The sequence below is a fragment of the Macaca mulatta genome, chromosome 16, assembly GCF_049350105.2.
Source record: "Macaca mulatta isolate MMU2019108-1 chromosome 16, T2T-MMU8v2.0, whole genome shotgun sequence".
In the NCBI taxonomy this organism is placed as follows: domain Eukaryota; kingdom Metazoa; phylum Chordata; class Mammalia; order Primates; family Cercopithecidae; genus Macaca; species Macaca mulatta.
The window spans coordinates 17320168-17392256 of NC_133421.1; the positions used below are offsets into that span (position 1 = coordinate 17320168).

General features: G+C 40.1%; 1 protein-coding gene and 1 long non-coding RNA gene across 2 annotated transcripts; one reads left to right on the top strand and one right to left on the bottom strand.

The window, feature by feature from the left end:
* Positions 1-300: 300 nt before the first annotated feature.
* Positions 301-3772, bottom strand: LOC144335344 (uncharacterized). Its single transcript, XR_013406126.1, has 3 exons — positions 3680-3772; positions 899-957; positions 301-382 (listed from the first exon to the last, which is right to left on the bottom strand). It is a non-coding gene; the product is annotated as an uncharacterized LOC144335344 (long non-coding RNA).
* A 2963-nt stretch (positions 3773-6735) lies between these two features.
* On the top strand, positions 6736-56447 carry LOC697042 (uncharacterized). Its single transcript, XM_028836042.2, has 6 exons — positions 6736-6802; positions 11492-11580; positions 13842-13907; positions 38891-39017; positions 40018-40113; positions 50165-56447. The coding sequence occupies exons 2-6, from the start codon at positions 11494-11496 to the stop codon at positions 54904-54906; spliced, it is 5118 nt and encodes a 1705-aa protein (XP_028691875.2). The 5' UTR covers positions 6736-6802; positions 11492-11493; the 3' UTR covers positions 54907-56447.
* Positions 56448-72089: the final 15642 nt, after the last annotated feature.

Below are 72089 nucleotides of genomic sequence, written 5' to 3' on the forward strand. Positions count from 1 at the left end.
TAAGTATCTATAATTGGTATAATCCACAAAGACACTTATTTTAAACCTCAAAGCTTTTTTTTGAGACAGTCTCACTCTATCGCCCAGGCTGGATTGCAGTGGTGCGATCTCGGCTCACTGCAAGCTCTGCCTCCTGGGTTCATGCCATTCTCCTGCCTCAGCCTCCCGAGTAGCGGGTACTACAGGCATCTGCCATCACACTTGGCTAATTTTTTTTTTTTTTTTTTTTGTATTTTTAGTAGAGACGGGGTTTCACCGTGTTAGCTAGGATGGTCTCGATCTCCTGATGTCGTGATCTACCCACCTTGGCCTCCCAAAGTGCTGGGATTACAGGCATGAGCCACCACGCCCTGCCAAAGCTTTTCTTATATCAACAGGAACTCTGTAATGCAAGCAGAAAAATGTATGCTATATACAGATTCAACATGTTACAGTTATTCTTCAAAACCAAGTGACAATGCATAATTTCAATACTCTGGAGCTTTTAATTTTATTTTTATTTTTAATTAATTATTATTATTATTTTTTGAGATGAGTTTTGCTCTTGTTACCCAGGGCTGGAGTGCAATGGTGCAGTCTCGGCTCACTGCAACCTCCGCCTCCCAGGTTCAAGCGATTCTCCTGCCTCAGCCTCCCAAGTAGCCAGGATTACAGTTGCCGGTCACCACACCCAGCTAATTTTTGTATTTTTAGTAGCAACAGGGCCTTGTTAGCGAGGCTCGTCTTGAATTCCTTACCTCAAGTGATTCGCCTGCCTCGGCCTCCCAAAGTGCTGGGATTATAGGCATGAGCCACGGCACCCGGTCTCTGGGTGCATACATAATTATGTATTCCTATTTAAGCCAAATCTTGATTTTTCCTTCAGGTAAGTTTGCTGTAGCATTTGTTTTGTACCTACCGGGAATGGGTTCCCACTGGCACGTCTCCAGTAGTCACTATGATAAATCAGACATTTCCCTGCCAGGTAAAGGAAAACCAGTGAGAAGAGCTTGCTATTTTAGATGGTCAAATATCAATGATAACGTGACAATCTCATTGCTAAATATTGTTAAACAAAACAAAACACCTTGACTATAGGTTATGTCATAGCAAGATCTGTGGAGGAACAGTGCTGAATGTTATCTCTTCTCTTTAGGATTTATTATACATTTTTGCTCTCTTACATTCTTGGAGTAACAATTTTAATTGGCCAAAGCAGAATTTTATAGCAGTTATCATTGGCCTATCCCCAGTTGTCACTATGATAAACTAGACAAATTTGGCTACCAAGTGAAGTAAAACCAGTGAAGTACTAAACTGTGAATGCAGGTTCTAAAGCACATTTTGTTGTAATTTATTTAATAAAATTTGAATCTATTAAGCATTTACTTGGATGCACCAATATTTACTTTTCCTGGAATAATGATCAATTATGGCTATTCCAGGACCAAATTTTAAATCCAATTCTAATTATTTCAAAAGTCAAGACCAAATAGGTTATAATAATACCTTTTCCAAGTTCCCCGATTTTCAACTGTGTGTGTTGGTGCATGCCTGTAGTCCCATCTACTCAGGAGGCTGAGGCAAGAGAATTCCTTAAGCCCAGGAGTTGGAGGTGGCAGGGAGCTGTGTCTGCACCACTGTACTCCAGCCTGGGTGACAGAGTGAGAACCCAACTCTTAAAAAACACCAACAATCGGCCGGGCGAGGTGGCTCACGCCTGTAATCCCAACACTTTGGGAGGCCAGTGTGGGTGGATCACAAGGTCAGGAGACTGAGACCATCCTGGCTAGCACTGTGAAACCCTGTCTCTACTAAAAATACAAAAAATTAGCCAGGCGAGGTGGCGGGTGCCTGTAGTCCCAGCTACTCGGGAGGCTGAGGCAGGAGAATGGCATAAACCTGCGAGGCGGAGCTTGCAGTGAGCTGAGATCCAGCCACTGCACTCCAGCCTGGGGGACAGAGCAAGACTCCGTCTCAAAAAAAAAGAATAGTAGCCGGGCAGAGTGGCCCACACCTGTAATCCCAGGACTTCGGGAGGCTGAAGTGGGCAGATCACTTGAGGTCAGGAGTTCAAGACCAGCCTGGCCAACATGGCAAAACCCCATCTCTACTAAAAATACAAAAATTATCTGGGAGTGGTGGCAGGTGCCTGTAATCCCAGCTACTTGGGAGGCTGAGGCAGGAGAATCAGTTGAACCTGTGAGGCAGAGGTTGCAATGAACTGAGAAGATCATGCCACTGCACTTCAGCCTGGGTGACACAATGAGACTCCATCAAGAAAGAGAGAAAGAAAGAAAGAGAAAGAAGGAAGGAAGGAAGGAAGGAAGGAAGGGAGGGAGGGAGGGAGGGAGGGAGGGAGGGAGGGAGGGAGGGAGGGAGGGAATCATAGAGTTATGCCCAGAGTCTAGTGTAGTGCAAAGCAGAATACCTAGTATAATATAGGAGTGAGTAGTACAGGAGGTCTTCCTGGAAGAAGTGGCAGCTGAGCTGAGTTCTGAAGATTGAGTGGGCGTTTGCCAGGTCTATTGGCATGCTTTTAGCTGCTAGTAACAGACAATTACAATCACTCCCAATGTTCCCTCCAAATCATTGCCACTATTTTGGAGTTTTCTTCCAGATACATGTGTGTGTATGTGTATCTCATAAGTTTAAAAAGTTTTAGAATAGACCGAGTGCAGTGGCTCACGCCTGTAATCCCAGTAATCTGGGAGGCCGTGGAGGTTGGATCACCTGAGGTCAGGAGTTCGAGACCAGCCTGACCAACATGGTGAAATCCTGTGTCTACTAAAAATGCAAAAATTAGCCAGGCATGGTGGCAGGTGCCTGTAATCTCAGCTACTTGGGAGGCTGAGGCAGGAGAATTGCTGGAACCTGGGAGGTGGAGGTTGCAGTGAGCCAAGATCACTCCATTGCACTACAAGCCCAGGTGACAACAGTTTGAGACTCCATCTCAAAAAAAAAAAATTAGAATAATCTTGTACATGTTATTAACTTTCATTTTACATTTAACTTTTTAAAAATGATTAAACTTTTCTCAGCATATTCTCATCATTAAATATTATTTAAAATATTATTTTAAGGTTAGATAGTATTTTATCATATAAATAATTCATATTTACTAGTCCCCTGTTGTTGAACATATATGTATTGTTGAACATTTATGTTCTTTCCAGTCTTTCAATATTGTAAATACTTTTTGTATCTCTCTCTTATTACTTATTTAGGAAAAATTCATAGATGTTGAATTACTGAGTCAGAGCATAAACATTTTAAAGACTTCTAATATATTCAGCCAGAATGCCCTTCAGAAATATTACACCAATTTGTTCCAGCAGTCATGAGAACACGCACTTGCATGAGCTCTTGCCAACACTTGATATTACACCGTTATTGCATTCCAATCTGTTAATCATTTCTTTTTCTTTCTTTTTACCCTTTTTGCTTGGAAATATCTTCCCTAGCCCAAGATCAAATAAACAATAACTTTTCTCATTTAAAAAAATAACTATTTAATCAGTCTAGAATTTTGGGTTTTGATATAAGAATCATGATGATTTTATGATATTCTGCCCGCCAACCAGAGCAGTGCTGGAGAGGTGCAGAGATGGCTTCCTGTTTCCTGTTTCCTGTTTCCTCCAAGTTCTGGGTCTGTGATTTAGGGATCTGCTGGTGAGAGAGGTTCAAAACATTTTCCTACCTTATTTCATGGACTGTCATTGTTTCAGGAAGCAAATTATACCATCAGCTCCAGGAAGATTTTTCTCCACTGCTTCATCTGTCTTAAGATCAGTCCATTGCCACCTGATTCTGCATTCTGCCATCCGATGGGCTTAGTGCTGGGTCATGTGAGAAGTTTCTATCTTTGTCTGTGTTCTAAATTTGCAAGTATTTTATTTAAAGTATGGAAGCAATTTGATTAGAAGTTACTAGCCAGACTTTGCATTAGGTTTTAATATCTTGTAGAATAGGATTACTTTCTCTTTTTTTGCTTTAAAATTCCTCATTACTCTTTTGCATAATGTTTAATCTCCCTTGTGGCCCTTTTTGAAGTTCTTCCCCAGTCCCTCATCTGTCTCTCTGGTATTTTGATTGGCATTTGCATTATATGTATTAATGAGAGGTAATTTGGCATTTAAGAAATGTCTTATTTTTTCCTGATCATAAAACTATTTGTTCTTTACAGAAGATTTAGAAAATACAGAAAATTATATTAAAAAAGTATTACCTTTAATCTCACCACCTAAAGGAAAAAAAGTGCAAACATTTTGCTGTATTTCCTTTCAGACTTTTTCTTAGTTTATACATGTTTGAGCATGCATAAAACTTGCATTGATATGATTATGATATTTCATCTTCCTATCCAGAAGAATAGAGTATGTCTTTCCACATTCCATTACAAAGAACCAGTTGGACTTATTTATTTATTCCACTGTTAATCTGTTTTTATTAATTCTTGTATTCTACATTTTGTACATTTCTTTGATTTCTCACTAGTTTCTTGAGTAAAATTCTTTGTTCATTTCACTTTCTTGATTGATAATGAAAGCATTTAAAGATATGAATTTGACCTTTCTTGTAGCTTTGGCTAAATAGAGACAATAAAATCTAGAAACTTCTGAAATAAATTAAACCTAATTTAGAGAAAAAAGGAAAGTGTGCATTTTCTGTAGAGTACAAGGCACAACATATATATTTAAAATTAGGCTGTTATTAATATTATAAAATCAAGTTATTATTCATATATTCCATATCTTATTGCATGCTACCTAGAATTATCAAATATTAACAGCAGGACAAAAAAGTCCTCACTAGTAATTTTAGGTGAGAGTTTGAGGTAAAGATGAGGGCATGATATCACACAGGGTTTCTTTCATATCTATCAAGACCCTAGGTCTGTGATTTTGTGCTTCCTTATATGCACAGAGACTGATTTGTAATTGCACTGAATGTGTAACATACTGATATTCCTGCCCTTTTACATTACCATAGAAAAAGCAAAACCCAGACCTCCTAATCAAACTGATAGATTATTGTATCTCTACCTCAGAATATCGACGAATCCACCAGCAACCATGATGATATGCTTTGACTCTGTGTTCCCACCCAAATCTCATCTCAAATTGTAATCCCCATGTGTCAAAGGAGGAACCTGGTGGGAAGTGACTGCATCATGGGAGCAGTTTCGCCTATGCTGTTCTTGTGACAGTGAGCAACTTCTCACAAGATCTGTTGGTTTTACAAGTGGCAGTTTCCCCGGCTCTTCCCTCTCCTCACGCCTTGTGAAGAAGTTGCTGCTTCCCGATTGCCTTCCACCATGATTGTAAGTTTCCTGAGGCCTCCCCAGCCATGTGGAACTGTAAGTCAATTAAACCTCTTTTGTTTATAAATTACCCAGTCTCAGTTATTCTTTATAGCAGTGTGAAAATGGACCAATACAAGAAATTGGTACCAAGAGTTTGGGGCACTGCTATAAAGATACTGGAAAATGTGGAAGCAACTTTGGAACTGGGTAATGGGCAGAGGTTGGAACAGTTTGGAGGGCTCAGAAAAAGACAGGAAGATGTGGGAACATTTGGAGCTTCCTAGAGACTTGTTGAATGGTTTTGACCAAAATGCTGATAGTGATGTGGACAATTCCGTGTGCATTTTGTCGGGAGGTAGGGTCCTAAATTATTCATTCATTCTTCCTTCGTTTCATTCATTATGCGAGCAGTCTCCTAAGTAGGCACTCTGAGTAATAAATTCCATCAGACGTAGTTTCTATCATCAAAAAATATCGTCTTTGGTAGGGAAGAAAGTAAATAAATCTTAATATAGCTCTTGGACAAGCAGCCCTTGAATAAGTGGTCAAATAAATTTGTTGCAAATAAATACTTGCAGTCATTGTGTTTTAAGAATTATCATTTGTATGCATCGAGGAGAACTTCTACAGCTATTTGTCTTCAAAAAGATTTTTTCTTGCCGGGCGCGGTGGCTCAAGCCTGTAATCCCAGCACTTTGGGAGGCCGAGACGGGCGGATCACAAGGTCAGGAGATCGAGACCATCCTGGCTAACCCGGTGAAACCCTGTCTCTACTAAAAAATACAAAAAAAAAAAACTAGCCGGGCGAGGTGGCGGGCGCCTGTAGTCCCAGCTACTCCGGAGGCTGAGGCAGGAGAATGGCGTAAACCCGGGAGGCGGAGCTTGCAGTGAGCTGAGATCCGGCCACTGCACTCCAGCCTGGGCGACAGAGCGAGACTCCGTCTCAAAAAAAAAAAAAAAAAAAAAAAAAAAAGATTTTTTCTTTGTATTTCGAATAATTTTGGCCTAAAATTTGTATTTTCAGGTGTTCATATCCATTCTACTTAATTGGTATTGTTGTCATTAATTGCCATCTCTTCCAACTCTGAGGAAATTGTCATAAAGGGAATTGTTCAGAAATAGTGTTTCCGAGCACTTGTTCACATATTTGTCTGGATCACATCTATCTGTTCTCTCAATGGCTTTCTTTCGTCCCACCTAAATGTTCCAAGGCAAGGGTTGTGTCATTATTTGTATCTCTAGTGCTACTGCTTTTGACACATAGTCAAGGCTTCTCAACAGAAGTATATCCAATTGGCATTTTTTCGCACCCCGAAAGAGCCAATTCCTTCACTAACGCAGACAAAAGGGGCGGGGGTGCTCAGGCGCTGAGGATTCCGGGCACTGTAGTTCCGACGCTCCGGCTGCGCAGGCGCAATGCCCTGCCTGGAGGCCGGCCCCGCCGAACCGCCGCCATTGCTGGAAGCGTTCCCGCCCTGCTCTGCGAGTGCCCTCAGTTGTCCTCAGTTCTGCCGCCAGGTACTCGTTCTCCCGGGCGCCTGGCCTCGGTTGCCCGCCGCCCCTCCCTTGGCGCTTGGCTCCCGACGGCGTCTGGGGCGTGGCCGTTCCTCTATAGCCCCAGACCCTGAGCGGACCCGCCCACCCCTGAGAGGCGATTGGGGCTGGGCCTCCTTCTCGAGTGTGGGTTCAGTCACCAGCCGGCCCCCCTCATAGGTCGGGCCCCGTGCCCTCTGAGGCCTGTTAACCCGGGTCCGAACCCGGGAACCTCCTCCCTGGCGGGCCTGGCGGCGCTGGGGTTAAAAAGAACCGGGTGCGGGGCGTGAGCTGGGATTCGAGTAGGACGGGCGGGCCCCTGACCCGACCTTTCCTGTCTTCCCAGCCCCGCGCCTTGCTGGCCCTGAGGAGGGCATACCCGGAGTGGGTAGAGGAGAGCAGTTAGAGAAAGAGGGCGAGGTTGGCAGGAGTATGTCCATACCCGCTCTGGCTTCTGAACTGGCAGGGATGAAACTAGGTTTCACATCGGGGGACCAGCGCTACTCAGTAACCGAGGCAGCTTTTCCTGAAATGTAGCATTTCAAATACTGTAATCACCTTTTAATCACTTGTCACTCCCTGTCATGACAATGGTGTTATTGCATTGATTGGGAAATGCTGGACTGGTGCATGGCACTGAGATTCTTAGCAAAAACATGGACCCTTCGTTATTTCTAAATAACTACACTGGCCAAGGAAGCAAAACAAGTAAAGTTTCTCCTTCAGTCTCTGGATACTTTTGCAATAGCTGGAAAGACAGAGCTTGTAAATATCTAGGGAAATTATAACTGGGGAATATTGGCCTAGATATCTTCTGCATAATGACAAAGGGGATAGTAGAAATATATAATGTGGTTACTCTCATGTACTAATAGCTGATTCATTGTGCTCAAGTGACTTGCCTGTAGTCACAGTTCTACAGTAGCCAAACCAGGGTTAGAACCTGGGGCTGTGACCAGTCGCTCTGGGATTTTATTCCTATTCCAGACTCCTATGTATATGTAGATACTTCTTCTTGTCTACTTGGAAAGTACAGAAAAGCAGAAAGAAGGGTAAGCATCACAGCCCCAGGTGTCAGAGGTCTCAGTAGAGTTTTGCCTTACTCACAGTCTTTTTCTATGCATTGTATTTACACAATTGAGATCAAGCTGAATATATTAAATGTTAAATATTGTTCATTCTGATTTTAAGATAAAACAAGGTGTTTATTGCAGTTTGTTTGTTAAACATATGTTACTAGCATAATTTACATGAAGTATTCTCACGGAGTTTATTAATATTTACAAGTATTTTTTAAATGACTCAGCTCACTCTTGATAAATGTTAAAGATGCAGAAAACTGTTACTCTAGACCTGAGGAATTGAAAATGCCGTATGTTGCTCTTTGTACGTCTACTTTAGTGTTCGGGGGCTTGGGGGTGTGCAATATTCTTGGCTCATTTTTTTTCTTTGCAACCTTGTAAAACTTGGGGTTCAGTGTATGGGCTTGGGAGGGAGAGTCAGTTTTCAAGCTCTCTGAAGTAATATGCAACATCATATATGCATGTGCATTATTCTGTGGACAAGGTCAGATTCTCAGATGGGTCCATACCCCCAAAAAGGTTAAGGTTTACTGGTATGCATAGACTGTGTAGTGGTGGGATCAGGGCTTTCAGGGTATCCATCCCCAGAATAATGTACATTACACCCATTAAGTAATTCCTTATTCTCCACCCACCTCCCACTCCTTCACCCTTCAGAATCCCTATTGTGTATCAGGACAGTATTTCTTAAAATACTACACTAAAACTAAAACATTATATAATTTAACATATTACATGTTATATAATTAACATGTTAACATATTATATTAACTAAATATTTCTTGAGGTGTACTTGTTCAAGCGATGTGTATTTCTTTTCTTGTTTTTTTTTTTTTTTTTTTTTTGAGACGGAGTCTTGGTCTGTTACCCAGGCTGGAGTGAAGTGGCCGGATCTCGACTCACTGCAAGCTCCGCTTCCCGGGTTTACGCCATTCTACTGCCTCAGCCTCCCGAGTAGCTGGGACTGCAGGCGCCCGCCGCCTCGCCCGGCTAGTTTTTTGTAATTTTTAGTAGAGACAGGGTTTCACCGTGTTAGCCAAGATGGTCTCGATCTCCTGACCTCGTGATCCGCCCATCTCGGCCTCCCAAAGTTCTGGGATTACAGGCTTGAGCCACCGTGCCCGGCCACCAAGCGATGTGTATTTCTGTGCCTCACATCTGGAGATCCTGATTTTGATCTTGGATGGAGCCAAAGAATTTCCTTTTTAATAAGAATATCCAGTGAGTTTTTTGCGTTCTTAGTTATTTGAGACCCCTCTAATTATACATGGAGTGTTTTCATTAGAAAATGGGAGAGGAGTCATAATTTTCATTAGATTTGCAAAAGGCTGTATAACAGAAAAATCTAGAGAAACACTGGTATAAGACAAAACCACTTACTGGTTGGTTACCTTAAGGCTTCAATACAGGAATCCCCTCAGACTATTCTTTCTTTACCTCTTTTATCTCCACACTGCACTGCTTTCCTCCCTCGCCTTCTCATTGTTTCTCTTCCACCAAAACCTTTTCATTTTGCCTAAGAAAGCCCCAGTGTCATGAAAGAAACCACTCTACATTTTTAAGATACTCACTTTTTTTTTTTTTTTTTGAGACAGAGTCTCGCTGTGTCGCCCAGGCTGGAGTGCAGTGATGCAATCTCTGCTCACAGCAACCTCCACCTCCCAAGTTCAAGCAATTCTCGTGCCTCAGCCTCCCGAGTAGCTGGGACTACAGGTGTGCGCCACCACGCCTGGCTGATTGTTTTGTATTTTTTAGTAGGGACGGAGTTTCACCATGTCAGCCAGGCTGGTCTCGAACTCCTGACCTCAGGTGCTCTGCCTGCCTCAACCTTCCAAAGTGCTGGGATGACAGGTGTGAACCACCAGGCCCAGCCAAGATATTTATGTGTTTTCTTGATTTAACTAAACCCTGGTCTCCTCCTTGAGTTAGTACATTAATCTGACAATATAAGTTTCAGTATACCCATATCTATTTAATTATTTAATATTTGTATCTCTGATATTCTTTACATTCATGATAACTTTGCTTTGTATATTAATATTCTTGTTTTTCTTTTTTTTTTTTTTTTTTTTTGAGACAGAGTCTCGCTCTGTCGCCCAGGCTGGAGTGCAGTGGCGCAATCTCGGCTCACTGCAAGCTCTGCCTCCCGGGTTCACGCCATTCTCCTGCCTCAACCTCCTGAGTAGCTGGGACTACAGGCGCCCGCCTCCGCGCCCGGCTAATTTTTTGTATTTTTAGTAGAAACGGGGTTTCACCGTGGTCTCGATCTCCTGACCTAGTGATCCGCCCGCCTCGGCCTCCCAAAGTGCTGGGATTACAGGTGTGAGCCACCGCGCCCGGCATTATTCTTGTTTTTCAAAGAATAATGGTTAAGTACTTCAAATACCTTTTCAGATGAGCTTCTGATTGTTAGACACTGTAAGGTTAGATTGAGTTCTGCTATGTTTATTGAGCAAAGCTACTGAACCTTATGAGAAGCAAGGTGCACATTCAGGGAAGGAGCAGATTCCACATGTTTAAGCATAACAAAGGTCCTAGCTGCAGGACCATATAATTGCTTATAACACTTTTTGCACAAGGTAGAGTTTCTCAAAAACTCAATACTTACTATGTCACTGGCCTTTTATTCATGAGGCTAATATTACCATCCTAGAAGAATTTATATTAACAATCTGTACTGTTTGATATCCTACATCAGGCACTCCTGGTTCTTGAACCAAACTCAGCCTCAGCAAGGCCATACATACCATTAGCCAAAGGTAGAAAAGCAGTGCCCAAGCATCCCTGGAAAAGATCTCTGTCACCCTCTTCCTCCATAGTATAAAACTTTTTTTAGGTATATACTTTTTTCAGCATAGAAAGACTACAGCTTAATGCTTTGTGCACTGAATTTCATGTCTCTTCTATTATTATTATTATTATTATACCTGTTTCCTTTTTATTTAAGTTTGCCTGATATAGAAAGGATAAAGATCTATTTGAATATCAGATTGGGAGGGGGTAAGTCAAGACTTCCAATATCATTTAAATTTTAAAGTTGTAGTGTTCTCTTTACACGAAACAGATCTCTGAAAATATTCAGAAATTGGCTCTTCGTGGGAAAGGCAAGAAAAGGAGATTCTTAGAATATGTAATTGTTAGATGAGTGACTAATTATGGCAAAGAAAGACTGAAGTATTATTTTGTTGTACTTCACACAGCATGTTGATTCAGTGGAAAAGGTATGGGCTTTGGAATTAGATTGATTTGGAGTCATGTATTTGCATGGCCTTGGGTAGTTTAATTTTTCTAGACTCAGTTTCCTCATCTATGGAATGGGAATATTATTCCTATTAGGTTGATGTGAAAATAACTTGAGAAAATATTTTAAAACCTCCTTGTACAATGGCTAGCCTGTTAGTTGTGACTATAGTTAACAGTGCTAAAATCTTGAGCTCTACAGGAGCAAGGGTCTTTGTCCTTCACTGATCTTAAGGGTTACTCTTGTGCTTCCTTAGGGAGGCCATGCTCACTTCTGTGTCAGGATTCCAACTTGGTAAGTCTGAAATTCCCCAGGCAGGATTGGTTTTCATGGCTTATTTCTCTTCCTTAGATATGTCTCTGCAAGACTCCACTCTTTCCAGAGAGGGGAAGCCAGAGGCAGAGATTATGGCTGCTGTGTTTTTTTCAGTTGGACCTCTGGTAAGTTGGGATTCCCTGTTTTTGACCTACTCTCTTGGTTTGAGAGCATGTTTACTTTTCCCGAAGGCTTGTGACTTCTCTACTTCCCCAACACCGCTTCTGAGAACTCAACTAAATAGACCCATGAAAATTGAGTTCACAGTAGAGGCAGTAAACTATGGGAGGATTCACTATACTTACTTAACCAAATATCAGGACACATGATCTTTCAGAAAATATCTGAGCTGTCATTAGTTATGACAGGCATCTTTAATTTTGATATTAAATTTGTATTGTTCCCAGGAAATTTCAGTTATTTATGGGACAGCAGAGTGGAATATTTTTCAATTGGAAAATTTTATTTAGGAAATTTTTGGGGAAAATATATGTACACAAACACATACCCCAGCCCTGATTTATAGGAGCCATTCTCCTTGTGCCACTGTCAGTGATTTCTACCCATTAAGAAGTGATCAGATTTAATAGATTATATTGAGAGAATATGTTTAAGACAGTGCTTGGCTGTAGGGAATTTACAGTTTCATTGAGGTAAAATGTACAAAAGTAATAATTACATTATTTAGGTGAATAATAGTTGCTTATCGGTATGATAAAGATGATGAGTACTATGAAAAGAAAGAAATGGGACGATAGTGTGGGCTAAACTGGTCATAGAAAGTTCATGAAGATAGCTAGATTTAAGCTGGTATTGAATTACAAATGGGATTTTAATTGTCATAAAGTATTTGTGAAGATAGTTCAGGTGAGAAAGGGGTTTAAGGGCAAGGCTTCAGAGGCAGAGAACAGGGGGTGAGCTTGTGATTCAAGCTGGAAAGTTGTGACAGATAGGGCTGGAAATTAGATACTTGAGATGAATCTTTTAATGTTTCCCTGAAGGCATTGAAATGTGTATGTGTGTTTGAGTGTCCTTGGGATTAGTATTAATGTGATAAAAGCTGTGCTTTAGCAGTGACTTTTTAATATAGATTCCGAAGAAAGAGAATACCAACAAAAATAATTTGTTACAGTAATGATCTGTAATAACCTGTGATTCTGGTCTTTTATTCTTTGTAGCCAGAACATGTGACATGTAAATAGTCCTTGAAAAAGATAAATAACCTTTTTATCTTTTGATTACCCTTTATCTTTTATCTACCCTTGAAAAGATAAATAAAACCAAATGTTGCCCTTGATCACTGGGTACAACCGTATTTGTCTAGTCATGTATCACTGGATCAACCCGTCTCTATCAGAGATTGAAGATTCACATCATCATTAATTTTCTGGAATCTGAATATTTGTGCATTTTTAGGCAAGAAGTTGTTGAGGGAGAGTTAGTCTGACATTTTTTCATAATGATCTTTAAATATGTAGTTTTATTATCCATAATTTTTTAAAATGGCACAAAATCTGAAATGGATAACTATTACTAGAAGATAAAGTAAAATATCATTTCATTTATAAAATCAGGCCTTCATGGGCTGGGTGTGGTGGCTCATGCCTTAGCACTTTGGGAGGCTGAGGTCAGGAGTTCAAGACCAGCCTGGGCAACATGGCGAAACTCTGTCTCTACAAAAAAGAGTACAAAAAGTTAGCCTGCATGGTGGTGCGTGCCTGTAGTCCCGGCTACTCAGGGGGCTGAGACAGGAGAATCACTTGAACCTGGGAGACAGAGGTTGCAGTGAGCCAAGATGGCCCCACTGCACTCCAGCCTGGGCAGTGATAGAGTGAGACTCTGTCTCAAAAATAAATAAATAAATAAATAAATAAATAAGGCCCTCATGGAGATACAGTTTCTAAGTTTTGGAAGGAAACAATGTTATGAGAGGTTGCTGAAATATTTCCTGAGTGACTGCTGAGCCATATCCCCCCACGAAACACTATAATGATTTTTCAATTGTAGAAAACAGATAGTAGGTTTTGAATATTATTCTTGAGCAAGATAAATACTTTCTGAGAAATAGATTTCATCCCAATATGAAAAAGCAGACTTACGTAGTGTCTGAAGGCCCTTTATTGTAAGTTTATTTTTGTTTCGATAGGTTCTTTGTTAAAAGCAGTTATATCTTTGTCAATCTTACATGTGTTTGTCATTGTCCCAAACAAAGTGAAAGATTATGATTGCATGTTACAATGGGACTTTGATTTCAGCCCTAAGTTAAACAGTAGACGAGATCATCCCATATACACTGCATCCACAGTGGATTGGTGGTGCTCGTTGAGGCTCTGCTCTAGGTCATAGGCAGCCTATCACTGAGTGATCTTATCCTGTATCCTTTCAGAGCCCTGAAATTACCCAGCCAGATGAAGATCTTCACCTTCAGGCAGAAGAAACAAAATTGGTAAAGGTAATACCTACCGTTGTACATATAATGAATACAGAGGAAATGCCTATTTTACTACCTCTGATTCTCAATGTTACCAGTTAATTGCGAGTTCACAATGATTATTTGATTGGTATGGTAGCCCCAGGGCTGGTGGCATCAATTTAACAGATTTCTCTCAGAGGTGGCAGCCCTAATCTAGCCAGACAGTCACATCATGATTACTAATGGTAAAATATTCTATCATCACATAGTCTGATGCTTGTGCTGCATCGTAAGACCCAATGCTGTGCCATTAAAAAGTACCAAGAGTACATCAACATGGTGGAAATAGTGTTAAGGTGAGTTTAAATTGGTTTAGATATTTTATTTCATTTTATTGATTAAGGCTTTCTTATTTGTGAATACTGCATCCACTTGATTTTTCCAGAAAAAGTAAAAATCAGAAATTTGTTGTGATGAGAAAAATATCCAAAACTTAGAAATAAATAAAAGATAAATGTAGGCCATTTCAGAGTCATATTAGACCACTGTATTAACAAGCCTGTCTAAGGGTTATCTGACATAGCAGGGGAGGGTTATGTTGTTTGACTTACCATTTACTATTAATTAATATTTAGATCCTAAAAGATATTAACTTGTACAAGATTGAAACGTTGCAATTATTTTTGCTAGGATAAAAGATAATCCCCAAAGCTATGGTATTACTGTCCTGTAGGACATTAATCAGGTTTGTGTCTAATTTTGCAGTCTTATTCCAGCATTCTTTTTTCCACTATCTGTATATCGGTTTCTTGCATCTCCTTTAAACTTGTCTTGTCTAGCTGCTGATCCCTCATTAATGACTTAAGTAAATCTTTGACAAGTATTCACTATGCTTTTAGAAGAATTATGTTTTTAAATTTTTTAAGATTATCCTTTGAAGGTTGGTTTTATTCCAGAGATGTTTTATGTAAAATGTGGTTTTTACTTTTGCTTCTATGAGAAAATACATTCTGAGATTCAGTTTTATACATAATATTTTTGAAATGATTTTTCAATTTTTTTAACATATGATAACTTAGATTCTTAAAAACTTAAGGTAGAAATATTCATAGTTTTAGACTTTGAACCATGGACCTTAGGAAAATGCCATACTTTTTGGCATGGTGTACAATTCGTATGGTTTGTTTTTGTTCTGACAGGGAGTCCCTGGTAGAAGATTAATTCCGTCTGGCTCTTCCCTAAATTCTGCATCCTTTTTTTTTATACATACTGAACATAGCTTAGTTTAATTTTACTTTGAATAGAACCAATGATTTGATGATAACTATCAATAAGTTATTAATTTAATTTAATTGGTTTTTTATTTGCTTGATTTTCTTATAACTATTATTGACATTTTCTTTTTTTTTTTTTTCCTTGAGATGAAGTCTCACTCTGTCACCCAGGCTGGAGTGCAGTGGCACAATCTCGGCTCACTGCAACCTTTGCCTCCCAGGTATAAGCAATTCTCCTGCCTCAGCCTCCCAAGTAGCCGGGATTACAGGCACCTACTACCACACCCAGCTACTTTTTGTATTTTCAGTAGAGATGGGGTTTCACCGTGTTGGCCAGGCTGGTCTTGAACTCCTGACCTCAGGTGACCTGCCTGCCTCAGCCTCCCAAAGTGCTGGGTTACAGACATGAGCCACTGTGCCCGGCTGACATTTTCAATTAGTGGTTTGTTTGTTTGTTTGTTTGTAGCATAGTCCTTTAAAAGAAGAACTTTCAATGCTAAATGTCTTTTATTTTACAGGTACATGTTTTTTAGTGCAAACGTCTAACAAAGAAACTATAGAAGATTGATGAAGAACTCTTATTGCATGATTGTTATAATCTGACCCAAAAGGAACACATCAAGACAAAGAGTCTTGATATTTTCTGACATATGTAAGATTAAGACACTTACATGCTAGTGAAGTCACAAACTAAAACCAGTGAGGTCATGGACAGTGAGTATCATAGTGCCAGTGTGCATGTTGTAACTTTTGGTGAACAACTTAATTTCCCAACAACAAACAACTAGATAAGCATAACCTCAAGATGAACAGGAGATAATAAGAAGCCTTTAAAAACCTCCCAGTAGCTGGGACTAGGCACCCACCTCTATGTCCGGCTAATTTTTGTATTTTTAGTATAGACGGGGTTTCACCATGTTGGCCAAGCTGGTCTTCCAACTCCTGACCTCGAGTGATCCGCCCACCTCAGCCTCCCAAAATGCTGGGATTACGAGCATGAGCCATGGCACCTGACTGGGTTATCATATAATCTTGATGAAGGAGGGAATTCTGATGAAATTTCAGTGAGATCAGTGATGTGATAGACTTAAAGCAAAATAGGCTCTGTATAAAAGAGTCAATGCCATGTCCAGACTGCATAATGGACCTGGGATCCTATTTCCTTGGAAAATACAAAGTTAAATGTAAAATTACATATTCAGAAACCCCTCATGTGAAAGTCTGCATCTGAGTTGCAGATAACTGCTTCTCAGCATCAAAGTCACTTTCGTTCTTTCTGATGTGATTTCAGACTACACAATTTCTGACAGCCTATGACTTTAAAAGACGAGGTGTCATAATGAGTAAGAAAGCAGTAGTTGCTCAAAACGGGTAATTATGACATTTTACAGCTGCAGAATGACCTTAGAAGAAATATTGTTTGCTGTTAACTTTTCAATGGGTTTTATCTGTGTCTATTCTAGCTTGAGGTGTGGAAGGGCAGAATTTTGCTTTCTCAGTATAAGCTAATTTTTACTTTCTCGAACTCCATCAAAAAGAAACTTTTACATCAGTCTGGCTTAATGTTATTTTCTCAGTGTCTTTGAGGTAAAGAATATGAGGCTTATGATTTCTGGTTTCCATTGTATGCATCAGTGTATTATCTTAGAATCAACAATTTCCGGGTATTATGTATTAGGTTTCCAATTTTGTCTAAATTATGAATAGAGTTGGTCTGGGATGGTGCAATTGAAATAAATGGGTACTCTTTTAGCTCCCTAGGAACTTTTTGCAATAAAAATAAAACTTTAGTTATAGTAATAGTTTCTTCAGTTTAACAAAGTTCAGTTTCTGAATAAAGGATACTTAAGTGAATTTACTTTCACCAAGATCAGAATGCCCTCAACATTCTTAGAAGTTGTTTTAGTCTGTTTGTTGCCATATAAAGGAATACCCAAGGGTGGGTAATTTATAAAGAAAAGGGTTTATTTGGCTCACAGTTCTGCAGTTTGTATAAGAAGCATACTGTCAGTATCTGCATCTTGTGAGGGCCTCAGGCTGCTTGCATTCACAGTGAAAAGGAAAGAGCGCCAGTATGTGTAGAGACCACATAGCAAGAGTGGGAGAGAGAAGGGGCCATGCTCTTTTTCTTGTTTTTCTGAGACGGAGTCTCGCTTTGTCACCCAGGCTGAAGTGCAGTGGTGCGATCTTGGCTCACTGCAAGCTCCACCTCCTGGGTTCACGCCATTCTCCTGCCTCAGCCTCCCGAGTAGCTGGGACTACAGGTGCCCACCACCACAGCCGGCTAATTTTTTTGTATTTTTAGTAGAAACAGGGTTTCACTGTGTTAGCCAGGATGGTCTTGATCTCCTGACCTCGTGATCTGCCCACCTCAGCCTCCCAAAGTGCTGGGATTATAGACGTGAGCCACTGTGCCCGGCCCATGCTCTTTTTAACAGCCAGCTCTCATGGGAACTATTAATCATAGAGGGAGAACTCACTCATTACCGTGAGGATGGCACCAAGCCATTCATGAGGGACCCAGGCCTATGACACAGACACCTCCCATTAGGCCCCATCTCCAACATAGGGATCAGTTTTGAACATGAGGTTTTGGGGGGAACGCATCAAAACTATTGCAGCAGTTTTATGTTTCAAAGCTTAATTCACACTTCCACATTCCACAATCAATATTTCATTCGTTCTTCATGCCACACAAACCTCTGATTTTTTATAATTATTTATTTACCTGATTTTCCCCTGGGAGAGAAGAAAAAGATTGTCTTTCTGGCAGTATTTTTTTTTTTTCCTGTGCACCATTTAATAAGAAAAGAGAGGAATGTACATTTTCTGGGATATTCTGGACTTCAATAAAACACCTATGATAGTCACTACAACCCTATCAAACTAAGCAGATAGCATTTAGAACACTGAATAGAAACTTTCTCTCTCTTTGAAAGGAGGCAAGGAGCCTCAATGTTGTTCTTTTAAAAATACACAGTGCCAATTGGTAGGTGCTGGAAATGGAGCCTAGCAATGGAACCACTCCAGGCATATATACTCCTTTGTGAGGGGAAGGTGCAGTGAACCTGGTTTAGCACATTCACCATCCCACCCAAGAGCCAATGGGAGCAGCCCTTCTGTACGACCAGTAAGGTCAGTAGCACAAGACCAGGCCCCCAAAGGGTGCTTGGCATTGCTCTATTCTGAGGCCCTACAAGAGATAACCCATACCTGTCAATTCTCTGTGAATTTCCACTTCCATCTCATAAGTGAATTATTTTTTTTAAAAGAGTAGCAGAAATAACTCCCCATGGCATCCTTTTCAAATACTGGTGGGTCAGTGGAGTTGGCATCTGTACAGAGGGCCCTTACTATTATTTGGGGAACACGGCAGCAGGGAAAGATCTGATTCAACACTTGCGTTATCCAGACCGCTGTACTTCAGGGCACTCTTGATCCTGAAGCTCTTTTCTTTCTTTCTTTTTTTGTTTTCTTTATTATACTTTAAGTTCTAGGGTACATGTGCACAACGTGCAGGTTTGTTACATATGTATACATGTGCCATGTTGGTGTGCTGCATCCATTAACTCGTCGTTTACATTAGTTATATCTCCTAATGCCATCCCTACCCCGCCCCGCCTCCCCCAACTCCACGACAGGCCCCAGTGTGTGATGTTCCCCACCCTGGGTCCATGTGTTTTCATTGTTCAGTTCCCACCCATGAGTGAGAACATGCGGTTTTTGTTTTTGTTTTTGTTTTTTTGTCCTTGCGATAGTTTGCTGAGAATGATGGTTTCCAGCTTCATCCATGTCCCTACAAAGGACATGAACTCATCCTTTTTTATGGCTGCATAGTATTCCATGGTTATATGTGCCACGTTTTCTTAATCCAGTCTATCATCGATGGACATTTGGGTTGGTTCCAAGTCTTTACTATTGTGAATAGTGCTGCAATAAACATACGTGTGCATGTGTCTTTATAGCAGCATGATTTATAATCCTTTGGGTATATACCCAGTCATGGGATGGCTGGGTCAAATGGTATTTCTAGTTCTAGATGCTTGAGGAATCGCCACACAGTCTTCCACAATGGTTGAACTAGTGTACAGTCCCACCAACAGTGTAAAAGTGTTCCTGTTTTTCCACATCCTCCCCAACACCTGTTGTTTCCTGACTTTTTAATGATTGCCATTCTAACTGGTGCGAGATGGTTTTGATTGTGGTTTTGATTTGCATTTCTCTAATGGCCAGTGATGATGAGCATTTTTTCATGTGTCTGTTTGCTGCATAAATGTCTTCTTTTGAGAAGTGTCTGTTTATATCCTTTGCCCACTTTTTGATGGGGTGGTTTGTTTTTTGGGGTTTTTGTTTGTTTGTTTTTTTGAGACAGAGTCTCGCTTTGTTGCCCAGGCTGCAGTGTGGTGGCGTGATCTCAGCTTACTGCAAGCTCCGCCTCCCGGGTTCACGCCATTCTCCAGTCTCAGCCTCCCGAGTAGCTGGGAGTACAGGCGCCCGCCACTACACCTGGCTAAATTGTTTGTATTTTTAGTAGAGACGGAGTTTCACCGTGTTAGCCAGGATGGTCTCGATCTCCTGACCTCATGATCCGCCCGCCTTGGCCTCCCAAACTGCTGGGATTACAGGTGTGAGCCATCGTGCCTGGCTGTTTGCTTTTTTCTTGTAAGTTTGTTTGAGTTCTTTGTAGATTCTGGATATTAGCCCTTTGTCAGATAAATAGATTGCAAAAATTTTCTCCCATTCTGTAGGTTGTCTATTCACTCTGATGGTAGTTTCTTTTGCTGTGCAGAAGCTCTTTAGTTTAATTAGATCCCAATTGTCTATTTTGGCTTTTGTTGCCATTGCTTTGGTGTTTGAGACATGAAGTCCTTGCCCATGCCTGTGTCCTGAATGATATTGCCTAGATTTTCTTCTAGGGTTTTTATGGTTTTAGGTCTAACATTTAAGTCTTTAATCCATCTTGAATTAATTTTTGTATAAGGTGTAAGGAAGGGAGCCAGTTTCAGCTTTCTACATATGGCTAGCCAGTTTTCCCAGCACCATTTATTAAATAGGGAATCCTTTCCCCATTTTTTGTCAGGTTTGTAAAATATCAGATGGCTGTAGATGTGTGCTATTATTTCCGAGGGCTCTGTTGTGTTCCATTGGTCTATATATCTGTTTTGGTACCAGTACCGTGCTGTTTTGGTTACTGTAGCCTTGTAGTATAGTTTGAAGTCAGGTAGCGTGATGCCTCCAGCTTTGTTCTTTTTGCTTAGGATTGTCTTGGCAATGCGGGCTCTTTTTTGGTTCCATATGAACTTTAAAGTAGTTTTTTCCAATTCTGTGAAGAAAGTCATTGGTAGCTTATCGGGGATGGCATTGAATCTACAAATTACCTTGGGCAGTATGGCCATTTTCACGATACTGGTTCTTCTATGCATGAGCATGGAATGTTCTTCCGTTTGTTTGTGGCCTCTTTTATTTCATTGAGCAGTGGTTTGTAGTTCTCCTTGAAGAGGTCCTTCACATCCCTTGTAAGTTGGATTCCTAGGTATTTTATTCCTTTGAAGCAATTGTGAATGGGAATGCACTCATGATCTGGCTCTCTGTTTGTCTGTTATTGGTGTATAAGAATGCTTGTGATTTTTGCACATTGATTTTGTATCCTGAGACTGCTGAAGCTGCTTATCAGCTTAAGGAGATTTTGGGCTGAGATGATGGGGTTTTCTAAATATACAATCATGTAATCTGCAAACAGGGACAATTTGACTTCCTCTTTTCCTAACTGAATACCCTTTATTTCTTTCTCCTGCCTGATTGCCCTGGCCAGAACTTCCAACACTATGTTGAATAGGAGTGGTGAGAGAGGACATCCTTGTCTTGTGCCAGTTTTCAAAGGGAGTGCTTCTAGTTTTTGCCCATTCAGTATGATATTGGCTGTGGGTTTGTCATAAATAGGTCTTATTATTTTGAGATATGTCCCATCAATACCTAATTTATTGAGAGTTTTTAGCATGAAGGGCTGTTGAATTTTGTCAGAGGCCTTTTCTGCATCTATTGAGACAATCATGTGGTCATGTGGTTTTTGTCTTTGATTCTGTTTATATGATGGATTATGTGTGTTGATTTGCATATGTTGAACCAGCCTTGCATCCCAGGGATGAAGCCCACTTGATCATGGTGGATAAGCTTTTTGATGTGCCGCTGGATTCGGTTTGCCAGTATTTTATTGAGGATTTTTGCATCGATGTTCATCAGGGATATTGGTCTAAAATTCTCTTTTTTTGTTGTGTCTCTGCCAGGCTTTAGTATCAGGATGATGTTGGCCTCATAAAATGACTTAGGGAGGATTCCCTCTTTTTCTATTGATTGGAATAGTTTCAGAAGGGATGGTACCAGCTCCTCCATGTACCTCTGGTAGAATTCAGCTGTGAATCTGTCTGGTCCCGGACTTTTTTTGGTTGGTAGGCTATTATTGCCTCAATTTTAGAGCCTATTATTGGTCTATTCAGGGATTCAACTTCTTCCTGGTTTAGTCTTGGGAGAGTGTGTATGTCCAGGAATTTATCCATTTATTCTCGATTTTCTAGTTTATTTGCATAGAGGTGTTTATAGTATTCTCTGATGGCAGTTTGTATTTCTGTGGGATCGGTGGTGATATCCCCTCTATCAGTTTTTATTGCATCTATTTGATTCTCCTCTCTTTTCTTCTTTATTAATCTTGCTAGCAGTCTGTCAATTTTGTTGATCTTTTCAAAAAACCAGCTCCTGGATTCATTGATCTTTTGAGGGTTTTTTGTATTTCTATCTTCCAGTTCTGCTCTGATCTTCGTCATTTCTTGCCTTCTGCTGGCTTTTTAATGTGTTTGCTCTTGCTTCTCTAGTTGTTTTAATTGTGATGTTAGGGTGTCAATTTTAGATCTTTCCTGCTTTCTCTTGTGGGTATATCATGCTATACATTTCCCTCTACACACTGTTTTAAATGTGTCCCAGAGATTCTGGTATGTTGTGTCTTTGTTCTCATTGGTTTCAAAGAACGTCTTTATTTCTGCCTTCATTTCGTTATGTACCCAGTAGTCATTCAGGAGCAGATTGTTCAGTTTCCGTGTAGTTGAGGGGTTTTGAGTGAGTTTCTTAATCCTGCATTCTAGTTTGATTGCACTGTGGTCTGAGAGACAGTTTGTTATAATTTCTGTTCTTTTACATTTGCTGAGGAGTTCTTTACTTCCAACCATGTGGTCAATTTTGGAATAAGTGCGATGTGGTGCTAAGAAGAATGTATATTCTGTTGATTTGGGGTGGAGAGTTCTGTAAATGTCTATTAGGTCTGCTTGGTACAGAGCCAAGTTCAACTCCTGAATATCCTTTTTAACTTTCTGTCTCATTGATCTGTCTAATGTTGACAGTGGGGTGTTAAAGTCTCCCATTGTTATTGTGTGGGAGTCTAAGTCTCTTTGTAGGTCTCTAAGGACTTGCTTTATGAATCTGGGTGCTCCTGTATTGGGTGCATATATATTTAGGATAGTCAGCTCTTCTTATTGAATTGATCCCTTTACCATTATGTAATGGCCTTCTTTGTCTCTTTTGATCTTTGTTGGTTTAAAGTCTGTTTTATCAGAAACTAGGATTGCAACCTCCGCCTTTTTTTGTTTTCCATTTGCTTGGTAGATCTTCCTCCATCCCTTTATTTTGAGCCTATGTATGTCTCTGCACGTGAGATGGGTCTCCTGAATACAGCACACTGATGAAGCTTGACTCTTTATCCAGTTTGCCAGTCTGTGTCTTTTAATTGGAGCATTTAGCCCATTTACATTTAAGGTTAATATTGTTATGTGTGAATTTGATCCTGTCATTATGATGTTAGTTGTATTTTGCTCGTCAGTTGATGCAGTTTCTTCCTAGCATCGATGGTCTTTACAGTTTGGCATGTTTTTCAGTGGCTGGTACCGGTTGTTCCTTTCCATGTTTAGTGCTTCCTTCAGGAGCTCTTGTAGAGCAGGCCTGGTGCTGACAAAATCTTTCAGCATTTGCTTGTCTGTAATGGATTTTATTTCTCTTTCACTTACTGAAGCTTAGTTTGGCTGGATATGAAATTCTTGGTTGAAAAGTCTTTTCTTTAAGAATGTCGAATATTGGCCCCCACTCTCTTCTGGCTTGTAGAGTTTCTGCCGAGAGATCCGCTGTTAATCTGATGGGCTTCCCTTTGTGGGTAACCCGACCTTTCTCTCTGACTGCCCTTAACGTTTTTTAGTTCATTTCAACTTTGGTGAATCTGACAATTATGTGTCTTGGAGTTGCTCTTCTCGAGGAGTATCTTTGTGACGTTCTCTGTATTTCCTGAATTTGAATGTTGGCCTTCCTTGCTAGGTTGGGGAAGTTCTCCTAGATAATATCCTGCAGAGTGTTTTCCAATTTGGTTCCATTATCCCCGTTACTTTCAAGTACACCAATCGGACGTAGATTTGATCTTTTCACATAGTCCCATATTTCTTAGAGGCTTTGTTCGTTTCTTTTTACTCTTTTTACTCTAAACTTCTTGCTTCATTTCATTCATTTCATCTTCAATCACTGATATCCTTTCTTCCACGTGATCGAATTGGCAAATGAAGCTTGTGCATTTGTTACATAGTTCTCGTGCCATGGTTTTCAGCTCCATCAGGTCATTTAAGGACTTCTCTACACTGGTTATTCTAGTTAGCCTTTCGTCTAATCTTTTTTCAAGGTTTTTAGCTTCTTTGCGATGGGTTCAAACTTCCTCCTTTAGCTTGGAGAAGCTTGATTTTCTGAAGGCTTCTTCTTTCAACTCGTCAAAGTCATTCTCTGTCCAGCTTTGTTCCGTTGCTGGCAAGGAGCTGTGTTCCTTTGGAGGGGGAGAGGTTCTCTGATTTTTAGAATTTTCAACTTTCCTGCTCTGTTTTTTTCCCCATCTTTGTGGTTTTATCTACCTTTGGTCTTTGATGATGGTGATGTACAGATGGGATTTTGGTGTGGATGTCCTTTCTGTTTGTTAGTTTTCCTTCCAGCAGTCAGGACCCTCAGCTGCAGGTCTGTTGGAGTTTGCTGTAGGTGCACTCCAGACCCTGTTTGCCTGGGTATCAGGCAGTGGAGGCTGCAGAACAGCGAATATTGCTAAACAGCAGATGTTGCTGCCTGATCGTTCCTCTGGAAGCTTCATCTCAGAGGGGTACCCGGCCGTGGGGGGTGTCAGTCTGCCCCTACTGGGGGTTGCCTCCCAGTTAGGCTACTCGGGGGTCAGGGACCCACTTGAGGAGGCAGTCTGTCCGTTCTCAGATCTCAAACTCCGTGCTGGGAGAACCACTACTCTCTTCAAACCTGTCAGACATTTAAGTCTGCAGAGGTTTCTGCAGCCTTTTGTTCAGCTATGCCCTGCCACCAGAGGTGGAGTCTACAGAAGCAGGCAGGCCTCCTTGAGCTGTGGTGGGCTCCACCCAGTTCGAGCTTCCTGGCCACTTTGTTTACCTACTCAAGCCTCAGCAATGGCGGGCACCCCTCCCCCATCCTTGCTACCGCCTTGCAGTTCAGTCTCAGACTGCTGTGCTAGCAATGAGCGAGGCTCCGTGGGTATGAGACCCTCCAAGCCAGGTGCGGGATATAATCTCCTGGTGTGCCATTTGCTAAGACCGTTGGAAAAGCACAGTATTAGGGTGAGAATGACCCGATTTTCCAGGTGCCATCTGTCACAGCTTCCCTTGGGTAGGAAAGGGTATTCCCTGACCCCTTGCACTTCCCAGGTGAGGTGATGCCTCGCCCTGCTTCGGCTTACACTTGGTGGGCTGCACCCACTGACCCTCACCCACTGTCCGACAAGCCCTAGTGAGATGAACCCAGTACCTCAGTTGGAAATGCAGAAATCACCTGTCTTCTGCGCTGCTGATGCTGAGAGCTGTAGACTGGAACTGTTCCTATTCGGCCATCTTGGAACCACCCCTCTGGCAGTATTTTTAATGATAGTTTTACTAAGTTGTAATTCATATAATTCATAAAGTATTCATTTCAGTGGTTTTTAAATATATCCCCAGATAACCATCACTGTGTGGAATTCCAGAACATTCCATCACCCTCAAAAAGAAGCCCCATACCCACTAGCAGTACTCAATTCCCCCACCTGATAGCCTCTGACAACCACTAATCTTTTCATCTCTATAGATTTGCCTATTCTGGACATTTCATATAAGTGGAATGATATAATATATGGCCCTTTGAGACTGTCTTCTTTCATTTTAGCATAATGTTTTCAAGGCTTATGTGTGTTATAGCTTGTGTCAGTACTGTATTCCTTTTTGTGGCCAAATAGTATTCCAGTTGTATGGATATAGCACATACTGCTTATCCATTTGTCAGTTGATGAGCATTTGAGTTGTTTCCACTTTGGGGCAATTAATAATGATGCTAATACATTTGTGTATATGTTTTTGTGTGAGCATATGTTTTCATTTCTCTTGGTATATACGTAGGGTTGGAATTTTGCTGGATCATATGATAATTCTATGTTAAACCATTTGGGGAACTGTCAGATTGCTTTCCAAAGCAGCTGCGCCATATTACATCCCCACCAGCAATGTATGAGTGTTGCAATTGCTCAACAACACTTAATATTGTCTGGCTTTTTTTATTATAGACATCTCATTGGGTGTGAAGTGGTATCTTACTGTATCTTATGGATTTTATTTTCCGAATTACTAAGGACTTTGAGCATCTTCTCTTGAGCATACTTATTGGTCATTTGTATATCTCCTTTGGAGAAATGTCTATTCAAATCCTTTGACCATTTTTTATTTGGGTTATTTGTTTACATGTAAACACACATTCCTTTTCAGATAAATGATTTGTAAATATTTTCTCACATTCTTTGGTTGCCTTTTTGAGTTTTTAATGATGTCCCTGGAAGCACAGAAGTTTTTAATTTTGATGAAGTCCAAATGATCTGTTCTTGTCTTTTGTCTATTGTGCTTTTGGTGTCATATCTAATAATTCATTGCCAAATCAAAGGTCATGGAGATGTTCCTCTTTTGTTCTTACAGTTTTATAGTTTTACTACTTACATTTAGGTTTATAGTCCATTTTGAGTTAAGTTTTGTTTATGGTCTGAGGTAGAGATTCAGCTTCATTCTTTGGCATGTGAATATTCAGTTGTCTCAGCACTGTTTGTTGAAAAGACTATTCTCTACTCATTGTCTTAGTACCCTTATTGAAAACCAACTGACCATTATAGGAAGGATTTATTCCTAGAATGTCAGTCCTATTCCATTGATGGAAATGTCTGTCCTAATGTCAGTACCATACTGTCTTGAGCACTATAGCTTTGAAGTAAGTTTTGAAAGTATCTTTGAAGTAAGTTTTGAAATTAGGAGGTGTGAGTGCCTCAGCTTTCTTCTTTTTCAATATTGTTTTGAAAAACAAATTCATTTCCAAATGAATTTTAGGATCAGCTTTTCCATTTCAGAAAAAAACAAGCCAGATGGAATTTACGTAAGTCTTGTGTTGAATCTGTTGATCAATTTGGAGAGTAATGCTGTATTCGCAAGATTAAGTCTTCCATACTTCAACATGGGTTGTCCTCCCATTTATTTATGTATTCTTTAGTTTCTTTCAGTTTTGTAGTTTTATAGTTTTCAGTGTGCATATTTTACGCATCTTTTGTTAACTTCATTCCTGTTTTCTTATTTTTGCTGTTATAAATGATTTTTTTTCTTAATTTCTTTTTGAAATAGTTATTGGTAGTGTATGCAAATAATTGACTTACACACACACATATAGATCTTGTATCCTGAATCTTGCTGAACTAGCTTATTAGTTCTAATAGAACTAAATTATGTGTGTATATGCCTGGACTTCTTAGGGTTTTTTATATGCAAGATAACATTAACTATATAGAGAGATTGTATCATTTGCAAATAGAAATTTGCTTTGTCCTTTCCTATCTGGATACTTTGTATTTCTTTTCCTTTTCTAATTTCCCTTGCAAAAATGTAGAATATAATGTTGAATAGAAGTGAGAAGGAATGGCTGGACATGGTGGCCCATGCCTGTAATCCCAGCACTTTGGGAGCCTAAGGTGGGTGGCTCACTTGAGGACAGGAGTTTGAGACCAGCCTGGCCAACATTGTAAAACCCCGACTCTACTAAAAAATACAAAAATTAGCCAGGCGTGGTGGTGCAAACCTGTAATCCCAGCTACTTGGGAGGCTGAGATGGGAGGATCCCTTGAACTGGCGGGGTGGAGGTTGCAGTGAACCGAAATTGCACCCCTGTACTCCAACCTGGGTGATAAGCAAGATCCTGTATCCAAAAAAAAAAAAAAAGAAAAGAAAAAGAAAAGTGAGAAGGGACATTGTTGTCCTGTTTATGAGCACATTCAGCTATTCAGCTGTTTACCATTAAGTATGATGTTAGATGTAGTTTTTCACAGAGAGTCTTTATCGGGTTGATGATGTTTGCTTCTATTTTTAGTTTGTTGAATTATGTCAAATGCATTTTTGAATCTATTAAGATGATTGTGCAGTTGTTCTTTATTCTATTGATTGATTTTTTGTATTACATAAAATACAAAACCTTCTATTCCTAAGATAATTTCCATTTGGCTGTAGTATATGCTGCATTTTATTTGTTGCTGAACCCACTTTGTTAGTATTTTGTTGAGAATTTTGTGTCTGTATTCATAAGGATACTGGTCTGTAGTGTTCATCTGATGTCTTTGTCTAGTTTAGGTAATATTGGTCTCATAAAGTGGGTTTGGAATTGTTCCCTTCCATTTTTTGGAAGAGTTAGTGAAGGATTGGTATTAATTCTTCTTGAAATATTTGGTATAATTCACATGAAGCCATTTGAACCCAGGCTTTTCTTTGTGGGAAGTTTTACTTGTTATGGATCTATCCAGATTTCCTGTAACACTGAGTCAGTTTTGGTAGTTAATGCTTTTCTAAGAATTTGTCCGGTTCGTCTAAGTTCACATACCATTGTTCATAGTGTTCCTTTATAATCCTCTTATTTCTTTAAGGTCAGTAGGGATGTCTTCTTTTTCATTCTGATTTTAGTAATCTGTGTCTTCTCTCTTTTTTTCTTAGTCCCTCTAGCTAATGGTTTGCCATTTTTTAATCTTTCCAAATAACCAACTTTTGCCTTTTTTATTTCCTCTGCTGTTTTTCTGTTCTCTATTTTATCTCCATTCTAATATTTATTATTTCCTTCCTTCTGCTTTCTAAAAAATTTAGTTCACTCTTCCTTCTCTAGCGCCTTAAGGTATAACTTTAGGTTATTGATTTCTTCTTTTTAAATTGTAGACATTTTATAGCTGTAAATTTCCCTCTGAGCACTGCTTTCACTTTCTCCGGCTACTACTGTTGAATTATCTCTTTGCCCCTTCAATTTTATACATTTTTGCTTCCTATATTATGGGACTGTTTTGTTAGGTGAGTATATGTTTAAATTTGTTATGTTTTACTGATACACTTATTTCAATTATACTTTTCAACTCCAAAATTTCCATTTAGTGAAATATCATTCTCATAATTTCTTTTAAATCTTTATACATGGTTTTATTTAGGCCTTTGAACATACTTATAATAGCAGGCTTAATGTCTGTGTTTAATAAGTACAACATCTTGACTTCCTTGGAGGTAGTTTCCATTGATGCTTTATTTTTTACTGTGTGTGGGTCCATGCTTTCATGTTTCTTTGTGTGTTTTAATAATTTTTTGTTGAAAACCAGTTAGTTATTTTAAATAATATAATGTGGTAACTCTGGAAATCAGATTCTCCCCTCTTTAGGGTTTGTTTTTGCAGTTGTTGGTGGCACTGCTGCTATTTTTGTTTAGAAACTTTCCTGAACCAATCTGTAAAGTCTGTATTCTTTATCATGTATAGCCACTAAAATATCTGCTTGGTTAACATGGTGATTAGTTAATGATTAGACAGATTTCTTTATACCTTAAACCAGTAAGTCTTCAGCAACTGCCAGAGGGATCTTTGTATGTGTTGGGCATACATTTTCCTCTTAGGCAGGCAGGTTACAACTCTGACTTAGTCACTTCTTGCTTGTACAGAGCCTCAAGGTGAACCATAGATGAGAGATGAGGGCCTTTTTAGGTTTTTCCTGGGGCTGAGTTCTTGGTGGAAAAAGAAAACAAAACCCAGTACATTGGTTACAGTTTGAATTACACACATGTCAAGTGATTAGCAATAAAGTTTATGAACTCATCATCTCCTACATTTGCCATGTTTTATTATTAGCAGTATTATCTAAAACATGCTTCAAAAACCTAAAGGTTGAAAACGCCAAAGGGATATGTATACATAAGACATGTATGACAAGCATACATATCTAAGTGGTAGTAAAACACCCCAGAGGAAATCTTTCTTCTGATCTAGAACAGACCTTAGCCAGATATGATCTAAGTTGACTTCTTTGCCTGAGTAGTGAGCTACTCAGGGCTCTTAGTTTACTAGACCATAGATCAGAATGATAACAAGGTTACAAGCTGGAATTCTCAATACATACTGCTTGGATTTGAATCTAGACTCTTCTGCTTCTTTGACCTTGGGCAAGACACCTAACATCTCTGTGCCTCACTCTCCTTATTTGTAAATAGCACCTTCCTTATTGTGATGATTCATTCAATACATTATAAGCCCCTAGAGCAGTCTCTGATACTTGATAAGCATTATAGTCACAGAAGTGGGGAGTAGTTTGAATCCCTTTAACCTATTGCCGTCTCTACCAGTTAACCCATGAACAATCACATTTCATCTGTAACCCTTCTCTCACTAATTATTTTGATACAAATACAAAACATTATATTATTTAATCTATTTTATTATATATCTCTGACAATTTTTAAAATTCTTAGTGTTATATAATATTACTATTATTACAGCTAAAAAAGTGAACACTGAACCTTTGTTTCACCAAATACTCATTTGGTATTTGTCTCCCCAGTTGATTCGTATGGTGTAATTGGTTAATGCCGAGACCAGTTCAGCTGGGGAGACCCTAACCCAGCGGCGGCGCTAGAGGAATTAAAGACACACACACAGAAATATAGAGGTGTGAAGTGGGAAATCAAGGGTCTCACGGCCTTCACAGCTGAGAGCCCCAAACAGAGATTTACCCACATATTTATTAACAACAAACCAGTCATTAGCATTGTTTCTATAGATATTAAATTAACTAAAAGTATCCCTTATGGGAAATGAAGGGATGGGCCAAATTAAAGGAATAGGTTGGGCAAGTTAACTGCAGCAGGAGCTTGTCCTTAAGGCACCGATTACTCATGCTATTGTTTGTGGCTTAAGAATGCCTTTAAGTGGTTTTCCACCCTGGGCGGGCCAGGTGTTCCTTGCCCTCGTTCTAGTAAACCCACAACCTTCCAGCGCGGGCGTTAGGGCTGGTATGAACATGTTACAGTGTTGCAGAGATTTTGTTTATGGCCAGTTTTGGGGCCAGTTTATGGCCAGATTTTGGGGGGCTTGCTCCCAACATGTCCCCCTTCTTTGATTTGCAAAGAGATACAAACAAGGGCAGCTTTGTCACGGTGAGCTACTTCTTGCAGGAGTCAGGATCCACATCTGCCGACTATACAAAGACAAACAACACAGGTTAAAAAAACAATCATCATTGAAATTACAGAGCTTCCAAGTGTTTTTATCCATTTTAATGGGTTACTAGCTGTTAATTTGTCTGCAGCTCCTTTAAGCACTCCAGTTCCTGGCATTAAGGTCAGGTGTGCTTGGGATGCTTTAAATATTTGTTCTTTTAATTTTGCTGTATCCAAAAACAAGTTTGTAGAGTGTCCTTCTAGATGCTTTTTTATTCTTTCCCAAATTTTGATCTTATTAAGAGCATTTAATAGTTTCCACAAATCCTTATGTTTAGCTCCTACAATGGGCCATATCATTTGAGGTTGAGGTGCTACTATACCACCATGATTCCAGATCATAGGAACTCTTGCCATACTTCTTATCATTTCTACTATCTGACCATTTTGTTCAGATCATCTGAACATAGTGTGGCCGTGGCATGCAGACTGAGAGGTGCAATTCAAGCTAAACATCCCCTTAGGGGACCAATTAATAATGATTCCATAGGAATCATTGTACAGCACCTCTGCCTGTTCTGCAATGCAATCTTCCTAAACAAGTACGTTCATTTTTTCTAACTGGGTCCAATCCTGTTTACAAATAGGTTTTTGAGGGTGGTATGCCTCAATTATAGGAGCAAATTTGTTATGGTGAATACTGAGATCAGAAAACATGTGTAACTGTGTCATAGAGTGATTACATCCAGGCATTATTGCCAGCCAAGATTGATAAATATGCCCAATAAGTATAATTGTTCTCTGTGTCAGCCCTTATTGAAGGAATACTCATGGCAGTGGTGATAACCACTATCATAGCTACCATTAAATTATTCATTGTGACTGGTTGTCCCGCTTTCCTCAGGTTTTCTTCCACCATCTATGACAGCTTCTTCATCTGTCCCCAGGTGGGTGGCTGTGTTTGACAGGTGACATGACAGTTGGGGTCCTCCTCAGCATCAGCCTCGACATGGCTGCAGCCGGGGGGGTCCTCGGGATCCTCCCAGAGTCTCTTCCTCGGCATCTGGCTCGTAATAAGGTGTCAGGTGTCTTGATGGTATCCAAATCAGCTGTTGATTTTGGCCTGGAAAAACACAAGCATAACCTCTACCCCAAGTTATTATTTTACCTATTTCCCAACTTTTTGTTATTGGATCTCTCCATCAAACCAATAGTTTTGCTTCTGTCTTTGCAGCTGGTTTCTGTAGATGCTGTTCAGCTGCTGATAATATCTGGCCTTTGGGCAGGCTCAACAAATTTAAAGTTAATAATGCTAGATTCAGTTGCATTTGTGGGGTTCTGTATTGTCTGTCTCCCCCTTTCTGCCTTTGCAACTGCTATTTAAGGGACAGATTCTTTCTTTCCACTATGGCTTGTCCTTGAGAATTGTGTGGGATACCAGTAATGTGTTTAATATTCCACATAGAGAAAAATGTAGCTAGAGCTTGGCTAGTATAGCCTGGGGCATTATCTGTTTTAATAGAAGCTGGAATGCCCATCACCTCAAAACACTGCAAAAGGTGGAGTTTAACACAGGCAGAAGACTCTCCTCATTGGCATGTAGCCCAGACAAAGTAAGAAAAATTGTCCACACATACATGTACATAAGCTAGTCTCCCAAACGAGGGAACATGTGTGACATCCATTTGCCAAAGAGTTAGGTTCCAGTCCTTGAGGATTAACTCCTCCTATAAAAGATGAGGAATGTACCATTTGGCAAGTTGGGCATCGCTGGATAATAGCTTTAGCTTCTTTCCAGGTAATGCTGTATCTGCATTTGAGACTAGAGGCATTTACACGGGTTAAATTGTGAAAGTGTCTAGAATTAGATATTGCATTAGCAACTAGGTGGTCAGCCATTTGATTCCCTTCAGTCAAAGGTCCTGGAAGAGGTGTATGAGCCCTGATGTGAGCGATGTAACAAGGGTGCATTCTACTCCTAACTGCTGTTTGTAATTGGGTAAATAAAGTCATCAGTTGTTCATCTGTTTGAAATCATAACTGAGCATTTTCAGTTAACTGTGGGGAATGAACCACGTATGAAGAATCAGAAATCACATTAATAGGCATATCAAAAGCAGTCAATACCTCAATTACAGCTACAAGCTCCACTTTTTGACCTGAAGTATAGGGCATCTGAAACACTTTACTTTTTGAGCCAAAATAAGAAGCTTTACCATTACTAGACCCATCTGCAAAACAATGAAAACGCTTAGCAGGCTGCAGGTTGTTTACTTCAGGAATTGTAAATGCAAACCATTTACAGTCTTGCTCAGCTAAAGGGATAGTAAAGAAACAGTCTTTTAAATCTGTGACTATTAAAGGCCAACTTTTTGGAATTATAGCAGGAGAAGGCAATCCTGGCTGTAATGCTCCCATAGGTTGTATAACTGAATTGATGGCTCTTAAATCAGTTAACATTCTCCATTTACCTGATTTTTTTCTTAATTACGAAAACTGGAGAATTCCAAAGGGAAAATGTTGGAGCTGTGTGCCCATTTTCTAGTTGTTCAGTAACTAATTTCTCTAAAGCCTCTAGTTTCTCTTTACTTAGCGGCCTTTGTTCTATCCAAATTGGCTTATCTGTTAACCATTTTAAAGGTATAGGTTCTGGAGGCTTAACAATGGCTGCCATCAAAAATGATATCCTAATGTTTGGCAAGAACTTTTTAAACGTTGCAAAATTTTTTTCTAGTCCCGTACCAGGGACATACCCCATTTCATGCATCATATGTTGATTTTGAGGACTATATAATTGTTCTGGAATTAGAACTTGTGCTCCCCATTGGTGTAATAAATCTCTTCCCCATAAATTTATAGGTACAGAAGTTATAATTGGTTGAATAGTCCCAGGTTGTCCATCAGTCCCTTCACAATGCAAAATATAATTACTTTGATATACTTCGGCGGCTGTACCAGCTCCAACTATGTTAAATTGAGCAGGTTGAATTGGCCATGCAGACGGCCAGTGCTATAGAGAAATGATTGAAATGTCCACTCCTGTATCTACCAAACCTTTAAATTTCTTTCCCTGAATAGTTATTTCACAGGTAGGGCGTTTATCAGTAATTTGATTTACCCAATAAGCTGCTTTGCCTTGTTTATTTGTGCTTCCAAATCCTCTTGTTTAATTTTACTTTTTCCCATTCCCACATATGGCACAATCAGGAGCTGTGCTATACGCTCTCCTGGCTTTGCTTTCCAGGGAACAGAAGTAGCTATAACGATTTGGAATTTCCCCATTGTAATCTGAATCAATGACTCCTGTATGTATTTGTACCCCTTTTAAACTTAAACTGGACCTTCCTAAAAGTAATCCTCTTGTCCCCCCGGCAAGGGTCCACAGACTCCTGTTGGGACCTTTTGTGGGGATTCCCCAGGCAGAAGGCTTACAGCTTTTGTGCAGCGTAAATCTACTGTGGCACCACCAGCTGTGGCGGAGGACAGACATTGTACAAGGGTGAGGGAATGACCTGAGCTGGAAATGCCCCGGTTTAGAAGGGGACCCAGGACAGGCCCCTCATGGCATTTCCCAAAATCAAGTTCTCTTCTTTATCAAACTTAGAGTGACATTGATTAGCCCAGTGTTTTCCTTTTTCACATTTTGGACATATTTCAGGATCAGCAGTTTTCTTTTTTCCCCTATCTGGTAGCCTGACTTGCTGATTTTTTCTACATTCTTTTTTAGTATGACCATGCTTCCCACAGTTAAAACAAGCTCCAGGAAATGGAGTATTTCCTTTATCCACTCTCGGTCCTGCCATTGCCTGTGCCAACAGAGTAGCTTTATGCACATTACCTCCGATACCATCACAGTCCTTGATATAATCAACTACATGTGCTTTCCCTCTGATAGGTCGCAGAGCAGCCTGGCAATCAGGATTAGCATTGTCGAAAGCTAGTAAGGTAACTGCAACACTGTATCCTGAGCAGCCAAATCTGCAATCATCTTTTTAAAAGACTCCTGTAACTGAGCTGCGAAATCAACGTATAGTTCTCTTGGTCCCTGTTTTATAGCACTAAAGGAAGGGTATTGTTCTCCACCTGAAGTGATTTTTTCCCAAGCTCTAATGCACACTCTGCTAAGCTGTTCTATGGCATCATCCTGCATGACCACTTGTGCATCTCAGCCAGCCCAGCCGCCAACCCCCAAAAGTTGGTCTGCAGTTATATTAATTTGAGGTTGGGCCTGGGCATTGTGAGCAGCCTGAATGTAAGCTTCATTTGCGTACCGAGTTTTACATTGTAAGAACAGGAGTTCTTACAATGTAAGCAGGAGATGTACAATGTAAGCAGGAGATGTACAATGTAAGCAGGAGATGTTCTTACAATGTAAGCAGGAGAATGCTGCTTTACATTGTAAGAGCAAGAGTTAGACAAGCTCCAGTAAGAGCGTCCCAGTCAGTAGGTACCATCTGACTGGAAACAGCAACATTCTTTAACAGTCCCAATACAAAAGGAGAACCTGGTCCATACTGATTTATAGCTTATTGAAATTCTTTGAGTAATTTAAAAGGGAAAGGCTCAAATGTAACTAATATTTCCCTGTTGATCTGGGGGGTGTATTCGAACAGGGAATTGCCAAGCCTCTAAATCACCCTCTCGTCTAGCTTGCTGAATTCCTGCCTGAATAGAACTAAGAGCAGTTGCTCAAGGTGCTGCTCAAACAGTCACTGGGGCAACTACTTTTTACCCAGTGTCCTCCAGAAAAGAAAGATCTGGAGGGTCTTTTTCTTCAAAATAATGTTGAAGGGGTGCAGAAGGGTAGGGATGAACCTCTCCCTCCTTTGCCGCTTTAGCTTTAACTGCAAATAAACATGCTCTGTAACCTCTTCTGTTACTTTGCCATGCTCTCCTTCCTCCTCATCATCAGTGTGAAAAAGTTCCCAGGTGAAACGAACCAGACCCCACACTTGTCCTATTGTTACCCTGACGCTTCTGAGCTCCCTTCTCACTCACCACGGGGATTGCTTTAAGAGTACTCGGGTGTCCTCCAGCTTAGTTTTTCCATTCCAACCATCGCTCCAGCGACCCTTCGACCTGGATTCGAGCCCCCACGAATGGACACCACTTGCGGAGACCAGCTCGGTCAGGGAGACCCTAACCCAGCAGTGCTGGAGGGTTTAAAGACACACACAGAAATATAGAGGTGTGAAGTGGGAAATTAGGGGTCTCACAGCCTTCAGAGCTGAGACCCCCGAACAGAGATTTACCCACATATTTATTAACAGCAAACCAGTCGTTAGCGTTGTTTCTATAGATATTAAATTAACTAAAAGTATCCCTTATGGGAAACGAAGGGATGGTCTGAATTAAAGGAATAGATTGGGTTAGTTAACTGCAGCAGGAGTTTGTCGTGAAGGCACAGATCGCTCATGCTGTTGTTTGTGACTTAAGAACACCTTTAAGCAGTTTTCCACCGTGGGCAGGCCAGATGTTCCTTGCCCTCATTCCAGTAAACCCACAACCTTCCAGCGCGGGCGTTAGGGCCATTATGAACATGTTACAGTGCTGCAGAGATTTTGTTTATGGCCAGTTTTGGGGCCAGTTTATGGCCAGATTTTGGGGGACTTGCTCCCAATAGGTTAATATGCCTCTTAGGTCACTTTTAATGCAGAAGTTTCCCCCTCTTTCTTTTACCGCTTTGTAACTGTTTATTAAAGAAACCAGGTTATTGGTACTTTAGAGCTATGTTGTCTAATACAGAAGCCACTAGCTACATGTGACACTGGACCACCTGAAACATGACTAGTGCGAATTGAGATGGTCTGTCAATTTAAAACACACACAAGATTTCAAAGACAGTATGATAAGATAACGTAAACTATCTTATTAAGAGTTTTTGTTTTGATGCATTTTGAAATAACATTTTATATATTTGGATTAAATAAAACATTATTAAAACTAATTTTACTTGTTTCTTTTTGTTTTTAATGTGGCTACTAGAAAATATAAAATCACCTATATGGCTTGCTTTTTATTTTTATTGGACAGCATAAATTTAGTATTTCACAAGATACGGATTTTACTGATTACATCCCCATGGAATTATTTAACATGCCCCTCTGCCCCATCTGTATTGCTTTTAAATTGTTAGTTAGATCCTTGATCAGATTCAGAGTTTGATGTTTTTTGTTTATTTATTTTTTTTTAAACAGCGTCTCTTTGTTGACCTCCTGGGCTCAAGGGCTCCTCCCATATAAGCCTCCCAAGTAGTCGGGACCACAGGCACGCACCACCATGTCCAGCTAATTTATTCTATTTTATTTTTTGTAGACATGGGGTCTTCCTATGTTGCCTAGACTGGTCTTGAACTCCTGGGCTCAAATGACCCTCCTGTCTTGGCCTCACAAAGTGCTGGGATTACAGACATGAGTTACTGCACCCGGCTGAGATTTTGATTTTTTAAAATATTTTCAGCAATGTCATTTCATATTGCTGGTATATGCCACCAGAAGACGTACACCATCAAACTGAGGCCTTTCTTTTATGTTAGCAGCTGCTGATGGTTCTTTAATTCATTAGAAGTTGCAAATTGTGATGTTCTAATTCTTTTGTTCCTTCTTCATTTATTAGTTAGAGTACTTCCATAAAGAAAAACCTTCCCTCATCAACTACTTAATTATGTTTGATTATAATACAAACTATGTATACTTTGCATAGGTAAGAAAGGATGAAAGTTTGATTCTTTCTCTTTACTTACCGGTTTCCAGGTATTCTCCAAAAATGATAGATGAGATTTTTAAAATAATGAATCATGAATATAACTGTATTAGATATTTTTTAAATCCATTGCAATTATTATCCTTATTGATGCTCAAATTGTCACATCATTCGCCAGTGGAAGCCTCTTCAAGTTGTTTCCTGTGTCTTATATATGACCCTAGTAGTCTTTGATACCTTCCTTGCTTTTTGATGTGTCAGGGTGTTCTAGGCCCTGGTTCCTTTTAGGCGGAAGTAATATTTAGAGCTTACAGTCTGGTTTGCATAGTGCCACCTTATTAGTTATGGTTTCTGGGCCTTTTCAGTGGCTGAAGCTAGGAAATATTTTTTTCCCCTTAAAATGCTTCATGAATCTCTAGTGATACTTCCTATTCAAATTCAGAACTATGGAGTTTTTAACCTAATCTTATCAATAGTACATTTCTGTCTTCTTTCTCCCATGCCAAATGTATTAGTTCTCAATGGCATCAGTATGCTGATTTGCTTTATCCAGCACTACACACACAACAGTACATAATAGCATGTCTGTCACTATAATTAATATGATTATTTACTGAAAATATTTTGGTTTTGTTTTTATTTTGCAGTTATTTTTCTCAGGGTGTATCTTGTGAGGTATATACAGAAAACTTACTCTATTAAAATCACTCAAAATAGTTCCTCTCTAATGAATGAGTATGCTACCACCTGGTTTCATGTTACTCTTAATTTTTAAGGATTTTTTTTAAATTTTATTTATAATATAAAGTATTTAAATGGTCCAAAAGTCCAATCTACAAAACAAATAGCCAAAGGAGTCTAGCTTTCATTCCAGTCCTCTCTGCTCCCTCTTTTCTCCAGTAGGTAACCATTAAAAATGTTTATGGCCTAGTCTTCCATTTTTTAATATGTGTATATATCCTGACCAAAGAACTTCCCCAAAGTTCCTTGATTTTTTATTTTTCTTTTTCAAAGAGAAAGCTTATAGTATTCTATATCCATAATACAAATGATAAAATATATCTTTTAGTAAGTCATAGTCTATAGATTAGAACTGAAAGAAAATTGATATTTTAGATAAGCCAGGGTTTTAAGGAAGAAAGATGATTTGGGTAGAAACTGCTCGCTGTTATCAAATATTTTAAATACTTTCTAGGGAAGGAGGAAACTATGCTGTTTGACTCCAGATAATATAGTGGAGCCAATCTTTATAATTGATAGGAAGCCAGACTTGGTCTGAAAAGAAATTCTGCTATCAGATGAAACTCTGAAGATTATATAGGCAGCATATTATGGCTTCAAGTTCTTGTCACTGGAGAGATTGATACATCCTATAAGGGATGAACTGGTTGACCTACATAATCATTTGGTGATTCTGGTTTCTGGGGCTCTTCCCCAGTTTTTAATGTATAATTCTGCCTAACAAGTCTAATTGTATAGTCTCTAAATGATCACAGTGTAATTGTTTTAGGAATCAGTGACATTTAAGGATGTGGCTATAGACTTCACATTGGAGGAGTGGAGATTGATGGACCCTACACAGAGGAACCTGCACAAGGATGTGATGCTAGAGAATTACAGGAATCTGGTCTCCCTGGGTAAGGATAACTTCTCTTCTGTGTTGATTGATCTGCCCATTTGACCGGGTTTGCCAAAGATAAAAGGCCTCTAAAGTATTTAACTGAAGTACTTGATCTTAGGGGCACATTGTTGGGTTATGCTATTCCTCACTTTTAACTACATGATCTGCCCATTGTAGAGTAAGAAACATACTTCTCTGGAATCTTGGAGATTGTTGACAACCCCACAGATTTTGGACCGAAGTATTTTCTAGTCACTTCCTTAAATGGAAGTTATCAGTACCTCTAGAAGAAAGAAACAAATGTATTCAATTTCTTTCTAAACTCACTAGATTATTCCCATAATCTGTTATCCCACCAAACCAGAATCATAGTGTTGAGCTCCTTTGGGATGTCTTTGTAATTGTCTAAAACATCACTGTACAATATGGCAGGTACTAGTCACTTGTGCCTATTTTTTTTTTTTTTTTTTTTTTTTTTGTGAGACGGAGTCTCGCTCAGTTGCCCAGGCTGGAGTGCATTGGCGCGATCTCAGCTTACTACAAGCTCCACCTCCGGGGTTCATGCCATTCTCCTGCCTCAGCCTCCCAAGTAGCTGGGACTACAGGCGCCCGCCGCCACGCCTGGCTAATTTTTTGCATTTTTAGTAGAGATGGGATTTCACCGTGTTAGCCAGGATGGTCTTGATCTCCTGACCTCGTGATCCGCCTGCCTCGGCCTCCCAAAGTGCTGGGATTGCAGACATGAGCCACCGCACCCAGCCTCACTTGTGCCTTTTGAGCACTTGAAATTTGGCTAGTCCGTCTGAAGAACTGAATTTTAGATTTTACTTAATTTTATTTAATTTAAATTCAAATTTAAATAGCCATATGTGACAACTGGCAACTGTATTGGACAGTGCGGCTCTAGAGCTTCCTGTAATGGTCATTCTGCATGGAAGATTAAGAACTGAGACTGAATTTGGCAGGAGTTCTTGCTCATGGCTCCAATCAAATCCTGTTTATTTTTCTCTGGACAGGGCTTGCAGTTTCCAAACCAGACATGATATCTCATTTGGAGAATGGGAAAGAACCATGGGTGACAATGACAGAAATTTCAAGAATTCCCTATCCTGGTGAGTTAAACAGAACCAAGAAGATGGGATTTATTTGAAGTAACAGACTATAGGGGGATGTTCAACACAACATCTGAAAAACTTTTAAAGATATATTTGTTCAAAGCTGTCTCAGAGGAAGAGATCCCCCATCTCGCTGCCTGTCTCTCTCACCCCCATCTTCTCTTATCCTCTCTCTCTGTCCTCCACTTTTGGGAACCATCTCATCCTATTCTGCTTTCCTGGGGACATGCTTTTCATAATTATTATTTTGTTCTTCATTCAAACATACACAAAATATCCCTTTCAGGTCTATCTTCTCCAGTTAACTTTATGTTTCTCATTTGTTTCACCATTATCTGACATTTCTTCCTTCATTTGCCTGAAAATGCTTTCATAAGGGTCCCCACTGATTTCTCTTAAGGCAAACTTATTTACTCATTATTTAGTTTTCTTCACCTGCAAGGCTGCAGAAACTTTGGAGGAACCCACCACCTGTCCTCCAGGTTCTTAACTAATTGAGAATACAAACAAGAAATCAGTTGAGAATCAAAATATAGTATTGATGTATTTAATCAATATTATACATCTGTATGCTGTGAACTGGCTTAGGTACAAGGGCTACAGCACCTAATAAAATGGACCAGGTCCCCGCCTTCATGAAGATTAAATTTTGAGAAACAGAAATTTGGCAAATAAATAAAAACAAACTAAATGATGGTTGCCATACCTCCCAGCTGTGAGATAAATTGGAGGATAGGAAAGAGTAACTGGGGTGGGATGAGGACACCTTCAAACAGGGTGGTCAGGGGAGCTTCTGAAGAGGTGACATTTGAGCTGAGACCTGAAGGGTCAGAAGAAGAAGCCAGGGAGGGGAAGAGGAAAAGGGAAGTATTCCAGGCTAAGGGAACAACAATGCAAAGGATCTAATACAGCAAAGAAGGCCATGTATTCTGGAAATCAAAAGGAAGCTGCTGTGACTAAAGTGAGCGGAAACTGGTACAGAATAAGATTAGAGATGTAGGAGCCTGCCTGTGCAGGGCTTTGTAGATGATCTAAGTGAATTCCAAAGCATGGAGAGATTTTACTGCAGGGTTTTTAGAAAATAACCCTGTTTATAGAGATTAAACTTGAGGCATAAAGCAGGCAGTAAGTTAAAAGGTTGTTACAATAGTCTATCCAGGAGATGAGAGGAAGATTAGGGTGATGGTAGTGGAGATGGAAAGAAATAAATAGATTCTGATTCATTTTATTATGATGCCATGAACAACCCACACATGCATTACATATTTTTATATATCAGATATTATTTATGCTTAAAAGATTGAGTGAAAAGTAGACATTAGAGATAGTTTTAGATAACTTTTTAGAGAGGGACTTTTTTTTCCCCTGTGAAGAGGGAAAGAGAAATGGAGCAGTGGCTAAAGGAAAGAATGGAGTCAAGAAAAAACACTTGTTTTATTTTTGAGATGGGAGCTGCTATGACATGTTTGAGTGCTGATAGGATCGCCTTAATGGAGAGAGCGACATTGATGTTGCAAGACAAAGATGAAGGACTAAAGTGTTTGACAGGGTTAAAGGAGATAAAATCTAGAATGGAAAGGGGGATTTACCTTTAATAGGTGGAGAGGTCACCTCCTGTGTTGTAATACTGAGAAAGGTGGAGAAGATGGGTGCACCTGCAGGTCAGTTGAGGGCAGGAAGATTGAGGCCGCTATTATGATAGCTGCCATATTTTCTAAAATGTGAGGCAAGATCATCAGCTTATGGTGAGGGAAGAAAAAGTTGTGAGAGAGGGAAAGTTATTTTTTATGGTAGTGGAATTCACCAGGGAAGCCATCTTGGCCTGAAGCTTTTATTGGGAAAAGTGTTTAATTATAGCTTGTATACCTTCAGTACTTAGGACTTTTCCTATTTCCTATTTCTTTTTGTTTTAGTTTAGCAAATTATGTTTAGGGATTGTTCTGTTTAATTTTTAAATTTATTGGCATACTATCTTCTGCTTATCATTTAAATGTTTATACGGATCTGAAGTAATGTGCCACTTCTTATTCCTGATACTGGTTTTTTGTGTTTTCTTTATTTTATCTTACTCAGTCTTGCTAGAGTTTATCAATCTTACTCAACTGTTTTTTTTTCTTTGAGACCGGGTCTCATTCTGTCACCTAGGCTGGAATGCAGTGGCATGATCATAGCTCACTGCAGCCTCGAACTTCTGGGCTCAAGTGATCCTCCTGCCTCATCCTCCTACATAGCTGGGATTAGAGGCACACACCACCACCTAAGATTTTTATGTTTTGTAGAGGGGTCTCACTATGTTGACCAAGATGTTCTCAAACTCCTGGGCTCAAGCTATCCTCCCACCTTGGCCTCCCAAATTGCTGGGATTTCAGATGTGAGCCACCATGCATGACATTACTTGGCTTTTAAAAACATTACTGTTTTTAGTCCTTTTTCTTGTATGTTTGAGTTTTATTACTTTCTGTTCTTTATTATTTTATTCCATTCTTAGAGCTTAATTTGTGGATCTTTTCTAACCTCTTGAATTAGATAACTTATATCATTGATTTTCAGCTGTTCTTTTCTAATTGTTTAGGGCTATCAGAACTGTATCACATTTTTTTATGTAGCATCTTCATAATTTTTGAGTGGAAAATATGTTATATTTCTATTGTGATATCTTTTATCCTTCAGTTATTTTTAAATGTTTTTCTTAATTTTGTGCCATTTGGGAATTTTCTAACAATCTTATTAACTTTAATTCTATTATGGTCAGACAAGATGCTCTGAATTATGTCAGTCTTTGCAGAATTTTGTAAGCATTTTGTGCTCTTGAAAAAAATTTATAGCCTATACGTATTAAGTATAATTTCTAGATGTGTCAGGAGATTAAGTTTGTTAATTACGTTGTTAAAATCTGTGTACTTACAGCTTATTCTATCAGTTGAGAAAGATTTTTTAAAGTCTGCTAGTGAGACTATACATTTGTTTCCTATTTAGTTCATTTAATTTTTTGCTTTCTGTATTTGAAGCTATGTTATTATGTAAATACAAAGTTATAATTGTTATCTTTATGGTAAATTGGCTTTTGTCATTATGAAGTATCTCATTTCTTAATAGTTTTTGCCTTAAAGTCTGTTTTGTCTGATGTTAATATCACTACAGCATCTTTCTTTTGGTTGTTGTTTGTATGGTATATCTTTTTTCATCTGCTCACTTTCACCTTCTGTGTATTCTTGTACTTTTTGTCTTTATTTTATAAGTAGTATGTTGTTAATTTTTTTTTTCTTTTTTTTTTTTTTTTGAGGCTGAGTTTCGCTCTTGTCGCCCAGGTTGGAGTGCAATGACGCAATCTCGGCTCACCACAAACTCTGCCTCCTGGGTTCAAGCGATTCTCCTGCCTCAGCCTCCCAAGTCGCTGGGATTACAGGCATCTGCTACCACGTCCAGCTAATTTTCTATTTTTAGTAGAGACAGGGTTTTACCATGCTGGCCAGATTGGTCTCGATCTCTTGACCTCAAGTGATCCACCCGCCTTGGCCTCCCAAAGTACTGGGATTACAGGCGTGAGCCACTGCGCCTGGCCTATTGTTAATATTTTAACCAATCTGACAGTTCCTGTCTTTTGGAGTGTTCAGTCTATTTATACATAGTACATTTACATTTAACTGTGAAAGCATTTTGCCCATTCTGTATTCTTTTTCTTTCCATTCATGCCTTTCTTTAGATTTATCACTTTTTATTGTTCTATTTGCCCTCTCTGATCACTTGGTAATCATAACATTTTAAATTATTTGTTCAGTGATTAACCCTGAGATGAAAGTCTGCCTCCGTGATTCAATAGTTATATATAGGTTTTTCCCTCTTCCCAAGCAATAAAAGGATCTTAGAACAGCTTATTCCATTTAACCTCACATACATTATTGAAATTATATATTTTAATTCTATATATGTCAAATCACGTAAAATATTATTATGCTTTATGCAGTCAATGTTCATTTAAACTTACCCACGTTTTTGCCTTTCCTTTCTCTTTGTTTTTTTTAATGCTGAGCTTGTATCTGAGATTATTTTTCTTCTGCCTAAAAAACACTCTTTAATATTTCCTTTTACTCAGATATACTTGTGCCATACTCTCTTTTGTTTTTCTTTTTTATTTTTTTCTTTTGAGATGGAGTTTTGCTCTTGTTGCCCAGGCTGGAGTGCAATGCACGATCTTGGCTCACTACAACCTCCATCTCCCAGGTTCAAGCGATTCTCCTTCCTCAGCCTCCCGAGTAGCTGGGATTGCAAGCATATGCCACCATGCCAGGCTAATTTTGTATTTTTAGGAGAGACGGGGTTTCTCCATGTTGGTCAGGCCAGTCTCGAACTCCTAGCCTCATGAGATCTGCCCACCTCGGCCTCCCAAAGTGCTGGGATTACAGGCGTGAGCCACCATGCCTAGCCTCTTCTCTTTTTTTTTCTAAAAATATTTTCATTTGACCTTCATTTTGGGAGGATATTTTTGGTAAGCTTGGAATTTTAGATTTGCGGTTACATTTTTTCAGCATTTCAAAGGTATCATTTGTTGTTTTCTGTCTTATGTAGAACCTGTTGAGAAGTGAACCATCTGTCTAAACTTTTATATAAAAGGCAAGGCAGCAACATTTTCAGCTTTGCTGGATCATAAGGACTCTCTGCTGCAACTTCTCCACTCTGCCATTTTAGCACCAAGGAATCCATAGGCAACACATTAACCAAGTAGTGTGGTTGTGCTCCACTAAAACTTCACTTACGGACTCTGAAATTTGAATTTCATACATTTTTAATGTGTCACAGCATCATTCTTTTCATATATTTTTCAACCACTTTAAATGTGAAATTTGGCCAGGCGTGGTGGCTCGTGCTTGTAATCCCAGCACTTTGGGAGGCCAAGGCAGGCAGATCACTTGAGGCCAGGAGTTTGAGACCAGCCTGGGCAACATGGTGAAACCCGTCTCTACTAAAAATACAAATTTTAGCTAGGCATGGTGGCACTGGCCTGTAATCCCAGCTACTCAGAAGGCAGCGGCACAAGAATCACTTGAACCCAGGAGGCGGAGGTTGTAGTGAGCTGAGATTGCCCACTGCACGCCAGCCTGGGTGACAGAGTAAGACTCGGTCTCAAAATAAGTAAGAAAGTAAATAAATAAATAAAATATAAAAAATCATTCTTTTTTTTTTTTTTTTTTTGAGACAGAGACTCGCTCTGTCGTCCCGGCTGGAGTGCAGTGGCCGGATCTCAATTCACTGCAAGCTCCGCCTCCCGGGTTTACGCTGCCTCAGCCTCCGGAGGAGCTGGGACTACAGGCGCCCGCCTAATTTTTTGTATTTTTTTAGTAGAGACGGGGTTTCACCGTGTTGGCCAGGATGGTCTCGATCTGCTGACCTCGTGATCCGCCCGTCTCGGCCTCCCAACGTGCTGGGATTACAGGCTTGAGCCACCGCGCCCGGCCAAAAAATCATTCTTATCTTGCTGGCTATACAGAAACAGACAGTGGGCCAAATTGGTTATAATTTGTAACCGCTGATCTAATTGTTGCTCGTTAAAGGACATCTGTCTTTGACCAGGTGTTGGGAGGCCGAGGTGGGTGGATCACTTGGGGTCAGGCGTTCACGACAAGCCTGGGAAACATGGCAAAATCCCATCTCTACTAAAAATACAAAAATTAGCCGGGCATTGTGGCACCCACCTGTAATCCTATCCACTGCACTCCAACCTGGGCGACAGAGCAAGACTCTGTTTTTTTTTAAAAACAAAAACAAAAAACAAAACCGGATATCTCTGTCTCTTTTTTTTTTTTTTTTTTTTTTTTTTTGAGATGGAGTCTTGCTCTGTCGCCCAGGCTGGCGTACAGTGGCGTGATCTCAGCTCACTGCAAACTCTGCCTCCCGGGTTCAAGTGATTCTCCTGCCTCAGCCTCCTGAGTAGCTGGGACTACAGGCACCTACCACCATGCTCAGCTAATTTTTGTATTTTTGGTAGAGACGGGGTCTCACTGTATTGGCCAGGCTGATCTCGAAGTCCTGACCTCAGGTGATCCGCCCACCTTGGCCTCCGAAAGTGCTGGGATTACAGGCATAAGCCACCGTTCCTGGCCCTGTCTCTCTTTTTTTGGCTGCTTTTAAGAGTTTAGTTTTCAGTGGTTTTACTACTGTATACTTTAGTATAGTTTTCTTCATCTTTCTCATGCTGAAGATTCATTTGGCTTCTATGATTTGTGACTTGATTTTTTTTTTTATCTGTTGTGGAAAATTCTAATACATTGTTTCTTTGACTTAGCTTCTGTCCATTCTCTCTCACTTCTCTTTTTAACCTTCTAGGACTCTGGTTACATCTGTGATAGACCTTTTCACCCTATCCTGGATGTCTCCTTTTCTAATGTTTGCAAGTTTTTCATTATTTTTCTGCTTTCCAACTTCATATTCTTTTGGCCTTTTACATTTATTATTAGTTTCTGAATTCCAAATTGGTGCTACACATGTTTTCTATAGCTTTTCTTCTTCTTTTATTTTATTTTATTTATTTATTTATTTATTTATTTATTTATTTGAGATGGAGTGTTGCTCTGTCACCCAGGCTGGAGTGCAGTGGTGCAATCCCGGCTCCCTACAACCTCCGTCTCCTGACCTCCTGACCAGGTTCAAGCAATTTTCCTTCCTCAGCCTCCTGAGTAGCTGGGATTACAAGCGTGTGCCACCACACCCAGCTAATTTTTGTGTTGAGGTGGGGTTTCACCATGTTGGCCAGGCTGGTCTCGAACCCCTGACCCCAGGTGATCTGCCCACCTCGGCCTCCCAAAGTGCTGGGATTACAGGCATGAGCCACCATGCCTGGCCTTCTTTTATTTATTTATTTGAGACAGGGTTTCACTTTGTCACCCAGGCTGTAGTGCAGTGTAGATCATAGCTTACTGTAGCTTCAACCTCCTGGGCTTCAGGGATCCTCCAGCTTTAGCCTTCTAAATATTTAGGACTACAAGTGTGTGCCACCATGCCAAGCTCATTTTTAATTTTTTGTAGAGATGGGGTCTCACTGTGTTGCCAAAGCTGGTCTTAAACTCCTGGGCTCAAGTAGTCTTCCTGCCTCAGCCTCCCAAAGTGCTGGGATTACAGGCATGAGCCACCACACTCAGCCTTATAGCTTTTTTTCTGACAACAAAAGTTTTGTTTTCTTTTATCAGATACTGGCAATATAATATCCTATGAGAGCAAAAAATATGCTCAAACTAATTAAAACTATTTAAAAGTAAGAGTGATAAATAGCAACAACATAACAAAATATTAATTTAAATGTTATAAAAGTAAAATAACGTAGACAAATCATACTGTTTAAAAATGAGTTTTAAAATCATCAAATTGGCTGGGCACAGTGGCTCACATCTGTAACCCCAGCACTTTGGAAGGCCGAGGAGGGTGGATCACTTGAGGCCAGGAGTTGGAGACCATCCTGGCCAACACAGCAAAATACTTTCTCTACTAAAAATAAGAAAAATTAGCTGGGTGTGGTGGTGCATGCCTGTAATTCCAACTACTTCAGAAGCTGAAGCACAGGAATCGCTTGAACCCAGGAGGTGGAGGTTGCAGTGAACTGAGATCGTGCCACTGTATTCCAGCCTGGGCAACAGAGTGACACTGCCTCAAAAAAAAAAAAAAAAAAAGTCATAAAACCATTCTACCATCAACAAGAGCTTTTATTGAACTTATATTTAAACATTGAGGCATAATTACCTGAAAATGAATTAGAAGTTTTAAAAAGCATTAAAGTGTCTTAAAAATAAAATATTAAATTGCATACACAAACACATTATAAGACCAGTATCCCACAGTGTAATTTTTAATGAATTTTTGACAAACTAGCAGAAAAGTTCTTAGGGCCATAAAAACGTTGTTAAATCTACCCTTAATTAAATAATTATCACTATATGAAATAGTAAGTATAAATATTAACTTTTGATTAGTTTATTGTTTAGCTCTTTTTGAAAATCAGTGTTTTTTTCCATAAAAGTTTTATTAAAAGGTATATACAAAGACTTGAATAAACTATTCTGCCGGTGAAATTTGAGAAAGCCCTCACAACAAAGCTAGTCAATCAAGAATGAGAACAAATAGAGGCCAAGCATGGTGGCTCATGCCTGTAATCCCAGCACTTTGGGAGGCTGAGGTGGGTGGATCACCTGAGGTCAGGAGTTCAAGACCAGCCTGGCCAACATGGCAAAACCCCATCTTTACTAAAAATACAAAAATCAGCTGGGCGTGGTGGCACATGCCTGTTGTCCCACCTACTCAGGAGGCTGAGACAGGAGAATTGCTTGAACCCAGGAGGCGGAGGTTGCAGTGAGCCGAGATCGCACCATTGAACTCTAGCCTGGGTGTCACAGCAAGACTCTGTCTCAAAAAAAAAAAAAAAAAAAAAAGACAAATAGAAAGTATGGTTGGGAACTAATGTCTGGTTTGTGGAGTAAATAGCAGGAGAGTATGACAGTGTTTGAGCTTGTCAAAAGTTGAAGAATACCATCTAAAATAGTTGGGTCTAAATCACAAATGGACTTTTTTATTGGGGGAACCTGCCCCCGATAATTTGACGTGGGTTCTTTTCTATTTCTTTAAGTGTCGGCCAGTCTGAGAAATAAAGGGAAAGAGTACAAAAGAGAGAAATTTTAAAGCTGGGTGTCTGGGGGAGACATCACATGTCAGCAGGTTCCGTGATGCCCCCTAAGCTGCAAAATGAGCAAGTTTTTATTAGTGATTTTCAAAAGGGGAGGGAGTGTACGAATAGAGTGTGGGTCACGGAGATCACATGCTTAAGGGCAACAAAAGATCACAAGGCAGGAAGTCAGGGTGAGATCACAAGGTCAGGGCGAAACTAGAATCACTAATGAACTTCTGTGTCCTGCTGTGTACACATTGTCATTGATAAACATTTTGACAGGGTTCAAGAGTAGAGAACCGGTCTGACTAGAATTTGCCAGGCTGGAATTTCCTCATCCTAGCAAGCCAGGGGTGCTGCAGGAGACTAGGGCATGTTTCATCCCTATCTACATCTGCATAAAGGCAGACACTCCCAGGGAGGCCATTTCAGAGGCCTTCCCTGGGAATGTATTCTTTTCCCAGGGCTGTTAATTATTAATATTCCTTACTGGGGAAAGAATTCAGCGATACTTCTCTTACCTGTTTTCAGTAATAAGAGAAATATGGCTCTGTCCTGCCCAGCCTACAGGCAGCCAGACTTTAAGGTTCTCTCCCCTGTTCCTTGAAAATCGCTGTTATCCTGTTCTTAAGGTGCCTAGATTTGATATTGTTCAAACACACATGCTCTGTAAACAATTTGTGCAGTTAACACAATCATCACAAGGTCCTGAGGCAACATTTATCCTCAGCTTACGAAGATGGTGGGATTAAGAGATTAAAGACAGGCATAGGAAATCACAAAAGTATTGGTTGGGGAAGTGATAAATGTCCATGAAATCTTCACATTCTGCCAGGGCTTCAGTCAGTCCCTCCATTAGAGGTCCCTGACTTCCTGCAACACTGTTTTTTTTTTTTTTTGAGTCAGTCTTGCTCTGTCACCCAGGGTAGAGTGTAGTGACACAATCTTGGCTCACTGCAACCTCCACCTCCTGGAATCAAGCAATCCTCCCACCTCAGCGTCACAAGTAACTGGGACTACAGGTGCACACTATCATGCCTGGCTAATTTTTGTATTTTTTTTGTAGAGACAGTGTTTTGCTGTATTGCCCAGACTGGTCTCAAACTCCTGAACTCAAGCAATTCTCTCACCTTGGCCTCCCAAGTGCTGAGATTATAGGCATGAGCCACTGTGCCTAGCTGAATGGACTTTTTTAACAGGAAAGTTTCAGTGAATTTTCTACTTTAGTTTTTGCTAAACCAGCCTCCCTTAACCCTACCTTCTTCTCACTAGAAAACAAGTGTGAAAGCAATTAAAACCATATATTCATTATCCATGTATTTATTATTTTTATTGTTCTCTTTAGTGAGATTGCTCCAGCTTAAGAAAGGAATTACTTGATTTATCTCTTTTTTATTCCAGACATGGAGCCCAAACCTGCAACCAAGAATGCTACACGAACAAAGGATATTTCTGAAGATTTATCACAGGATGCCGTACTAGAGAAACTTACGGAGAATGGTCTGTGGGATTCCAGAGTGGAAGGGTTATGGAAATGGAATGATAGGATATTGAGATTACAAAATAATCAGGAGAATCATTTGAGTCAAAGAATAATTCCACTCAAGAAGACTCCCACTAGTCAAAGAGGCTTTAGATTTGAATCTGTTCTTATTCCAGAACCAGGCATTGCCACCGAAGAGCTTCACAGCAGATGCCAAACACAAGAGGAAAATTTCACAGAGAATTTAAATTTGGTTACAGATACCCGTTTGGGGAAGATAATTTGCAAGGAGATGAAAGGCAGCAAAGCCATAAGGCAGACTTCAGAACTTACTTTGGGGAAAAAATCCAATAATAGGGAAAAACCCTACAAATGTGGTACATGCGAAAAGGCCTTTCGTTATAGGTCATTGCTCATTCAACATCAAAGAACTCATACTAAAGAAAAACCTTATGAATGTAATGAATGTGGGAAAACATTCAGCCAGCCTTCATATCTCAGTCAGCACAAAAAAATCCACACTGGAGAAAAACCCTATAAATGTAATGAATGTGGAAAGGCCTTCATTGCTTCCTCGTCACTTATGGTACATCAGAGAATTCACACTAAAGAGAAACCTTATCAGTGTAATGTGTGTGGGAAATCTTTTAGCCAGTGTGCCCGTCTTAATCAGCACCAGAGAATTCAAACTGGAGAGAAACCCTATAAATGTAATGAATGTGGGAAAGCTTTTAGTGATAAATCAAAACTTGCAAGACATCAGGAAACTCACGATGGTGAGAAACCCTACAAATGTGATGATTGTGGGAAAGCCTTTAGGAACAAGTCATATCTTAGTGTACATCAGAAGACCCACACTGAAGAGAAACCGTATCAGTGCAATGAGTGTGGGAATTCTTTTAAGAACACCACAATTTTTAATGTGCATCAGAGGATTCATACTGGAGAGAAACCTTTTAGATGTAATGAATGTGGAAAAGCCTATAGAAGTAATTCAAGCCTTATCATACATATAAGAACTCACAGTGGGGAAAAACCCTATGAATGTAATGAATGTGGGAAAGCATTCAACCGCATTGCAAATTTCACAGAACATCAGCGAATTCACACAGGAGAAAAACCCTATAAATGTAATGAATGTGGGAAAGCATTCATTAATTATTCATGCCTTACTGTACACCACAGAATGCATACAGGAGAGAAACCTTATAAATGTAATGAATGTGGAAAGGCCTTCATGCGTTCTTATTCTCTAATTCTACATCAGCGTATTCATACTGAAGAGAAACCTTACCTGTGCAATGAATGTGGGGAGTCTTTCAGAATAAAATCATACTTAACTGTACATCAGAGAATTCACACTGGAGAGAAACCATATAAATGTACTGACTGCGAGAGGGCCTTCACCAGAATGGTACATCTCAAGGAGCATCAGAAAATTCATACTGGAGTGAAACCCTATAAATGTTATGACTGTGGAAAGTCCTTTAGGACTAAATCATACCTTATTGTACATCAGAGGACCCATACTGGGGAAAAACCATATAAATGTAATGAATGTGAGAAAGCCTTCACTAATACATCACAGCTTACTGTGCACCAACGAAGTCATACTGGAGAGAAGCCCTATAAATGTAATGAATGTGGAAAGGTTTTCACAAGTAACTCAGGCTTTAATATACATCAAAGAACACATACTGGAGAGAAACCATTTAAATGTAATGACTGTGGGAAAGCATTTAGCCAGATGGTACATGTCACAGAACATCAGAAAATCCATAGTGGAGAGAAGCCCTATAAGTGTGATGTCTGTGGAAAAGCCTTCAGGAGGGGTTCTTACCTTACAGTGCATTGGAGAACACACACTGGAGAAAAACCCTACACCTGTAAGGAATGTGGAAAGGGTTGTATTACTCTATCACAGCTAACCCTACATCAGAGAATTCATACTGGGGAGAAACCCTATAAATGTAATGAATGCGGGAAAGCTTTTAGTGATAAATCAAAACTTGCAAGACATCAGGAAACTCACAATGGTGAGAAACCCTGCAAATGTGATGACTGTGGGAAAGCCTTTAGGAACAAGTCATATCTTAGTGTACATCAGAAGACCCACACTGAAGAGAAACCGTATCAGTGCAATGAGTGTGGGAAGTCTTTTAAGAACACCACAATTTTTAATGTGCATCAGAGGATTCATACTGGAGAGAAACCTTTTAGATGTAATGAATGTGGAAAAGCCTATAGAAGTAATTCAAGCCTTATTGTACATATAAGAACTCACAGTGGGGAAAAACCCTATGAATGTAATGAATGTGGGAAAGCATTCAACCGCATTGCAAATTTCACAGAACATCAGCGAATTCACACAGGAGAAAAACCCTATAAATGTAATGAATGTGGGAAAGCATTCATTAATTATTCATGCCTTACTGTACACCACAGAATGCATACAGGAGAGAAACCTTATAAATGTAATGAATGTGGAAAGGCCTTCATGCGTTCTTATTCTCTAATTCTACATCAGCGTATTCATACTGAAGAGAAACCTTACCTGTGCAATGAATGTGGGGAGTCTTTCAGAATAAAATCACACTTAACTGTACATCAGAGAATTCACACTGGAGAGAAACCATATACATGTACTGACTGCGGGAGGGCCTTCACCAAAATGGTACATCTCAAGGAGCATCAGAAAATTCATACTGGAGTGAAACCCTATAAATGTTATGACTGTGGAAAGTCCTTTAGGACTAAATCATACCTTATTGTACATCAGAGGACCCATACTGGGGAAAAACCATATAAATGTAATGAATGTGAGAAAGCCTTCACTAATACATCACAGCTTACTGTGCACCAACGAAGTCATACTGGAGAGAAGCCCTATAAATGTAATGAATGTGGAAAGGTTTTCACAAGTAACTCAGGCTTTAATACACATCAAAGAACACATACTGGAGAGAAACCATTTAAATGTAATGACTGTGGGAAAGCATTTAGCCAGATGGTACATGTCACAGAACATCAGAAAATCCATAGTGGAGAGAAGCCCTATAAGTGTGATGTCTGTGGAAAAGCCTTCAGGAGGGGTTCTTACCTTACAGTGCATTGGAGAACACACACTGGAGAAAAACCCTACACCTGTAAGGAATGTGGAAAGGGTTGTATTACTCTATCACAGCTAACCCTACATCAGAGAATTCATACTGGGGAGAAACCCTATAAATGTAATGAATGCGGGAAAGCTTTTAGTGATAAATCAAAACTTGCAAGACATCAGGAAACTCACAATGGTGAGAAACCCTGCAAATGTGATGACTGTGGGAAAGCCTTTAGGAACAAGTCATATCTTAGTGTACATCAGAAGACCCACACTGAAGAGAAACCGTATCAGTGCAATGAGTGTGGGAAGTCTTTTAAGAACACCACAATTTTTAATGTGCATCAGAGGATTCATACTGGAGAGAAACCTTTTAGATGTAATGAATGTGGAAAAGCCTATCGAAGTAATTCAAGCCTTATCGTACATATAAGAACTCACAGTGGGGAAAAACCCTATGAATGTAATGAATGTGGGAAAGCATTCAACCGCATTGCAGATTTCACAGAACATCAGCGAATTCACACAGGAGAAAAACCCTATAAATGTAATGAATGTGGGAAAGCATTCATTAATTATTCATGCCTTACTGTACACCACAGAATGCATACAGGAGAGAAACCTTATAAATGTAATGAATGTGGAAAGGCCTTCATGCGTTCTTATTCTCTAATTCTACATCAGCGTATTCATACTGAAGAGAAACCTTACCTGTGCAATGAATGTGGGGAGTCTTTCAGAATAAAATCACACTTAACTGTACATCAGAGAATTCACACTGGAGAGAAACCATATACATGTACTGACTGCGGGAGGGCCTTCACCAAAATGGTACATCTCAAGGAGCATCAGAAAATTCATACTGGAGTGAAACCCTATAAATGTTATGACTGTGGAAAGTCCTTTAGGACTAAATCATACCTTATTGTACATCAGAGGACCCATACTGGGGAAAAACCATATAAATGTAATGAATGTGAGAAAGCCTTCACTAATACATCACAGCTTACTGTGCACCAACGAAGTCATACTGGAGAGAAGCCCTATAAATGTAATGAATGTGGAAAGGTTTTCACAAGTAACTCAGGCTTTAATACACATCAAAGAACACATACTGGAGAGAAACCATTTAAATGTAATGACTGTGGGAAAGCATTTAGCCAGATGGTACATGTCACAGAACATCAGAAAATCCATAGTGGAGAGAAGCCCTATAAGTGTGATGTCTGTGGAAAAGCCTTCAGGAGGGGTTCTTACCTTACAGTGCATTGGAGAACACACACTGGAGAAAAACCCTACACCTGTAAGGAATGTGGAAAGGGTTGTATTACTCTATCACAGCTAACCCTACATCAGAGAATTCATACTGGGGAGAGGCCCTATAAATGTGAAGAATGTGGAAAAGCCTTCAGAACTAACTCAGACTTTACTGTACACTTGAGGATGCATACTGGAGAAAAACCCTATAAATGTAATGAATGTGGAAAAGCCTTCAGGAGTAGTTCAAGCCTTATTGTACATCAAATAATACATCAGAGAGAAAGTAAGTTAATATAAAGAACAATAAGTCATTCACCTAGATGTCAACTCCACAAGATGAATCTTATAAACTGTATTTTATGAATATAGGAAAATCTTCATTAGGAATTCATCAGAAAGTATATAGAGTAACTATAAACAATTATGTGGGAAATCATTTAATAACATTAAATCTTAGAAGTTATAAGGAAACTCTCACTAGAGGAAAATAATGAACAAATGAAAGCCTTCATCCAGATTTTATACTTTACTCATTTAACAAATTATCATTAGTTAATTGCCTATATATGTATTCGCCTATTTTTCTATTCATTTATCTGTCTTATAAACCTGGAGGTGCTTTTTATATATTTTAGATATTAATCCTTTTTCATTATGTAGCAGATGTTTTTCTTAATCTAGCATTTGTCTTTATACTTTATGGTAATGGCACAACATTTTTATAGGAAAATATATCATTTCCTTTTTAGATTTTTTATTGACTCATTTTACTGAAAAGAGATCTCCTTAATTCCAGGTTATACATAGTATCCTAAATTTATTTTTAAGATTTTTATGATTTTATTTTTTACACTTAAGTCTTTAATTCCTCTGGACTGGATGGTTCTTCATAGGAGAGCAACTGTAGGTGATCATTATCCTATGAAAAGATTTTGAACCTCAGAATTACTCAGGGAAATGCAAATTGAAATGCTCAATGAGATGAAACTTCCCCTTCATGGATTTGGCAGAAATTAAGAGATCTTTTGCCATTGGGGTTTGGGAAACCATGTACTATTACCTAAAGGTTATATAACATACTTCCACCAGCAGTCCAATAATATATATTGAAAAGTTTAAAACATATATACTCTTAGACCCAGCAGTCTCACTTTTGGGATCTGTCCCATAGAAATAAAAGCAGCATCAATGCATAAGAATATAAATAAACATGTTTGTTGAAGTATTGTTTGTAGAGGGGGGCAAAGCCCCAACTGCAAACAAATGAATACCTATTAATAGAGAAATGGTTAGATAAATTCTGACATATCCTTATTATGGAACAGTGTGAGAGTAATTTTAAAAATGAACTATATCTATACTAGCTGATTTCACTGTATTTCCACAATGTATTGATAAATAATTGCTTTATAACAGAAATGTATATATACAATATATCATTTTTGTTAAAATAATCACACCCATTTATTTTGTATTTATGTGTGTGTGGTTAGATGCACATGGAGACAGGTATGGAAGAATATACACCAGGCTGTTAATATTGATTACCTTGAGGGGAGTGAAAAAAGGAGAATTAGCAATAAGGGGAGGGGAGACTATAAAAACAGAAAAATGTAAATGCTGCATGTATGGTATGAAACTATATATGTAATATTATGTATTTATGTGAACTTTTGAGAGAGATGAATGAAAGGATGGTCTCCAAAAAATTTATGATGGTTATTTCTGTTTTAGTGGAGTATCAGATTTTTTTGTTTTTTACTTTCTTTTCTGTGTTCTTAAGTTAATTTTTTTCTTTGCAATGAACCTGTAATATTTACATAAAAAGGAAAAATCTTTTTGTTGTGCATTTTATTTATTGGGCACCTTCAATGTGCCAGGACCTACCCTCAGTGCCGGATGTACAATGAGGGGGAGAGGTGCTCATGCATATGAGAGCATGGAAGTTGGTTCTGATGTTACCTAAATTCCAAAAAAAAAGTTACTTAGCACCTTATTCCTACCACCCACTGAGTTTCCTTTGTAGGAGGTGATAGAAATTCCAGATAGATGAAAAATATATCCAAGAATATCTGGAACTTCTGCCCAGGCTGTAGACCAGAAGACCACAAGCCTCAGAAAGAAGTTCCACTTTCAACATGCCACCAAAGAAAAGGTCATAATGGCAACAGCAGGTGTCTTTATGGAAGAGGCTATGTAAAGCCTCTGAACTTTTCATGATGAAGTGTAGGGAGAGAAAATAGCCAATAACTCCCAAGTCTATAAATGAGGGCTTGGAAGTTCTGGGAACACTATGAAATACTTCTGCTAGGAGGGGCCTAGGGTAACAATGGGAACCCAGAAGCTGTGTCCCTAATACCAGAAAGCCCTTAACAGACCAAAGACCTGACATCCAAAAAGAGCAAGGCATGATGAGTTACACTTCAGGGAGGCTAAGAAAATCAAATACCTATTTCACGATGCCAGGGTAAATATGTATTTAACATTGGGAAGGAGGTAAAGGATGAATGATGTGAATTATCTTCCATCATGAATGAACAGTTTGACATTCTGGTTAAAATTACCATTTTTGATTGAGGTTTAATAGTGAAGCCTATTAACTATTACTAAGAGACCCGTCCTCATTGAGGATAGTTAATGTGCCACTTTCTGAATGAAAAGTTTGAGAGACCTTTAAGAAGCTCTGCTGTCACAGAGTTGACATGTCATAATGCAACTCTGTTGGTCCCTCCATTCTGCCTCCAAATCTTCACTACATCTAAACCCTTCCTCCCATTCCTGCCTTAGAGGGAAGCGCTTCAAGAAGAGGAACATGGTCAGCAGATTCAAATGACAAAAGAACTGAAAAGTATCCATTGCGTAAGGGGCTGGAGATAACCCACACCAACCTGATGAGAGCAGTTTCAGTGGCACCGTGAGCTCCCAGGGCCTGGCTCTTGTGCATGCCGCTATTCCATTATGGCTTTAATTTGCATTTCCTCAATGGATAATGCTGTTGAGCCCCCCTTTCGATATGTGTTGGCTTTTTAAATATCTTCTTTGAGAGGTACCTCAAGACTTTTGCCATTTTTTAGTGGGAACTGATATTTGCTCATTTGTAGGATTCTTTATATATTCTGGAGACGGGTGTTTTTTAGATGTCTGTATTACAAATATCTCATCTGCAGCTTACCTTTTCACTCTCCAAATGATGTCCTTTGATGAACAGAAGTTCTAAATTTTGATAAAGAATAACTTTTCTTTTGATTAGTGCTTTTTTGCCCAGTTTAAGAAATATTTTCCTAACTCAAGGTCATAAAGATGTTTTTCTACATTCTCTTCCACATATCTACTATTTAATGCGTATGATCCATCTGAAATTAATGTTTATGTGTGGTATGGAGTAGAGGTCAAAATATTTTTCATACAAATAAGCAATTTGTTCCACATCATTTATTGAAAAGGCCATCTTTCTCTCTTTCCCTTGTTTTGCAGTTGAACATTTATGATAAATCCGATGATCATGCATGTTAGGGTCTTTTGGACTATACTCTGTTTCATTGTTCTGTGCGTTTATTATTGTAATAATACCAAGTATTTTAAATGAAAACTGATAGTACAGTTGACCTTTGAACAATTCGGGGATTAGGGGAACTGAGCCCTCACACAATCAAGTATCATTGTACAACTTTTGACCTCAAAAACTTAACTACTAATAACCTACATTTGACTAGAAGCCTTATCAATAACATAAACAGTCAATTAACATATTTTGTATATGTATTATGTACTGTATTCTTACATAAGCTAGAGAAAAAATATGATTAAGAAAATCATAAGGAAGAGAAAATAATATTTACTATTCATTAGGTAGAAGTGGATCATCATCAAGATCTTTATCCTCATCGTCTTCACGTTGAGCAGGCTAAGGTGGAGGAAGAAGAGGAGGGGTTGGTCTTGCTGTCTCAGGTGGCAGAGGTAGAAGTAAACCCATGTATAAGTGGTCCCACACAGTTAAAACCTGTGCTCACGGGTCAACTGTATGTTTTCTAATTTTGTTCTTGTTCAAAATTGTCACTATTTTAGGTCCTTGGCATTTTCATATACATTGTTGAATGATTTTTTTTTTTCAATTACCCCATACCAAAAAGCTAGGATTTTGTTGGCATTACATCAGATACATAGATTAATTCTGGAAAAATGAATGTATGAACATTAATACTGAGACATTTATGAGTATTCCAAAACATTTCATTTATATAGATACTTTAAACATTTGGGGGTTTTGTTTTTTGTTTTTGTTTTTGTTTTTTTTGAGATGGAGCCTTGCTTTGTCACCCAGGCTGGAGTGCAGTGGCACAATCTCGGCTCACTGCAACCTCAGACTCCTGAGTAGCTGGGATTACAGGTGCCTGCCACCACGCCTGGCTAATTTTTTGTATTTTTTTAGTAGAGATGGGATTTCCCCATGTTGGCTAGGCTGGTCTTGAACTCCTGACTTCAAGTGATCCACCCGCCTCTGGAACTGACCTCAAAATTTCACCAATTTTTATATTTTTGCAATGTTTTGCAATTTTTTCAATTATAGAAGTTACTGTATTTTTTCAATTGTAGAAGTTTTGTTAGATTAGTACTATGTATTTGACGTTGTTGATGGTATAAATGCTATTATTTTAATTTCATTTTCTGATTGTTGCCACAGTATAGGTATACGGTATATCATATATATATATGGAATAGATTTTTAAAGTTGATCTTATATCCAGTGACCTTGCTAAATTCACTTATTTATAATCGTTCATTTTTTTGACTTTCTGTGTACACAGTATGTCATCTGTAGTAAAGTCAGTTTTACATCATTCTTTATAATCTTTATACCACTTTTTTCTTGCTTTATTGCACTGGCTAGGACCTCCAGAAATAGGATTTGTAGACATCCTTGCCTTTTTCCCAGAATCTAAAGGAAAACAAAACATTTTACCATTTGGTATGACTTGAAGTGTAAATTTTAGATAGTCTCTATCACTCAAATGACTTTTCTGAGGTTTGTTATCAGGATGGGTGTAGAATTTCATCAAATACATTTTTTGCCACTATTGAGATGCTTATAGTTTTTCATTCTGTTAATGTGTTTAAATGATGTGGTTTGATTTTAAACATTTAAAAATTGTCATAAAATACACATAAAATTTATAATCCTAGCCATTATTATGTGTACAGTTCAGTGCTATTAAGTCATATTGTGCAACTATCCATCTCCAGAATCTGTTTCATCTTAGAAAGCTGAAACTGAATACCCATTAAACAATGACTCTCCATTCCCCACTTCACCCCCTAAACCCTGGAAACCACCATCCTACTTTCTGTCTCTATGAATTTGACTGCTCTAGATACCTCGTATAAGTAGAATCATACAGTATTTGTCCTTTGGTAACTGGCTTATTTCCCTTAGCATAATGTCCTCAAGATTCATCTATACAAATTGATTTTTCGATATTAAAGCAATTTGCATTCCTGGAATAGATTTCATTTGGTCATTGTGGGTAATATTTTTAATATGCTATTGAATTAAATTTGTCAAAATTTTGTATAGGATTTTGTGTCTATGTCCATATTTTCTGTGTTTTCTTTCTTATAATAACCTTGTTTGACTTTGTATCAGAATTATGGACTCATAACATGAGTTGAGGATTCCCTTTATTTTGTTTTTGGTTTTTTGTTTGTTTGTTTTTGGTCCTCTGGAAGAGTGTGGGTAAGATGTGTAAGATTGGTATTATTGGTTTTGGTGTTATTTGCTATAATTTTGTGTGTAAAAATTACCAGAGTAATTTTTGTTGGAAAATTTTTGTTGGAAAAATTTTAACTATGTATTCAATGATTTGAAAGACATAGGATTAATCAGATTTTTTATCTCATGTACATTTTGGTAAAATCTTTTAAAAATTATGTCCATATAATTTCACCAAAATATCTAATTACTGGCTTTAAATGGTTTATAGTATCTGTTCTGTTTTTAATATCTTTAGGATCTAAAGTGATGTTCCCTTCTTCAGTCCTGGTGTTGGTAATTTATGTACTCTCTTTTTGTTTTCTTGATTGGGTTTTCTAGGACTTAACATTTAATTTAAAAAAAAAAAAAAAACCCACCTACTTTTATAGAGCTAATTTCTTTTTTACTAATTTATGCTCCTTTATTTTCTTCTATGTATTTTATTTGGGTGTGATTTACTGGGGTTTTTTTCTAGCTTCTTGGAATGAAATCTTAGATAAGCAATGTTCAATTCTTTTTTGCTAATATTTGTGTTTAACACTATACATTTCTTTAAAGTACCTATTTAGCTGTTTCAAATAGATTTTATCACCTTTATTGAGACATAAATTATATAAAATAATTTGTACCCAGTTTAACTTTACATTTTGATAAATTTTGGCAAACTTATACACCTGTATAGCCACCACCACAATCAAACAACATTTTCATCAACCCCAAAATTTCCTGTATTCTTTCCCAGACAATACTTCCCACCTCTGACTCCAAGAAACCATAAATCTACTTTTTGTCAGTATAGATTAGAATTATCTTTTCTAGACTTTCATATAAATGGAATGATACAGCATACTCTCCTGTGTCTGCCTTCTTTCTCTCAGTATAAAGTTTTGAGATCCATTAATTTGGTGTGTGTCAGTGTTTCATTCTCTTATTGCCGAGTAGCATACCATTATATTAATATATGACCACAGTTGATTAACTCACTCGATGATGGACAGTTGTTTCCAGTTTGGGGTTATGATGAATAAATCTGCTATGAACAGTCATATACAACTTTTTGTGTAGACATATTTTTTTCATTTATATTGCATCAATTTCTAGGTTTGGAGTTGCTAGTTCCTATGATAAATATATGTAAAACTTTATAAGAAACTGCTGGTTGTTTTCCAAAGTATTTGTACCATTTTACAACCCACCAACAATGTATGATTGTTTCAGGTACTTTCAGCCTTGCCAACTGAAATGTCAGGTTTTGTTGTTGTTGTTGTTGTTGTTGTTGTTGTTTGAGACAGAGTCTCACCCTTTCGCCCAGGCTGGAGTGGAGTGCAGTGGCGAGATCTTGGCTCACTGCAACCTCTGCCTCCTGGGCTCAAGCAATTCTTCTGCCTCAGCCTCCCAAGTAGCTGGGACTACAGGTGTGTGCCACCACACCCTGCTAATTTTTTGTATTTTTAGTAGAGACGGGGTTTCACCATGTTAGCCAGGATGGTCTCGAACTCCTGACCTCAAGTGATCCACGTGCCTCGGCCTCCCAATGTGCTGGGATTACAGGTGATCAGCTGCCATGCCTAGCTTCACACTATATTATTTTAATCCTTAGAAGTTTGTTGAGACTTATTTTATGACCCAGCCTCTGGTATATTTTGGTTAATGCTCCATATTCACTTGAAAATAACACAAAAGTACGAATTTTCACTTGAAAATTCTGCAATCAGATGTTAATAGTCTATAAATATTAATTAGATCAAGCTGGTTAATAGTTTTCTTCAAATTTTCCACATTCCTAGTGATTTTTTTTTTCTTTAAGACGGAGTTTCTCTCTTGTCGTCCAGGCTGGAGTGCAATGGTGCGATCTCGGTTCACTGCAACCTCTGCCTCCCAGGTTCAAGGAATTCTCCTGCCTTAGCCTCCTGAGTAGCTGGGAGGTGCATCCCACCACACCCGGCTAATTTTTTGTATTTTTAGTAGAGATGCGGTTTCACTGTGTTAGCCAGGATAGTCTCCATCTCCTGGCCTCGTGATTCACCTGCCTTGGCCTCCCAACGTGCTGGGATTACAGGCATGAGCCACTGTGCCCGCCCAGTTTTTAAAATAAATATTTTTAATTTTTCCCGTTTTAATTTCAAGTACAGTACGTATCAATAGATATAACCTATATAAAAAAGCTCTTTGGGTTCCTCAATAATTTTTAAAAGTGTAAAGCAGGCCGGGCATGGTGGCTCACACCTGTAATCCCAGCACTTTGGGAGGCTGAGGTGGGCGGATCACCCAAGGTCGGAAGTTCGACACCAGCCTGACCAACATGGAGAAACCCCACCTCTACTAAAAATACAAAATTAGCCAGGCATGGTGGCGCATGCCTATAATCCCAGCTACTTGGGAGGCTGAGGCAGAAGAATCACTTGAACCCAGGAGGCAGAGGTTGCAGCAAGCTGAGATCATGGCATTGCACTCCAGCCTGGGCAACAAGAGCAAAGCTCTGCTTCAAAAAAAAAAAAAAAAAAAAAAAAAAAAAAAAAAAAAAAGGGTAAAGCAGTCCTGAGACTGAAATGCTTGAAAATAATCGCTCTTTAAATTCTCTATGTATCTTTGACTCATTGGAACACTCTTGAAATTAATATTTTGCCATTTCAAAGCAATGAAAAAACTAAGTTTAATTTCATTTATTCCTTGCCTTTTGTTCCATTGTTGTCATAGAACTTTATTTCTATATTTATTTTAAACTCCCAAAGATATTATTACTATTATTGTTTTTGAGCAATGTCTGCTTGTATTTACTCACATATTTAGCTATTCTTGTGCTCTTAATTCTTTCCTGAAGCTCCTTGTTACAGTTGCTGTCATTTTCCTTCCACCTGATTAACTCTTCTGGCATTTTATCATAGTCTTCCAGTGGATTCTGTCAACTTTTCAGATACATATTACATTCATTTAGGAGGATAATTTCTCTTGAAATAGAGTTCTAGGCTGCCATTTGGGGTTTTGTTTTTGGTTTTTGGTTTTTGGTTTTTTCTTTTGTTTTTTGTTTGTTTGTTTGTTTGTTTGTTTGTTTTGAGACGGAGTCTCGGAGTCTCGCTCTGTCGCCCAAGCTGGAGGGCAGTGGCGTGATCTCGGCTCAATGCAAGCTCTGCCTCCCGGGTTCACGCCATTCTCCTGCCTCAGCGTCCCCAATAGCTGGGACTACAGGCGCCCGCCACTATACTCGGCTAATTTTTTGTGTTTTTAGCAGAGACAGGGTTTCACCGTGTTAGCCAGGATCCTCTCAATCTCCTGACCTCGTAATCCGCCCGCCTCAGCCTCCCAAAGTGCTGAGATTACAGGCGTGAGCCACCGCGCCCGGCTGGTTTTTGTTTTTGTTTTTGTTTTTTAAGCATCTAAAATAAAATGACATCCCATTGTCTTCAGTTTCCAGCGTTTCTACTAAAAAGGCTGTTGTGAATTGTGAGTCCCATTGTTTTCTTTTTCTGTAGCTGCTTGTCAGATTTTCTCTTTGCTGTTAGCTGTCATAGGTTTTACTGCAATGTGCCTGGGTGTGCAGGGGTTTTCTTTGCTTTTGACTCATACTGAGGGTTTGTAGAGCTTTTTGCGATTGTGTCATGATGTCTTTCATCAGTGTGGGGAAATTCTCACCCGGGTTTCTTCAAATATTGCTTTACCTCGTTTTCTCTCTCTAATTCTAGGTTTCCAGTTATAGATAGCTTAGGACTTTTCATCATGTTCCAGATGGCTCTTACAGTTTTCTGTATCTCCTGTTCTTCTTTATCTATCTGTGCATCAACCTGGGTACTTTCCACTTACCTGTATTTCTGCTATTATCTTGTTTTTAATCTATTAAAACCATATTTTTAATTATTCATTTTAATCAGATGTTTTATTTCTGGAATCTTAGTACTCTTTTTATATGGATTCTATTTATTTGCTAAAATTCTTCCTTCTTTTTTCTTTTTTGAATATATTATTTATTTTAAATAATATTTATTTTAAAATCCTTGGGTGTTAACTGCAATAAATGAATTGCTTTTGGGTATGTTGCTATCTGGCCAGTTGATTATTTCTTTTCCCCTGCATGACTTCTAATATTTCATTTGATGACAAACATTATAGTTGAAAAAATTATAGATATTCCTGACTTATCTTCCTCTAAATAGAGCTAAGTCTTATTTTAGCAGACAGCTAAAATACCAGTAGATCACGCTGATCAACTACAGATGGTCCCCAACTAATGATGGTTTGACTCACAATTTTGCAGCCTTACGATGGTTTATTGGGGTACTAAATGTATTTTTGACTTATTTTCGACTTAAGGCGGGTTTATTGGAATGTAATTGCATTGTAAGTCGAAGGACATCGTGCCTTTACATGGTTGTGTTCCTGATAAGCAGCATCCGCGGCCTGGGAACCAAGGAATGTAAACAGGAGAGTCCTTGCCCACCATCACTCCCGGCCGCCCAGCTGAGGGTTATGTACTTCCCTATCCCACAAACCTCCATTCTGTAGGTTTAGAGGGTGAAACAATTCCCTTGGGAAACACATCAAGAGTTCTTTTGAGCTGTAAACTACAGCTGCTGCCAAGGAACCAGCCAGCAAGCAGAGGAGTCACCATCCCAACGAGGGTATTTGATCCTGATTATTAGAAGGAAGTAGGGTGATTAACACACAGTGGGGGGAGAGAGAAATATGTTTGGCACCCAGGTAATGCACTTTAATACTGGAAAGCTCCTTGGACTACCTTGCCCCATTTTGATAGTAACATTTGATAAATAGATAAGTGCAGCAGCCATGGCCTGAGAGGCACATGGTGACCAGGGGCTCAGGGATGAATGTCTGGATCATGCCACCGGGAAGCAACCAAGACCAGCAGAGGTGCCAGCGGAGGTTGAGGGGCACCTGGAATGGATAGCAGAGGAGAGCGGCAATCAATGTCAACTGCAAGGGGGACGGGAGGCTGTAGTCCATCCCTCGGCCTCTTAAAGTTTCTCCCTGGAAAAAGAGACCCACCAGAATCCTAGAATTGTTTCTCCCAAAACTTATATGAAGAAGTGAATCCAAGTGGTGGAAGGTGTGGCCTGCAGCAGCTGTCAGCTGGTGCCACCCAGGACCCCCTTTCAGAACAGAGGAATTTGTTCTCCAGCTGCTGGGAGTGCAGCTGGCAGACAGCCCTCAGCCGAAGAGCACCCCTTCGCCCTGGAACACATCTTGTTCCTGGGACAGCCACAGCCAATGACTAGTTGACATGGGGCAAAGTTCTGGCCCTTCCACTCAAAGTTGGGGTAATTTTGAAGGGCAGTCTCAGTTCTGCAGCTCTTCCTGGGGTCAACTAGTGCCCTTACTGAGACTGCATAGCAGCCTAACTTCTCCCTCTACCCAATCCCACCTCCTTCTCTTCTGCAGGTTGTGATATGAAAGCCTCCATACAAATCCCATCTCACAACTTTCTGGGGAACCCAACCTGAGTGTTCTTCCCCACCTGTCATACCTCAAAAATCTAGACTTTATTTATGGAACCAAGAGCTAAAATTGCTTCTAATTTTTCACTATTATAAATACAATTTTGATAACCCTGCAGGAAAGTCTTTGCAGACAACCTAATTGTTTCCGTGGGATCATAAAAAATGGAATTTCTTAGGCAAAGTAACACATATTGATAAGGCTTTTTCATTCACATGCCCAAAGCCTTCCAAAACCTTTGCACACTCACCAGCTGCATGTGGGAGTGCCTCCTGCTCCCGCATCTGTTGCCTGCCTTGGGCAATCACATCCTTGCGATTTTGACATTGCCTTCTCTATATTTGAGAATTTTTGCACCCCATAGAAATCAGAGGAGGCTTATTCTTTCCATATAAAATCCCTAGAAGAAGAAAATGAGCTTTTACCTCATGATAATTGAGGCAAGCAGGATTCAAAACTTTCCAACTCTGTCATCCCATCTGCACCAGCAGTTTCTCCTAATCTTTTCACAGGAGCAGTGTACTACTCTGTCCCTTACGGCCATATTATTGCCATAGAAAATCCTGATGCTCCACTTCCCTGGGTTGTGGGAGTCCCAGGACAATCCAGGTCTATCTGGAAATGTGAGCAGAGGATCAGTGTAGCAGGATCGCTATTCTTGTCCGATGCTGAGAAACAGCTTCTGGGCAGATTCTGGATTTATGTTTTCTGAGGAAAAAGCTGCTATCTTCCTCCTGGTAGCTTTTCTGTGTGGCCGTGCTCACAGCGATACAAGTCAGAGGGAAGGACGTTAGAGCATAAATCAGGCTGAAGCTGGATCCAGCCCACAGAGTTGGGGTTCTTGATTCCTTCCACACTCTCTGGGAACGCTGTGTCCATTGGGGATATGTGACCAGTGAAACCAGAGTAGCACAGAGAAAAGTGGTGAGAAAATGCCCCGCCCTTGGCTAGCTCTGTCCAATTTCCCAAGAGCTTGCTCCCAGAAATTCCGCAGTATATCCTGGAATTCCCACGGTTTTTAAACTCCTCTACAGTGAATGGTGACAGGACTGAGTGGGGAGGGACTGCCCTGAATGTAGGAAGGCAACATCCAATGGCTTGGGGCCTGGATAAAACAAAAAGGAAAGAAAATGATTTGGGACACTCTGTCTCCTGCCCCTGGACATTAGAACTCCAGGCTCCCTAGCCTTGGGACACTAGGACTTATACCAATAGCCTCCTGGGTTCTCAAAACTTTTAACTTTGGGCTGAGAATTACACCATCAGCTTCCCTGGTTTTGAGGCTTTTAGCCTTTGACTGAACCATGCTTCTGGCATCCCAGGGGCTCCGCTTGAAGACAGCCTGTAGTGGGATTTCTCAGCCCTTATAATCACGTGAGCCAATTCCCCTAATAAATCCCCTTTCATGTATCTATATCTATACCTATTATCTGTATCTCTCTATCCTATGAGTTCTGTCTCTCTGCAGAACCCTAATATAGTAGCTGATAATTGTAAGGTGGTTGTGTAGTAGGATATCTCCATTGTTAGTAAAAACATGCTGAAGTATTTAAATAGCCTCAAACGGTTGGGAGAAAAAATATCATGTGCACATATATGTTTGTACATGTGTGTTTGTGTACAGACAGAAAAAAAGGAAAAGAGACCTTAAGTGTGCACAGATAATAAATCAGTCTAGATGAATCTGGTTATAGAGTATATTAGTGTCCACTGTCATATTCTTATGCTTGAAAACTTTGCATTGCATAATATCCTATTGTTCATGCATCCTTAGGTGCTGTCATCTTAAAATTTCTTTATATTTTTCTCTTGAGGTACTTTCAGTCTTATTCTCAAAGAAAATTAAAAATGAAAACAAAAATGGATACCAACGAATGCATTAACAGTTATGGGCAAATGGCTTTATGGAGGAAATGAGACAAGAATTTTGGTGAACATTAGAGCACCTAAATAATGGCCAGTAAAAACCATAGGTAAAAATTTTGAGTCCCCCAGTTCACAAAAACAAAACAAGGAAAAACTTTCAAAAACTCTCTGCAACCCCATACATGATCTGTGTGTGCTCAGTGCAGCACACCTTGCTTCTGTCTCGCACCCTCCAGAGGCAGCAGCTGGAGCTCAGAGGAGAAGTGCCTTGTCGCTGGGCACACACTTCTGTCCAGCCCAGTACCAGATCATTGTGCTTCACCGCCGTTCCCCCAGTTGCCTCTAAACAGGGCACACTGCTGAGTCTCAGCGCTCCCTTGGCCTTCCCTCTCAGTGCCCTCCCCAAGTCGAGGAACACCCTCATCTTGACCTTGACCACCAGGGGTGCAGTGTGGAAGCACTTGGATCCCAAGCAGGGAGCCATGGAGGCTGGGCTCATGGCTGAGCTTGCTCTGGTCCAGGCAGGTGCTGCCTCCAGAGCACCTGGATGATGGTTTCAACAAGGTCGGCATGATTTTTCTGTGGAGACAGAGAGAGGCAGTCAGCCAGAGAGATGGGAGGCTCTCAATCGGCCGCCATACCCCAGAGGCTCAAAGAGGAGATGGGACAGTTGCCGAGTCCCCAGAGCAACTCTGGTCCTCAGATCACTACCACACTCCTCCCTTCCCCACCATGCTCACCAAGGATCAGGCACTGCTGGGTGCTCCTTTGGAAAGGTCCGAACTGCTCTAATTGCCCTGGGACTCGCCAAAGATGGGTCCAGGCTCTCAGAAACTGGGGTTCAAGAGAAGGCACCTGTGATTGGAGAACCGAGACTCCTCCCTTGACTGGCCTCATAGCAAGGGCAGCAGAAGACCAACTTCTGATGAGAAGCACCCAGCACCCGGGGTTGGGGGCAGAACCCAGGGTGAGAGGACTTGAGGACGCCCGTGGGCTCACATTGCCCGCCCTTCCCCAGCTGCGCCCTCAGGAAATGCCTTACAAAGAGGTGATTCAGCATCTCATGGCGGTAGTCATTGCAGAGTTGTGCCAAGATGGTGGCACAGATGGTAAAGCCGTGGGCGTGGAACACGCCTGGCAAAATCAGGAAGCCAAAGCACAACCATAGGGGGCTGGCAGAAGATGTTTCCCCAAAGCCCAGGGTGATAACATTCCTGCCAAATCCAATGAACAGCAGCCTGCGGTCCTTGCATGACCCATGTGAGCCAGAAGAAACCGAAACCCCCAGGCGCCTGGGGGTGAACATGGCGCTGGATGGACGCAGAGCAAGGCCGCCCCCCTGCAACACACCCGGTGGGCCTCGTCCTTCTTCCTGCGCTCTTTGTGAGTCCACACAAGCGGAAAGGCCAACTGAGAGGAGAGGTGCAGCCCAGGGCACAAATTCTACTGTAGAAGGCGAAAGCCTGAAGCACGGATAGTGGAGACTCCCTTTCAGGAGGGGACAGCACTCCTTGGATGCAGGAAGAGTCCTTCCCACAGTCGGGCACTTTGGGAAAGGGCAGGGGCAGGCCTGTGAGGGTTTTACACAGAATTAGTTCACCAGAATCCTCCGACCCCGCCTGGGAGGTCAGAGGTCAAGGCTCTCCCCAACATGATTAGGATCAAGTGGACCCCGAGTCGAGTCCCTGATAACAGTAGTGGCTTCCTCCGCTCTACCACCACCCTCACCCAGGCAGATGAGTCACTGCACAGCATGACAGCACAGAGAACCCCATAAAAGGGGCTCTTCCTCAAAATGTTCCTTTCTTGAAAAGTACTAATCTGCACATTTTAGGAATCAATAAATGCATTTGCCTTGCACCAAGGGGCTTTAAGACATCCCTGGATGCTAAAAGAACCTATTGAGACGGTGACCCCATGGTTCCTGAAGTCTACATGCTTGATATTCAGAAACTCAGCACCGGTTGTGATCTTCAGCCTTTATTTATGCACTCATCTTGCAGTGACCTGCAGGCAAAGGGTGAAAATCCTGTGTTGCCCTAAAATCACTTTCCAGGCAACAAGAACCTGCCCTCTTGATGAAGCGAGGTCAGTCAGCCCAGCCCCAGGACTGTCTCCAACTCAGAATCCTGCCCCTTTTATCTTTTATCCTCTGTCCCTTTGGGCTCTGTCCAAATGTGTGCCTGGGTTCCCCTGGCCACACTTGCTGGCCCATGATGTCGAGCATTCTGGGTGCTTAGTAGTTCGGCTGTCTTAGTCTGTTTTCTGTTGCTTGTAACAGAATACCTGAAGCTGGGTAATTTATAAACAAAAGGCTTTTGTTTCTTAAAATTATGGAGTCTGAGAAGCCCAAGGCCAAGGGGCTGCTGGTGGGGACTTCTTGCTGGTGGGGACTCTGCAGCATCCTGAGACAGCACAGGGCATCACGTGGCAAGGGGGCCGATGGTGCCAGCTCAGGTCTCTCTTCCTCCTCATAAAGTCACTAATGCATTAGGGATTAAATTTCAATATGAGTGTTAAGTCTCTTGAAGGGCTGAAACCTCATGGGGGAAACCCCTGATGGGTTTGATACTGGTTTAATGCCTGCCAAGACGCCTGGCCTAAATACCCACGGCTGCAGAGGGGAGGAGCCCCGGTCCCTCTTTAGAAAGCTGGGGAGGGCTGAGCGCAGTGGCTCACGCCTATAATCCCAGCACTTTGAGAGGCAGGTGGATCACGAGGTCAGGAATTCAAGGCCAGCCTGGCCAACTTGGTGAAACCCCGTCTCTACTAAAAATACAAAAAAATTAGCCAGGCATGGCAGCAGGCACCTGTAATCCCAGCTACTCGGGAGGCTGAGGCAGAGAATTGCTTGAACCCCAGAGGTGGAGGTTGCAGTGAGCCAAGATCACACCACTGCACTCCAGCCTGGGTGACAGAGCAAGACTCTGTCAAAGAAAGAAAGAAAGAAAGAAAGAAAGAAAGAAAGAAAGAAAGAAAGAAAGAAAGAAAGAAAGAAAGAAAGAAAGAAAGAAAGAAAGAAAGAAAGAGAGAGAGAGAGAGAGAGAGAGAGAGAGAGAGAGAGAGAGAGAGAGAGAGAGAGAGAGAGAGAGAGAGAGAGAGAGAGAAAGGAAGGAAGGAAGGAAGGAAGGAAGGAAGGAAGGAAGGAAGGAAGGAAGGAAGGAAGGAAGGAAGGAAGGAAAGGAAGGAAGGAAAGAAAGAAAGAAAGAAAAAGAAAGAAAGAAAGAAAGAAAGAAAGAAAGAAAGAAAGAAAGAAAGAAAGAAAGAAAGAAAGAAAGAAAGAAAGAAAGAAAGAAAGAGAGAGACAGCTGGGGAGAAGCCTGGATGTGTGGCTGGGTCACTCTCCCCCCGCAGTCCGTCTGTGTTGCTAAAAAGGAATGTCTGAAGCAGGTAATTTATAAAGAAAAGAGACTTATTTGGCCCATGGCTCTGCAGGCTTTCCAAGGACCATGGAGCCAGCACCTGCTTCTGGTGAGGGCCTCAGGCTGCTTCCACTCATGACAGAAGGAGACGGGGAGCTGGCACCACATGGCTAGCAAGGAGGTCCAGGCTCTTTCCAACAGTCAGTTCTCATGAGAACCAAGAGTGTGAGAACTCACTTATCACCTGACGGAGAGCACCAAGCCATTCACAAAGAATCAGTACAGAGCTGAGCTCTGTCCCTATCACCTTCTGTTACATGCCCTAAAGTGGAGCATCTGTAGGGCCCTGCATGCTCTCCTCCCCTGAGGCTATGGAGAAGGTTGGCTCCTGTGTTTTAAGAAGCTGACCGTGGCTGGGAATGTGGGGACATTGCCGCTTATGCGGCTGAGGAATGGTGTCTTTGCTGTAGAGGTGGAGGGTATAGAATGGAGGAGGAAGGGCCTCTTGGTGGGGCAGTCTCCACACCAGGGCAGGTGTTGGGTCTGACTCTGGCCTTTCATACCCTAGGTCTGGAAAGGACTTGAGAGTGGGGACCCAGAGTAGGTGAGGGGCTCCATCCAAGGTAGACCAGTTTGGCCAGACATTCTGTGTTGGAGCTAAGGAGTCTCAGGAGCAGGGTTTCAGGAACACCTGCTGCTGCCCGCCTGACCAGATGAACCTGATTGGCTCTTGTCTCCAGCTATGTGGCTTCAGGGAGCTGTGGCATCCATACGTGTGTGCACAGGGCCCTGGAAGGCCCTAGCCACAGGTAGCATTTTACTCTATAAATCAACCTGATTTTGCAATCCCAATTTGTTAAACACATTTTCATTTAACAAGATCAACAAGCCTGTGCTGAAAGCCTTTTGAGGGCTGACGCAGAGATGGGACGGCCTGGGTTGGAGTCCGGGTGGATATCATTGGGCTGAGACACAGTGGCAGTTGTATATGTGCCCATGTGTTGGGGGAAGGGTGTGTGGGGTGAGAAGAGAGCTTGCCCTTTTCAAAGGACCAT

Coding starts and splice junctions, on each gene's coding strand:
- LOC697042 (XM_028836042.2), top strand. CDS start 11,494: ATGTCTCTGCAAGACTCCACTCTTTCCAGAGAGGGGAAGCCAGAGGCA. Junction 11,581..13,841: donor TTTTTTCAGTTGGACCTCTG/GTAAGTTGGGAT, acceptor GTATCCTTTCAG/AGCCCTGAAATTACCCAGCC. Junction 39,018..40,017: donor CAGGAATCTGGTCTCCCTGG/GTAAGGATAACT, acceptor TTCTCTGGACAG/GGCTTGCAGTTTCCAAACCA.